This window comes from Neurospora hispaniola (genome assembly GCF_033458365.1).
Source record: "Neurospora hispaniola strain FGSC 10403 chromosome Unknown B0T23scaffold_1, whole genome shotgun sequence".
NCBI lineage: Eukaryota > Fungi > Ascomycota > Sordariomycetes > Sordariales > Sordariaceae > Neurospora > Neurospora hispaniola.
Window position 1 is genome coordinate 1,064,624 of NW_026944406.1, and position 68,663 is coordinate 1,133,286.

Below are 68,663 nucleotides of genomic sequence, written 5' to 3' on the forward strand. Positions count from 1 at the left end.
ACGTTCGCTAATTATAATTTTAATATAATAAAATAGCCGATATTGATATGGATTCCCCGCCGCTTATTAATAATATGATTGTAATTCTTAATACTTGGATTAATAATTCTAATTGCAATAGTAATTTACGTAGTCTCACTGCAAACTAGTAGTTCGCCCCGTAATTATTTAAGTACAACCCCTAGTTTAATATACTAACTAATACAGTAAAATACCTCAATTATTATACTATTAGTAGCTTTCCTAGCAAGATTGTCAATTTAGGAATAGATAGTATATATATTATACTATCCAATTTTGTAGCCGACCTTATTGAATAAATAGACTCTATCCCGTTCGGATAATTCTTTAACTATATTTACTATAAATATATTATTAATAAGAATGATAATTTTAATTAAAATCGTCGCCCCTACGATCTATTTAACTATTTTCCCGCTATGTCTTTCTATTTTATTTAAAGTATTCTTATTTATAACCCTAAAAGGGCGGAGAACGGTAAATGCCTAATACCGATTATAATTACTAACTATCTTTCTATACTATACAATAATAAATTACAGTCTATTCTTTATAGTACTATTAATTATATAAATAAATTAATTAATATAAATACAACTATTTTACACTCTATTACTAGTAATTTTACCTACCTTACGCCTGTTCTCTTATTGAATAGTCTCCCGAATAATCTACATCCGGGTAATTGTAATAAATCCTAGTAGGAATAGGACTTTAATATTCTTGTTAGGTTTAATAATATTAAAATCTAAGAATTGTACTCTAAAGGAAATTTTAATATAATTTATATTGAAGCGGCAAAGTCGGAGCTCATCCATTTCACACGGACACGCCAGCCAAGGCAGGAGACGGTGGACCTGGGAGGCCACCAGTTAGCACCCACGGAGTCGGCAAGGTTCCTAGGCGTATAGCTCGACCGCAAACTCACTTACAAACTACACCTCTAAGCGGTGAAGAAGAAAATATCGACGCAAATATTCGCCCTAATACGGATTGTAGCGAAGACGTGGGGATATAGCTTCGTACGTATACGAGAAGTTTATACTAAAGTAATCCGAGTAGCGGTGGCCTATAGTATATTAGTTTACTATACTCTAACGGAGCCGATAGGAGAACTATACGGACTAGTACGCAATTTAGCCGTAATTTAGAATAATTACCTACGGGTAGTATCCGGTACATATAAGGCGGTATTAACCTTTAACCTCGAAATAGAAACCTTCTACCCCCCCTTCGACCTTTATTTTAATAAGAGAGTCCGGGTATTCGAAGAATATTTAACGCACTCCCTAGTAACGGCCTTCGTACGGTGTATATTAATATAAGTAGCGGCTGAGATTTAGAGTTAAAGAGTATGATAATTATTATATTTAACGCCGATTAATAATAGAATAAAGGTTCAATAGGCTACGCGATAAACCCTAGTCGAAGATATACTAGTACTATAAGGGGAGGTAAGAGAATTTACGCCGGGGGAGAGGGAGAAGTAGTTAGAAGAAGCAATAAAAAGAGAATAGGTAGTAAAATAGTATATAAAGGTTATTAAAGCAATAAGGAAGAGGAAACACCTAAGCGCCGTAGAAGTACGCGTATAATTCGACGGAATTATATTACAATACTATATATAGCCCAATATAGACGAGAATCCTACGTTATATTATTTATCGAAAATTATAAATTCTTTACTAATATAGGTAAGAACTAAGAAGATAGGCCTATAGGTATTTCTTTTCGAGAGGAAAATTCTAGAAATAATAATACTATACTACCGGTATAGTATAGGGAAGGAAACGTTCGAACACTTTATATTAGAATGCTAGGAGACGGAGTAAATTTAATTATAGGGCGAAAACGCCTCTATATAACTAATTGATAAAGAAGAATTCTATAATAAATTTAAAATAAATATTAAACGGATTCTATAATGGGCCTTACGGTTAGGGAGGTTATAAAAATATAAATTAGTAATTAGAATGAAAAGAGTAAAGGAAATAGAAGAAGTACTAAGAAATATAAATTAGAATAGTTTAATTATATATATAAAAGATTTAACCGAAATTAGGAGCTACCTAACTAGAACGGGACCGTATTAAAACCGATAGGAAGCCGACTAGACGTATATTAGACGTATAAATAATAACCCCGGAAGAAAATTAAATTATACTTAGACCGGAAGGATAATGGGGTATTAGCTATTTTACATTACTAACAACTAATACTATATTAATATTATTACTAACTTTACCCTCCTTATTAAAAAACTTATTTTCTATATTAAAACTCTCCTTATCAACCTCGGGAGGAATACTATTAAGTACCGATTTTATATTATAATAAGGATGAATAGAAGTAATATTATTAATCGAACTTATATTTAAAATATAATTATAAATACTACAAACAGCTTATTTAATATTAAAAAACTTTATAAAGAGAATTAATAATAGGATTAATATAGTGATATTGTAGAGTATTTATAGTAGAAAGGTAATTATTAAAATTATTCTACCTAACGTAAATTGCTATTATACCTTTATTAATATGTTTAATATTAGCGGCAGTTAAATTAATTTTATTAAAAAGAATACGGATAGTCTCTTTAACCTTTACAATATAAAGACGAATTATAATAATATTATTATAGAATACAGTAAAATCTACGGAAATATTAATAAAAATATAAATAAATTTCCTTTTTTTTAATAGAAATTTAACTGCTATAATTAAATTTAAAGCTAGATAATCGCCGATAAACGAAGGATTAGCGCCAATACGGTCTACTATAACCTATACGGTAGCTATAATTTATACCCTTCTAATAAAAACCTTAAAATTATTCTAAGCTGCATTACAGCCGTATAGTACTATAACGGACCTAATAAAAATATATACTAAAGGAGTAAATTCGGCATTTAAATACTCCTTAATCTTTTTTTATAATCAATATTTATAATAAGGGGCGTTAGAGCGAACTGCCTTAAAAATTAGATATAAGGACGCTATAGAAACGAAATAGAAATTTATAAGGATTTTAAAAGTACCGGGCCTAATTAAAAGCGAGTTAGAAGCTAGCTAAGTTATTATGAATTATAAGAAGAATATACTATGGGCTATGGGTATAGGAATTATACTATTTATAAAATTCGGGAGGCTAGAAGTATCCTATAGCAGTACCCTTCTTCTTTTATATTTCCTTTAATAAATATTTTCTAACCTTCTTAAAAGTAACAGATTTAATTAGAATATTATTAGAAAGTAAATTAATAGGGCCGGTATTACTTATTATAGCCTCCGTTATAACCTTGCCCTCCAATTCGTCGGGGGGGCCGTAGCTTCCAATACCTTTAAAATAAGCATCTTCTTCGTAGCGCCGGGAGGTTTTTTATACGGTATAATATATATAATAATAATAATACCGGGTTAGATTAAATATAAATATAGGACGGCGGCGGATTTAGTTAAAATATAGATATAATATAGTAGAAGTAATAATATAGTATAAGGAAGGAAAGAGAGAAGGAAAAAGAGAGCCGGGTCGAAATTTCCTTTATAAATAAACTAAACGACCTAGAATAATATAATTAAAGAAAAATAAAATAAAAGGCCACCGACTATAAGGAAATAATAGTAGGAAAATAGAAGGAGGACGGCGATTAATCGGAGTAGGGTCGGCTACGTATATAATAAAAATTTATAACCTTAATTATAACGGTGAAGGTATACCGAGAGGAAGGAAAACGGGACGGTACGGAACCGACACGGCGCTGTAGCGATAGCGAAGCGGAGGGTTTTCATCCGGCTATTACAGTACGGTTTTTCCCACTGATTACGAGCGAAGCAGCACCGCATGCCCACAGGGCGAACTATGTAAATAGTTAGCGTGTATAAGACTAATAATAATAATAATATAATTTATATAATTACTATTAAATTTAGTAATACCACTTTTGGAAGAGAATATATAAAGGAGTCAATTATCGTTAGTAAGCGTTTTATAGAGCGTCTCCCGGCTACTCTCTATATTATATATCCTAATAATTGTATTATTAGAAGTATTAATATTAATTTTTCTAAAGTTTAAAAGTATTGGGAAGTTGTATAATTAATTAACAAAGTTTATAATGCCTTGCAACCGTCAATTAGACTGGTTCCTATTTTATTTCGTAATGAGATTCCGACCGCTAAAATAATTCCGAGAAAAATACGTAAAGTTCCAACTCGAATTATATAATCGTATTCGGCTATTACGAGCGAGAGTAGTAATAAAGGAAAAATATATCCGACCTTTACTAATACCCTCGCTGATTACAATTAAAATTATATTAACTTTAATATTGAAATTGATTAAGAATTACGTATAGAGATTAAAAAGGTCGTTAAAATATATATATATAGAAAATAAAGAGGAATATAAGAGGTAATTTATTAGTAACTACTTCTTCTTATAATATAAGCTTATTTATAATACTAAAGTAGCTTTTAAATTTACTTTTAATAAGAAACGTAAGGGAGACGCCAACTTTAGAGATCGCATCCCTTCGAAAGCGATTTTATTAGCTATTTGATATTCTAATTATAAAACCGGCCTTCCTAAGTAAATTAGTAATCTACTAAGCAAATTTAATTATTTCTACTGCGCTTAAATAATACTGGCTAAATTAATGTTAAATAAACTCCTTTTAATTAAAAAAATAATCAACTGTATTTTCGAAATTAATAAGGAACCTACTATATTTATTAATATGATTTCTTGTAAAAAAATTCAAGGTATATTAGTAAATACTTCTAAGAAATAGATTGTAATATTAGCGGCTTCAAATAAATATTAGGGTTAAATCGTAAAGAAATTATAGATTGAATTAATAATACTCCGTATAAATTTTAGAAAAGCGTAAAAGTTTTGTATTAAATGTTACTCCGCTACCTTGTTTACTAATGGAACCTGTATATTTAAATCTATCCTTAGTATTATTACTCCCTATAGTATTTATTCCGGTAACCTCTTATTTCCGTGTATATTAGGCTTAACCGGATTATCCAATAAATTCTATATAATATCGGCTCGTTCAAACTTTTATTTTAAGACCTTATCTATTATCCACTCTCTTTATTATAATTACTTTCCTACTAATTAAGAATAAAGAGACTCTCTACTAGGATGTAAATATTCCTATTAAAATATATATTGTATAAATAAAAATAAAAAAATAGAGGAGAATAATTTCAATAATCACTAACCTCGTTGCGAATATAATTATTAAAGGATTAGTATTAGGTTATTGAATTATATACTCTATTTAGGCAGTCGTATGTTTTTATATTCTAATAGTTAATTTAAGTATAGTAAAATAATAATGATAATCTTGTTCCCTATACTATATAACTATAGTGCCATCTTGGTATGGGGTCCTTCTCTAGTTCCCTGGAGGGGAAAATTGTACGGCGTTAAACGCCGCCGGATGAAAATCCTTAGTTATATTTCGGTTGTAGATTTTATACTACTCCTATTTTGCTTATAGTTATAACGGTTCTTATTTATTGTTATAGCGAATTGATTTCGTCTCTCCTACCGCTACGTTACCCTAATATTAGAATAATAAGAATGATAGGAATAGGATTTAAATTTAGAGTGCTACTTCCTTTTACCGTCCTTCCGTCTTAATATTTATTATCCTTTCCTCCGCCTTCTCCTTACTACCCTATCCTATTTTCCTATCTATTACTCTACTTCCTTACCTCCTTATCCTATTTATAATTACCTCCGCCCCGGCCCTTTACTTTTTACCCTACAATTTTACCTCTATTTATAATAATATAAAGGCCTTTTCCTTCTTTTATATAATTTTCTTTACAGCGTTCCTTCCTAATCTTTATTTTCCTTCTTTTCTATTGCAATTCTTATTTAAAATAATTTCCTCTAACTATTATCGCCCCAAGCTAATCGATTTAACTTTTAATATAAGGTTTCCTCCTTTAAACCGTCCTTTAATCCTACGTTCCTAGTATATTTAGAACCTATAGCTTTCGCCCGCTTCCTCTGTAGTCCTTTTGGTTTTATAATTCTTTAGAACTAGTATAATTTCCTCCCCGTCCTTCTAATTTATATATTAATCCAATTAATATTATTCGTAAAATTCCTTATTTATACTATACCTTAGATTTAACCTTTTACCCGAAGACTAGTAATAAACATACCTCCCCTAATGTTTTTATATAATTATTTTTAGTAAGGTTTGCTATATTTCGGCGTCCGGTAGGTTTTTTATTTTCCTATTCCTTTCTTTGTTATTATTTAATTTCTATATTATAATTACCGGTTCTTGAAACGCAATTTATATTTATACTACTAATAAATATATATTAAATATCCCTACTAGTTTTTATAACGCCCGTAATACTATTTAAATAATAATTATTATTGTATTATCGGGTAACTAGCTTAATTTCAATTAGAGATTCGAATCCTTCGTTTATACTACTAATAATTTTACTAATTATATATATATATGTTTAGAATATAACAACCTCCCTACTAATATTTATATTCTTCCCTACCCTTTATATTCTAATATTACCAATTTCCTACGGAAGGGCTATTATAAATTAATTATAAAGGATATCCGTTATAACCGTACCCCTTCCCTCCCCGGTAATAGCGTTATAAACCTAGTCCGGATTATTTCCAGCTTTAATAGCAGTACTATTATTCCTACGCGTATTGTATTTAGTAGTAGTGCTATTATTACTTTTATTTATATAATTTCTAGTATCAATAGTAATAGTTCTATTCCTAGTAGTCCAATAGCCGTCGATACCCCCGGCCGCCACGCCCTAAATAAAGACTAGGTTTAGTAGCGCTATAAGGTTACTACAAATTAAATCTATAGAATAATACTATTCGAATAGTTCCTTAAATATAATTAAATACTTCATTAGATAGTACTTCGGTTTTTATTATAATTATAATTTAAATGATACCTATAATTAACGTAATTATCCCCTCCTCATCCCTATATCTTATTATTCTAATATTGCTAATATTTTATTCTCTTTTTAAGAGTACTTTGTAAATTCCTTATACTACTCCTCTTTTAATTCAATTACTAAACAATATTCCTTTGACTTTCCTAGCTTTAATTCCATTATCTCAATACTCTTAGAATTCTTCCTTTATTCATAACTAATTTTCAGAACCTAATTGAAAGAGAATATCCGTATTAAGGCAATTCAAAACTATATAAGTAAAGGTCTCCTTCTTAAACCTATACGTATAGATAAATATTAAAATATTTAATACTTTCCTCCGGTAAAGGAAAGCCTAAAGGCTAATAACCTCTATCCTAACTTAAATTAGGAAGGAATTCTTCATTTTAGTTAATAGGTATAATTCATTATTTTTATCCTCCAACGTCCATTATTTCCCCTTCTTCTCCTTTATATTAATTATATATTATTAAATAGCCTATCTATTAAATTTAGGGGTAAGGTTAGTAATAGTAAATTTATACTACCGACTTAATTTAACTACCGCTATTATTAGGTAGTAATTATAGTACAATATCTATTTTCAATTCGTTATATCCTCTAATTATTCTTTTCAATCGGCGGTTATTAAGTCTAGGATTTACAATAGTAGCGGTTAGATTCCTAATTCCGAGGGGGGACCGGTTACTATTACTACTAATTTTTTTATTAGTACCTACACTTCGGCCTACCGAACTTTAACTATACTATTTTTTAATTTATTAGTAAGTAGCCGACCTCTAGCCTATTAGATTCAAATATAATTCATAACCTAAACTATAATCCCCTAAATGAACCTAATTTAATTTATTCTATCGAACCTCTCTTCGAAGGTTCGGACCCTTTTATTAAAATAGAAGTTAAATAGCGGATAAAAGGTTTCTATTTTAAAATTTTATACTAATATAATTTTATATACTCCGGCGATAATTTTTAAATATTTAATTTAATACTTTACTAACCTAATTACTATCCTTCGTAATTTCCTAAAAACTTCGGTCGGTTAATAAAATATTATAGTTTCGTACGTAATAGTATTATAAATATATTTAGTATATATTTCCCCTACCCGAATAAAGGAATAACCTTATATCTTTGCTATAAATTTTATAAATATATTCGTTTAGGTCTTTATTTTTTATTTTACTACTTTTATATAAATTCTATAATTAAATTTACGGTTTAACTAGACCCTTAGGAATTTCGTAAATTCTATTAATTAAAGTACTACATTTCTGAATTAGAAAATTTGCGTCCTTAATACCCTTATTCGTATAAAATATATTAATTCCGTTTTATTCGCTTTAAATTTTATACCTCTCGTTTTTACCTATTCCAAATATATTTCCTATACTATTTATAAAGTCCGGTAATTCTCTTTTATAGTACGTACTACTATAATAATATTAATATTATTTATAAAGCCGATTATAATTATATTCGGGATTATAATTAATTTTTAATATAATAGAATAATAAAGAGAATAAATAAAATAAGGGAGAGGGGAGAGCTTTAAGGTATACTTATATAATAGTGTAGGGATAGAATATTTTATTATTAAAAAAGAGGGAACCTCTTCTATTAATAATAAAATTAACTACCTATTTAATAATCTATATTAGGAACTATATTTCCTATAGGGTATATAGTAATTATTTATAATTAATTTTATTAAACGTTCCCTTTAAATCGAGGAGTATAAGGGATATTATAATCCCGAATTTCTAAACCGTATATACCGTTTTGGTAATTACCCGGATTATAAATTCTATTAAACAATTTGCCCAATTACCTATTTAACCCTCCGGTAGGAAATTGAACTCTTCGGCTACTTATATTAATCTCTTAACTATAAGTATTTTAAAGATTTTTCTAACGTTATTAAATAGTAATATAGGCTTCTATACGTCCGTTAGCCTTTATTAAGCAGCGTTTTTTCTAAATTTTTTAAGAATAACTACTTTCGCATTTTTGAACTGTTATAGGAAATATCCGAGTCGGAGGTTAGCGGATATAAAATATATTATAATTTACTAGAATAGTTACTTATATAATTTTAGAAACCTATTTAAATACTAATTAATTTCGGGGGCTTTATTAAGTACTATTTAGGAAAGTACGTTCTAAATATTTTTTTAGTAATTAATTTACTAATAATTATTAGGTTAGCGCCCTCTAATAATTTAATTTAATCTGGTAAATAGTCCGTAGGGACGTCCACCTTTAGGAAAAAACAGTCAATAAAAATTTCGGCCTTATTATTATAATCTCCAATTTCTATTACCCCTTTATAAATTTAAAGGGTTAATAGTTTAGGCGGATCTATTAATTAATAATTTTAAATCCAAGCCTACCTTTTTAATAGCTAAAATCAATTTAGGTTCTTTAAAGCCTCCGTAATACCTTTATACTATATAACCCACTATACTTTCATTATTATTTTCTTTTTCTTTATTATAGTTTTAATAAAATTCTTTTAATTTAATACTATTTAATATCCGAACTATATCTAATATATTCGCCGTACTTCCTTTATTACTATTTTATATTCTAATATTTATTAATTTACCTTTTTCCCTCGACCTTTCTTCCAATATAGGACGAATTCCTCTATAATACTTGTAAATTCCCTATCGAACCTATAAAAAGTAAATTCGAGATTTTCCAATATATTAATCCTTTCTAAGATTAAAATCCGTTTCTCTACTACCTCCTTTATTTTTACTATATTTATAAAATTCTAATTATATTCTTCTTCTTTTTTTTACTTTTCTATTCTTTAAATCCTAATTAGGATAATAGAGGTTGAAATCTCCAATTATAATTTAATTTCTTATTAGGGGGCTAAATTCAAAGAATTCGAAAAGCGGCAACCCCTATTAATATTTTAGCGTTCTTTACGTTAAGATAGGGGAGTAGATGGAATAGATAATTGTTAGGTCCCTCTAGTTTTTAAATATTACTACGGTCCAGTCTTTCCCGGATTGGAAGTTTAGGTTTTTTAAATCCTACTTTTTATTTACATATATTACCGTCCTTCCTCCTTCTAAATAATCAACCCCAAAATACCTTCCGCCTCTCGGACGGTAGATATTCCTATATAAGTTCCTACCCGGTGTAACGGGTCTGTTAGAGTATTGTATAGCGAGTAGTCGTGTAATGGTTGAAATGCTATATTTAATAAAGAGAGCAAGGGAAGATTGTACTAGAAGGGTATAGTTGAAAGAAGGTTTTTAGCCGGGCGTACGGGCTAGGTAAATATGTGGATCCGACTAATTAGGAGGCTCGCATCCTTATTGATACGTCCGACCTGCTTTGGTAGATTTGGTAAAGCCGAGTTTTTAATTTTAGGCGCTAGCCCTATAATATTACCCCCTTGCTCCCCTTTGGGGAGCGCGCTCTTCTGTACTAAAAAGTACTCTGCTAAATATACGAAGAAATGATTAAAATCCCCTACAACCGCTCTTAACCTAATTGCTTAGTTAAATAGGTACGAATAATAATACTAAAAAAAAGATCTCTTTATTTAAATTCCTAAATATATATTATACGATTCCCTATTCCTTACCCGAATTGGCGATTAATATACCCGCTATTACCTTTATAGAATTGCGCCCTTGTGGCTGTGGGTATTAAGATTTAATTAGGGGATATTTCTAGATTTTACTTATTCGGGGACTTTTCCTACCGTGTTGTAAATCTATGCCCGGTTGATAGTTAGAATTAAGGCTATTACTTAGTGTTTTGTATTATTCTACTTCTTCTATTAGTAGTAATTGCTATTCTATTACGGCGCTCGTAATGCCTTTGTTAGGGGGTAATTTTAATAAATCCTTATACTTACGAAATATTATATTTATTATCCTTTAACGGTTGTGTATTGTAGTAGATATTAGTATTAAATTGGTTATATATAAAGGGGTAGGATTAAAATTAATTGTATATTTGATTAGTAGGCTATATATTTGAAATAATTATTAGTAGTCCTTCTTTTGCGGATTTAATAGACCTCCCTCTATTATAATTTTATTAGGGTTTTATTTAGTCCGAATTTTCTTCTCCTCTAGTATTACTATTATGGCCGTTTGAACCCCTATTAGGTTGTAGCTAGATTATATTTATTTTTGAAATTCGAGGGTATTTTTTAAATTAGTACGATTTATTACTATAATTAGTATACTTATTTTCCTTCTTCTATTTATTCTTTTACTTTTAGGAAATGTCGTTATTCCCCTTTATTTTTATTGGTGTAGTAAAATTGATAGAGGTATTTATAGGATTATTAGTATTATTGTTCTTAACCGATTATTGCGAGTTTGATATTGAGGCGAAAAGAAAAGAGTTGCTATTAAGACGGCGAAGGTAGTTTAATAGTAGGGAATATTATTTAGGTATATTGGTTCGGTTAGTAAATTATTATTTCTAATTTTCATTTAAAGTAGTAGTGACTCAGTTAATTTTAGCGGCGTTAGATTAGGAATTTATACGGGCATAGTATAATATTTCTTTGAAATAGGTAATAAAGGCCGCTATAGATTCTTTAGAGCCGGGTTTTTAATATAGCTAGTATAACTCTTGATTAGCCCTCTTTACTATATTCGGGTCCTTATAAGTAAATTTAAACTTTTTAAAGAGTTTTTGGGGGGATTGTAATGTAATAGCGAAGGCGATAAGCGGCTTTTTAATAGCGGGCGATAGGTAAGCGAATAGATAATAAAATTGTATTTTTGTATTGTTAATAGCGGATCTATTGAAATAGAATTTAATTTGTACGTTTAAAATCTAGGTTTCGAACTCTTCCTTACTCTTTAAAAACTTTTCGAATTAAGGAAGTATTTACTTTAGTACGGCGGTAAGCCTTAAAATAACTTCGGTTAGTAATGTTTAGAAGGCGGTTATAAATTATTGTAGACGTTTTTGGGGATTTTGAGATTAAGGGATTGTAGGGAAAGCGGTTGGCGTTATTATTGTAGATAGGAAAGTTATAGAGGAATGGGAGTGATAGAGAGAGATTCTTCGGGCGTATAGGTGAGGTATAGAATATTTAAAAAGAGGGTTAAATATAATGTAACGGGTTTGTTAGAGTATTGTATAGCGAGTAGTCGTCTAATAGTTGAAATGCTATATTTAATAAAGAGAGTAAGGGAAGATTGTACTAGAAGGGTGTAGTCGAAAGAAGGTTTTATAGCCGGGCGTACGGGCTAGGTAAATATGTGGATCCGACCAATTAGGAGGCTCGTATCCTTATCGATACGTCCGACCCGCCTTGGTAGACTTGGTAAAGCCGAGTCTTTGATCCTGGGCGCTAGCCTTATAATACCCGGCTCCTAGATTGTTACAACGTCGTAGGTCTCCTCTGGTATAGTATAATAAATGGAGGTTCTGATAAATAACTAGATCTTCTATATATATAGTTAAGTTTGATAATATTATATAAATAGCGAGCACTCTTCTCTTCTCCTTAAAGGGGAAATATTATAGGGTATTCTAAGTAAATACTTAAATACTCTATGTTATTCCAGTAACTATTTACTAAAGCGTATAATTTATTATATAAAATTACTTCTCCTATTAACTTCTATTGAGGTTAACGGATTATTAATTTGATACTAACCTTACATCTATCTTACTTACACTAAATAAAATTGTGTGCGAAGTCCTAAATTGAGGCTTGCAATAATTCTTATTTTTAATTTCCTTTAATAAGACTATCGTTAATTTTATAGCGCTATTAAGCCTAATTTTTATGTAGAGTGTAGTAGCCGGGGGTATTAATAGTTATTGGATTACTAGGAGTAAAATTACTATTACTAATACTAAAAACTATACGAATAGGAATAATAATAATATTACTATTAGATATAATACGTATAAGAGTAATAATACTATTATTAAAGTTAGAAACGATCCGGACCGGGTTTATAGTATTACCGTTAGGGAGGGAAGGGGTACGGCTATAATAAATATCCCTTACAATTAATTTATAGTAATCCTTTTATAAAAAGTCGGCAATATTAAAATATAAAAGGCGGAAAGGAGTATAAATATTAGTAGAAAGGTTATTATATTCTAAGCGTATATATATACGATTGGTAAAATCATTAATAATACAAACGAAGAATTTAAATTTCTAATTAAAACTAGGCTAGCTACCTAATAGTATAATAATAATTACCGCCTAAATAATATTATAAATATCGTAAAGATTAGTAGGGACGTTTAATATATATTTATTAGCAATATAGATATAGGTCGTATTCAAAGAGCCGATAATCATAATATAGGAGTTAGATAATAATAAGGAAAGAAATAGGAGGATAAAGAACCTACTAAACGCCAAAATATAATAAACTTTATTAATAATAATTGTACGGAAGGCGTCGGAGGAGGTAGGCTTATTACTAATCTTTAGGTAAATAATTAAATTAAAATATAATATGAATAAAGAATTTTATAAATAATATTAATTGGATTAATATATAGATTAGAAAAATAGGGAGGAGATTATACTAATTTTAAGGAATTACAAAGTTAGGAAAACTATAGAAGAAGCGGACGAAGGCCGCGGGCTCTGAAAATATTAGGGATATAGGGCTAGGGGACGGTTTAAAGGAGGAAATTTTTATATCGGAAGTTAAATTAATTAAATTAGGGTAATAACGGTTAAAGGAAATTATTTTAAATAAGAATTATGATAGGGAAGAAGGAGGATAAGAATTAGAAAGGGGTATTGTAGGGAGGATTATATAGAAGAAAGAAAAGGTCCTTATACTATTATAAATAGAGGTAAAATTATAGAGTAGGAAGTAAAGGGCTGGGGTAGAAGTAATTATAAATAGGATAAGGAGGTGGGGAAGTAAAGTAATAGATAGGAAAATAGGATAGGGTAACGGGGAGAAAGCGAAGGAAGGGGCGGTAAATATTAGAATAGAGGAATGGTAAAAGGAAGCGGGACTTTAAATTTGGATCCTATTCCTATTCTTCTTATTATTTTAATATTAGAATAATATAGCGGTGGAAGAGACAAAATCAGTTCGCTGTGGCGGTAGGTGAGAACCGTTCTAACTATAAATAAAGTAGGAGCGGCGTGAAATCTACGACCGAGATGTAGTTGGGGGTTTTCATCCGGCGGCGCTTAATACTGTACAGTTTTCCCCTCTAGGGAACTGGAGAAGGACCCTATGCTAAGATGGTACTATAGTTATATAGTATAGGGAACAAGATTATTATTATTATCGGAAAGAATAGGATAGAAAATTAATAATAAATGCCCTATTTATTAACCGACGAATAAGGACTTTACTAATTAAAGAAAATGTTTGGTTGGGTAAAAGAGAGACCTAAGGATATGATAATAGTTAATTCAATTATATTCGAATATTATTTATACCAAGGTGCGAAAATAGAATTTACTAGTCTATACGAGATTAACGGCTTAATTGACAATTTGTAGAACCGAATTTTACTTTCAAATAACAATGAATATTACGTTCTAATATTAGAAAAGCTCCTATTATAGTACTATAATTATATTGACGTCTTTAGTAAATACGATTCGGATACCCTCCTAAATTACTACAAAAAGGTAAATTACTAGATTATTATTGAGGAAGGTAAGTCTCTAAGCGATTTAGAATATAATTTATTATATAAAATAACTTTGGAGGAGTTAGAAGAATATTGAAAATATATTACGGCAAACCTTTAGAAAAGATTTATCGAAGTTAATTCAACCCCTTAGGCGGCGCTTATTCTAGTCGTCCCTAAAACGAATAGAAGATTAAGATTCTACGTCGATGATCGAAAATTGAATGCTTTGTTAAAAAAGGACAAATACCCGTCACTATTAATTAATAAAACTCTAACCCGAATTAAATAGGTTAAAATATTTTATAAAATCGCTATATAATAAATATTCTACCGGATGCGGATGTACCTAAATTATAAGGATTTAACTACTTTCCGGACTAGGTACGGGTCCTATAAATATAAAGTACTACCGTTCGGTTTAATTAGAAGACCCTCGTGTTTTTACCGCTTTATTAATAATATTTTAATTAATTACTTTAATTCATTCTATAGCGCCTATATTAATAATATATTAATTTACTTAAATAACTTTAAAGATTATAAGGACTATATTCGTAAGGTCTTAATTAGATTGTAAGAAACCGGACTCTAGGTTGATATTAAGTAGTACTAATTGAGTATAGTTTGAACTAAATTTTTAGGATTTATTATCGGTATCGACGGTATTATAGTAGCTTTAGAGGAGGTAGCGGTAATAGAGAATTGAAAATAATTAATCATTATCAAAGGAATATAGGTATTTCTAGGCTTTTATAACTTCTACTAGAAATTTATTAAGGACTTCAGTTATATAGTGCGACTATTATCCAATTTTACTAAGAAGGACCTTCCTTTTTAGTGGTTTGAGAGGTGTGTTAAAGTATTTAACGTATTGAAGTATTCTCTATTAAAGGTGTTAATACTAACTTACTTCGATTATAAATTAGAAACTAAATTAGAGATTAACGCCTCCAAGAGGGTATACGTAAGGGTTATAAGCTAGAAGTAGTCCGATAGGGAGTAGTACTCTATAGCCTTCTACTACAAAACTATAAGTCCAACTGAATTTAATTACCCAATATATAATAAAGAACTATTAGTAATCGTTAAAGTAATAGAATAATAGAGACTAGAATTAAAGGGTATTAAACTATTTATAATTATTATTAATTATTAGGCACTAAAATTCTTTAATATTAAATGAGTGTTTAATAATTAATAAATTCGCTAGTTAAAGTTATTATTAAAAAACTAATTCCAGATAAGGTACCGATTAGAGAAGGAGAATATTATAGTTAATGCACTATCCTCAAAATTAGAAAATTTAAAAATAATTAAAGTTAAGAAAGAGGACTAATATATTCTACGGCTTTTAAAGCCGGATAATAAGGGATACCTGGTATTTACTAGCGATAAAGAGGATACTGGGACTGCAGAATTATATACTATTTTGTTTATTAGTACGGCGATTGTAAATTAACCTAATATAACGGCAGCTCCAGTTACGGCCTTAGAAATACTATCCGGGATAACTCTCATCATTAAGATACTATACCTGAATTATAAAACTACCTCACTATCGGTATATAGGGCAAAAACAGCGTAGTAGGATACCTCTTTTACTTTAAACAATGGATTATTTTATCATAAGAGTAAGTTAGTAGTGCCTAAAGAAGAGGATTGCCGTACCTATTTACTACGGGATAACTATAATTAATTGTCTATTATTTATTCGAGTAAGGTAAAAACTTGTAAATTAATATAGAAATAATACTAATAGCTGGTTATGATTTCTGACGCCGACCGGTATATAGCCAACTATTAGGATTATAAAGCTTTTAAATATCTAAGGGATAAAACGCCGGGAAAGCTCCACTCTATTCTAATTTGTAATAGCCGATTATAGAGGAGCGTAGTAGTAGATTTTAAACTTATATTTATTAATGAGAAGGATTATAATAATATATTTATAATAGTAGACCGTTTTTGGAAGATATTATAGTATATTCCTTATAAGGATATCGTTATAGTTAGGTAAGCGGCCGAAATATACTACTATAGTCCGTATTGAGTCTTTGGGTGTCCGGACGAGGTTATTAGCGATAGGGGCCCTTAATTTATCTCCGATTTTATATAGGAGTTGGCTAAAATATTAGGAATTACCTAGAAATTTAATAGTCCGGGCTATTCCTAAACGGTAGGCTAAGCGGAAGTAATGAATTAGTATTTGAACTAGAGACTTCGTCCCTTCGTTAATTATAATTAAAATAATTAATTTGTAGTACTATCAATACTAAATTCGGTATAAACAACGCTTCTATATAAGAATTTAGACGGTTTATTTCCTTATAAGGTAATTATAGGGTATCTAATACTAATGTCTTTTAATTAGTAAAATTAAACTAGATTTGCCAGTTTACCTACGAAGGAGCGTATAAATTGGGTAAAAGTCTAAAGGGCAGTAGAAACTCTTTAAGCTTATAGAGAAATAGCATTAAAAGCGATTAATAAAGTGTAGGAGAGATAGATAGTATAGGCGAATTACTATTGTTAAGATCCCGATTTTACGGTCGGAGGTAAGGTCTTTATTATCAAAAAGAATTAATCGACGGATCGATTTAACGATAAATTCGATTTCCTATTAATATATATCCTATATAAAATTAAGGTAGTAAGGGGATATTCCTATAAGTTACAATTACCGGTATTATAGCGTAGCTATAAAGTATTTCATGTTAAAAGATTGAGGAAGGATGTTACTAATTTACTACTGGAATACATTAAGGTAAATTTAGAGGGGGAGGTTATTAATAGTAATCAAGAAGAATAGGAAGTATACTAGGTTTTATTATCGAAGATAGTAGATAGTAAGTTATAGTATTAAGTAGAATAGCGAAGTTAGGATCCGGACTTCGAATAGTATTTGGTAGAAGGTTTTAAAAATACAATAGAGGAATTAAAGCAATTTTATAAAAAAGGGGGGATAGCTCAGTTGGGAAGATCTGAGCTTGGCCCCCTTTCGGTTTCATCCGAAAGGTCGTGGGTTCGAATCCCTCCCCCCCCCTCTTTCATCCGGTTTTTCGGCCGGATCGGATGAAAGATCTTCCCCAATATCGTTCCGCTGAACGCTCTTAAAAGAAGAAGAGCATTTACAGCGAAATTAAATGTAGGGGCCCACCCTAGTCCAAAACCCTAGGTATATGTAATTAGGTACGTATTAAAAATTTTATTCCAATCGAAGATGCGCCGGCCTCCCCCGCTCCGCTAATAGGGTTTTAGGAATTAGAACCCTACCTCCGAAATCTATTCCAAAACTACGGTTCTATTCGGATAGAACCCGTCCGGTAATATAATAATTAACCAATTATATTATCTTACTAATCCCAATAAAAATCAAAGACTCCGATTAAAAAAGTAAGGCCCTACTTTTTTACCCCTACCCTAAAGATAGGATGAAAGAAGAATACCCGCTTCCGGAACGAAGAATACTACCGAAGCGTTAGGTAGGGAAGTAGGGTTTAAAAGGACCAATTAAAAATAACGAAAATCCCTAGGACTAAAAGAGATATACCGAAAGAAGATAAAACTAAAGTAGCCAAGGCTCCCTGGGCCCCCTACGGTAAGGTGGGACGAAGGGTTCGGGTTAGGGTTAGGGTTGGATATAGAGAAGCTAAGGGTTTTTATCCGGATTTCAACAATACGGTTTTTCCCTTAGACTACGAACGATGTAGTACTATATACCCCTTGGGTAGACTAGTATAACTAGTTAGCGTGATAAGACAATATATATAATTTTATAAAAAGTATTTAGAAAAGCCTAAACTACCGAAATATTTATAGTAATAGTTATAAGGCGCCTACGATAATTACTAGGACGATAATGTACTAATTTAAATAAGAAGAATAATAAGGAGGAGATAAATTTGACGGGCGTAATAAGATTTTACTTAAGGAAAGGGAGAAGATAGGAAAGGACGTTTATAAGTAGAAGGATAGGCTGTACTATTAATAAATTAATAGCGATCGTAGGATTAGTTGGATAATGTAATTGGAATTGCTATCCCTACCCTAAGGATTGACGTATTTAGAAAACGAAGTATCGTAGGTTCAAAATAGGTTTGCGTTAAAAGTTTTTTTGCGTTTTTATGTATTTTTAATTACCTTCGGCTCTGGGGCTGAGCTTTAATTGGAGGGGGGGGGGGGGGGGGGGGTGATGTTATAGCCTAGAGCTATAACCGCCCAGGAGGTGCCAAGAGTTACGTAATCGCGCGCCTTCCCGGCACGCTCTATTGCAACCTGACGGAGTTTGGCGCGTATACTATAAAACCTTGTGCAGCCAGTCCACTTTTATACTTCTTCCCTTTTTACTCTTTAGCTTTAATATTGTATTGAATTATACTATAACCTCCTTGAGCTAGCTTACTCTCGTGATTGTGTGCGCTCTCACACTAAGGACCCAACTAGTACTATTGTAAATCCTAGAACTAATAGCCGCCAACTGAAAAGAATAATTAAAGGACGTAATAAATCGAGAATAAATATTGTACTATAACTACTATCAACAACAACGGTAGCCAAATCAAATTAATAGTATAAATTCACTATTACTAACCTTACCCCTAAATTTAATAAAAAAAACTTTTCAATAATATATAATTAATACAAAAAAAAAGAAGGGGAAATAACGGATACCGAAGAATGAAAATAACGAACTATACCTACTAACTAAAACGAAAAAGTCCCTCCTAATCTAAACTAGGATAAAGGTTATAGACCTTCGGGCTTTCCTCTACCGGAAGAAAGTACTAAACATTCTAATACCTATCTATATATATAAATTCGAAAAAAAAACCTTTACCTATATAATTCTAAATTACCTTAATATAAATACGCTCTTTTAGTCGGATTCCGAAAATTAGCTACTAATAAAGGAAGAACTCTAAAATATTTAAATGACAGAATCAAAACTAAAAAGATTCTTCCTTAAGTATTAAAATTAGAGAAATTAAAAGAATACTATTTAATAATCAAATTAGAAAAAGAGCAATACAAAGAATTCGTAAAACACTCCTAAAACGAGAATAAAACATTAGCAATACTAAAATAATAAAATATAAGAATAAAGAAGGGATAATTACACTAACTACAGGTACTACCTAAACTATAATTATAGTAAAAACCGAAGCACTACCTAACGAAACGCCTAATGACACCTAAAAAACTACTCGAACAACGCTATTATATAGGTTTAATTTACAATAACCTTATAATACTACTAAACCTAATCCTCGTTTAATACGGAATAGCCGGGGGTATTAACGGCCATCAAACTACCAAGAATAAAACCACCACCACTAATACCAAAGACTATACGAGTAAAAATAGTAATAATATTACTACCGGATATAATATATTTATAAATAACAATACTACCGCTAAAATTAAAAATAATCCGGACTGGATTTATAGCGCTACCGCTAAGGAGGAAGGGGGTACAATTATAATAAGCATCCCTCACAATTAACTTACAATAACCCTTCTACTAAAAATTAATAATACTAAAATATAAAGGGCGGAGAAAAGTACGAATAATAATAGGCAAATCGTTATACTCCAAGCATATATATATATATATAATCGGCGAAATTATTAATAACGCGAATAAAGGATTCCAATCTCTAATTAAAACCAAACTAACCACCCGATAGTACAATAACTACTACCGTCTAAATAATTTTATAAATATTGTAAAAACCAATAGGAATATCCAATATATATTTATTAATAGTATAAATATAAATCGTATTCTAGAAACCGGTAATTAAAATATAGGAATTAAATAATAATAATAGCTGCGGAACCCCTATCTAAAGGAACGGTCGTCCAATAGTCGCTTAACGGTCCATTGCTTCTTCTAGTATATTAGTGAAATTCCGTCTGTAGACGGTTATATAGATACTATGGTCCGCGGACTGTAGTGTTAATTTATATTTAGTAAGAGTAATTGAACTTTTATACTATAACCGATTCAAGAGTAGGAAGGAGTTTACGCAAGCGACCGTTGTATTATATATTAAGGAAGTTACAATAAATCGTATAGTAATAGTAACCTAAATTGTGCGAATTATATTTGTATTTTCTATAGACCCGCTGGTTACCTACCCCTACTCCTGCCTCTGCTCCTGCCCCTGCCCCTGCCCTTGCCCTTACCCCTGCCTAGTACCTAGCACCCAATACCTAATACCCAGTACCCAGCGTACGACCTACGCCGAATCCCGAATCCCGATCCTGTATACGCCCCCTATATTGTCTAGTATTATATATTACCCGCCTGGCGGTAATTGAATTTAGTGTGTATATTTGAGAGCTAGGTGTGGTTAATGAATAAATAAATAAATAAATATATATATAAGTATTTATACGGCGGGCTATTAGACTTCTAATAACCGACCGGAGGAAGATTCGATATTTCTCGTATACGCCCCCCTACTACCCGGCGGCCGGCGTTATACAATGCGATATAGACATTATAGGTAATTACAATAGTAATTAAATTTAATATAATATACGATTAAATTATATATATAATTAGGAGGTATCACGCTTATAGTGATAAAGCTACTATAGTAGGCTATTAGATTTCTAATTGCCGAATTCTACGGAGGAAAATCCGATAGATATTTTAGGATTATAGTAATATGGCGGTTCAATATAGTAATAATATGAGTTGGGATAATATAATTCCGGAGGCGCGGACTATATACAATATTTGTAATAGTAATGTAGACGAATTATTAATTATTAAATTGTTAAAGCGCTTATATATTGCGTACTTTTTAGAAGTTATATAAATCCCTATATATAGGTCATATATAGTCAAATAGTATTCGATATTAATTAATTATTATTTCGAAGTCTATATTGAAATAATATTCCAAATTACTCAGGCCTAAATTGGTTGGTAGCCCCGTTTCTGGCGATCTATTAGTTTCGAGATATTAATGATATAGATACGGTGTGCTTGAATAGTTGGCAGTCCGATAATTATGTATTTGTTAGTGTTTTTGATTATTAGTAAATTTAACTATAGTACTATCTGTTACGGGGCAAGGCGATACTAAACGTATAGGGTAGAATATAACTTGTATAATTATACAAAGAAGAAGGGAGACTATGGAATCTATGCGTAGCGGCTCATCCTATATAGGCGAGGATAAGCCGCATCCTTAGTATACGTGACCGGAGCCTCCGGGAGCGTATAGCCAATTAGGGGGGCCTGCGTAGGCCTAGTAGCCGCTGTAGCGGTAGTAAGGTTAAATGGGTTAGCCAATTAAAGAATGTATATTATTTAGCAGTTATAACTATAGTAATACCGCAGTTAAATAATAGTTATAGGCTAGCCCTATAATATTACCCCGGGCTCAAAATACCCTCGGGCGCTAAAATATATAAAAGAAAAATCATTAATCCTCCTCCTCTAAGGATTCGAAACTTTCTATTATTAAATTTATAACCTTTTCGAGGGTATCCGCGGCCGGTATTACGTATCGGGGCGACCGTTTTACAATTAGTATTATTATTAATAATCCTAATCCCGCGTTATTATAGGCTTTATTTAGGTTACGGGCGGCGTACTTATACCTCTTCTCTATAGCGGACTATTATAGGAGGATTAGAGATTCTGGATTATTAATATAAAATTCGCAAAAAACATTAATACAATACTCTACATTACTGACCGATTCCTAAATCAGTATATAAAATTTACCTTAAATAATATAATACTGCCATCTACTATTTTCGAAATAAACTGGTAGCCTACTATATAGTCTTACTATTATTATTATTATTACTATTATTATTATTATTATTATTATTATTATTATTACTACTATTATTATTATTATTATCATTATTCATTATTATTCTTATTATTATTACTATTATAATTAGAATAGGTTTTTTTTTAAGAATTTTACTTACTATTTTTTTTTATTTTTATTTTTTTTTCTATTTATTCTATTTATTCCAACCAGGGGGCTCCGCCCCCCAGGACCCCCCGTTGAAAGAGTTAGAATTAAAAGAAAGAAACCCAGGGGACACCCCCGGGGACCCCCATTGGAAGGGTTAGGGTTGAAGAAGGAAACCCGGGGGATACCCCCGGGGACCCCCGTCGGATGCACGGACCAAAGTAATTCTAACCAATCATAGAAACGGATTACGACGGGAAGGATTCTAACCAATCCAAGGAACGGATTACCCGACGACCAGGCTACTCATAGGACAGAGAACTTATAGGGATTAATGATAGGGGTGTCGCTCCATTAGAAAGAAGCTCCGCTATGCTCGCTTACTTCGTGTAAACACTTCATTCTCTGACCATATCAGCTGCGCTTCAATAATAGGTATTAATCCCCTCAAAGGACTATCCAATAACATCTTTAGCATTATTTATATACTTTATTACCCTCCCTTAATTAACCTAGATATCCTATATACTATCCTATCCTAATATACTTACCTCTATCTATAACTTTACTATACTAATATAGAAAGTACGTCCGTACTTTCTATTTAACAATAGGTTAAATATAATTTACGAATAATAATAATAATCTTATTCCCTATACTATATAACTATAGTGCCTTTTTGGCATGGGGTCCTTCTCCAGTTCCTTAGAGGGGAAAACCGTACGGCGTTAAGCGCCGCCGGATAAAAACCCCTAACTATATTTTGGTTGTGGATTTCACGCCGCTCCTACTTTACTTATAGCTATGACGGTTTTTACTTACTGTTATAGCGAATTAATTTTATTTTTCCTACTATTACATTATCCTAATATTAGAATAATAAGAATAATAGGAATAAAATTTAAATTTAGAGTACTACTTCCCTTTACCGTCCCTCTATCCTAATATTTACTACCCCTTCTTCCGCCTTCTTCCTACTACCCTATCCTATCTTCTTATTATTCTACTTTCCTACCTCCTTATTCCATTTATAATTATTTCCGCCCCGGCCCTTTACTTCCTACTTTACGGTTCTACTTTTATTTGTAATAGTATAAGGGCTTTCTCCTTCTTCTATATAATTCTCTCTACGGTACCCTTTCCTAATTCCTATCCTCCTTCTTCTCTATTGTAATTTTTATTTAAAATAGTTTCCTCTAATTATTATTACCCTAACCCAATCGATTTAACTTCTAATATAGAAGTTTCCTCCTTTAAACTATTCCCTAACCCTACGTTCCCAGTATATTTAGAATTTATAGCCTTCGCTTATTTCCTTCGTAATTTTTTTAACTTTATAATTCTTCAGAACCGGTATAATTTCTTCCCTATCTTTCTAATTTATATATTAACCCAATTAATACTATTTATAAAATTCCTTACTTATACTATATTTTAAATTTAGTTACTTACCTAAAGACTAGCAATAAACTTGCTTCTATTAATACTTTCTGTACGGTTATTATTAGTAAAGTTTATTATATTTCAGTATCCGGTAGGTTCTTTATCCTCCTATTCCTTTCTTATTATTATTTAACTCCTATATTATAATTGTTAGTATTTAGAATACGATTTATGTATATACTATTAATAAATATATATTGGATATCCCTACTAGTTTTTACAATATTTATAATACTATTTAAATAGTAGTTATTACTATATTATTAGATAATTAATTTAGCTTTAATTAGAGATTCGAATCCTTCGTTTATATTATGAATAATTTTACCGATTATATACATACGCGCCTAGAATATAATAATTTCCTTATTAATATTTATACTCTTTTCCGTCCTCTATATTTTAGTATCATTAACGTTTTATTAAAGGGTTATTGTAAATTAATTATAAGGGATATTTATTATAATCGCACCCCCTCCCTTTCCGGCAGCGGCACTATAAACCCAATCCGGATTATCTTTAGCTCTAGTAGTAATATTATTACTCTTACGTATATTATATCTAGTAGTAATATTATTACTATTCCTATTCGTATAGTTTTTAGTATTAATAATAATAATTCTATTCTTAATAGTCCAATAGCTATTAATACCCCCGGTTACTATACTTTAAACGAGGATTGGGCTTAGTAGTATTATAAGGTTATTACGAATTAAACTTATATAATAGTATTATTCGAATAGCTCTTTAAGTATAATTAAACGTTTTATTAGGTAATATTTCAATTTTTACTATAATTATAATTTAGGTAGTACTTATAATTAATATAATTATTCCCTCTTCGTTCCTATATTTTATTATTCTAATATTACTAATATTTTATTCCCTTTTTAAAAATATTTTACGAATTTCTTACGTTATTCCTCCTTTAATTCGATTATTAAATAGTATTCTTTTAATTTTCCTAATTTTAATACTTAAAAAAGAATCCTCTCGGTTTCAATTCCGTTATTTAAATATTTTTAGAATTCCTCCTTTATTAGTATCACGGGCAAAGGGTAGGTGGTAGATGTGATTATACGTAATTGCACGAAGGAGAAGGAAGAGAAGTACAGCCGAGTGCCCGGAAGGCTGGCCTTATGAGGATGGCCGCCGGCGGGTCTACAAATCCGTAGCAGGTAGTACTCTAACTAGTCAGCTGCCGGCAATAGCCGGCAGCGATAACAGTAATAATAATTTTAGAAGCTACTATACGCTAGCACCAAGCATAAGGTATACAAACTAGCCCTGTGATACTTCCCTAGACTAAAAGAAACTATATAGCTAACTAATATTATATAGAATAATAGAAATTCCTATTAAATAAGTAATTTTAATTCGAAAAACTTCTATAACCGTTTCCGCCTCTAATAATCGTTTCCTCTTCCTCTCCGCCGCTACCTAGTCCGGGGGATACAGCGCTTCCGGGTAGCTATTATAGAAGGCCTATACTATATTAAGGACTATAGATATATCAGCGTACAGTTATTATAATAGTATATACGGGGGTATTTAGACTACAAAGTATTCTTAACAATCCTTATTATTCTTTCAGTATTTATTTATCCTTTTAAATTCGTATTCGATAGAATCCTCCCTATTATCGGTCTTCCTTATAATTCGGCTATAGTTGGCGCGAATATTCTATTCCTCCGAATTTATTTATCCTAGAAAACCCTCTTTATTTTATAGTTTAATTTTATTAATATAGAATGTCGGGCTATACTTTATATCAATTAGAAATTTAAATACTACCCGATAATTATTTATTTTAAGAATTTCGAAAGGGCCTTCGAAGAGAAGTGTAAATTTAGTATACGGGCGGCTAATATTGAAGTTCTTAATATTAAAAAGGACTTTATTTCCTACCTTATATCTTAGGGCGTCCGACCATTGAACATTCGTATTACTTTTATAATATTATTATATATATTGGTTTTATACACGCTAACTAGCTATACTAGTCTACTTAGGGGGGTATACGGTGCTGCTTCGTTCGTAGTTTAAGGGAAAAACCGTGTTGTTGAAATCCGGATGAAAACCCTCAGCTTCTCTATATTCAACCCTAACCCTAACCCGAACCCTTCGTCCCACCTTACCGTAGGGGGCCCGGGGAGCCTTAATTGCTTCTTTCGTCTCTTCTTTTAGTATATTATCTCTTTTTTTAGTCCTAGTAGACTTTGTAGCTTCTAATTAGTCGGTTCTTTAAAGCCCTACTTCCCTACCTAACGCTTTAGTAATGTTTTTTCTTCGTTCTAAAAACGGGTATTCTTCTTTCATCCTATCTTTAAAGTAGGGGTAGGGAAGTAGAGTCTTACTTTCTTTTAATTAGAATCTTCATTTTATTTTTAATTAGCCGGGATTTTTTTAGTAAGATAACGTTAATTGGTCCAATATCGTAGGACTAAACGGGTTCTATCCGAGCAGAACCGTAGTTCTAAAATAGATTTCGAAGGTAGGATTCCAATTCTTAAACCCTATTAGCGGAACAGGGAGGCCGGCGCGTCTTCAATTGGGATAAGATTTTTAACACGTACCCAGTCACGTGTACCCAGGGTTTTGGACTAGAGTAGGCCCCCACATTTGATTTTACTATAAATATTCTTCTTCTTCTAAGAGCGCTTAGTAGAGTAACAGCGGGGAAGATCTTTCATCCGATCCGGTAGCGAAAAACCGGATAAAAGGGGGGGGGGAGCGGGATTCGAACCTACGACCTTTCGGATGAAACCGAAAGGGGGCCAAGCTCAAATCTTCCCAACTAAGTTATCCCCCCTAATATTATTATATCTAACGGGCTTAATTAGTAATAAAATTTAAAATTTTCTTAAAACGGTTAATTAATTCATTAATTTCAAAATACTTTACTTATTATATTATTAATATTTCCGGCGGGTATAATTCTACCGGTTTGATACTTATATGAGAGTAAAATTTATAATTAGCGAAGAAGGGGAAGATATTAGTAATTTTAAATACTAGATTATTATTAACGAACTCTATAATTAATAATTAATTTACTTAATTATTCTAAACCCAATTAATATAAAAACATAAATATTTCTTTATCTCTACATTAATATATTTAATCTAAATATTAATAGTAGGGTAGAAAATAGAGGAGGGTTTGAAAGTAACTTCTAATTATGATAATAAAATTCTTTGGAATTACGAAATAAATTAGGTATTGCAGTTAGAAATAATAGAATCCGGTAGATTATAAATACTATAAACTTTCTTAATAAAATATTCTATTAATTCTTCTACTATTAAACTAATAGTAGGGATATAATACTTTATTTTAATTAGGCGGTTAATAATAATTATAATATATTTGAATTTTTATCCGCGGTGTAAGTACGGAATTAGCGGAGTAATATAATTAATAGAAATATCCTTCTATAGTACGAACGGTACTATTAATAATTTTAAAAAATTGTAGGAAGGGTATTATAATAGTTTAGACTTAGCGTATATTCAATACGCCTTATAGTACTATTTGATAGTAACGTATATTTTTGATTAAAAGAAGGATTACGATAGTAATAAATAAGTCTTTTTTCGGCCCGGGTATCCGGCCAATAGCGAATTATAAACGCAATAGAGGAGTAAAAAGTGAAGCTCTATATTAGTAGGATCGACGAGGATAGTACTATAAAAGTACGCTCGTCCTTAAATTATTTGGCATTCGGCGAATAGGACCCTCTTTATATAATTTGTAATTTCTTTAAACTATATTCGGCGGTTGGGGTTAGATAAATAGGCGATAATATTTTATAGAATAATCAATTTTTCGTAGCCTTCTATTATTAAATTATTTATTAATTTTTTATTTAGAGTTTCTAATTTATAAATATATTTAGTACTAACAGGGACTTCTTCGCTTCTATCTTTTAAAATAAAAATTCCATTAACGAAAATATTCTAATCGAATAAAACTTTATTCTTAATTAATAATTATTTATTAGCTTTATTTTTAAGTAAATCTTCCGGCTTCCTATTTAGTACGTTAGGACATATTTATAATAACCCGGGGCGATACTTAATAATAAAATTAAAACGAAAAAGAAAATAGAATTAATATATATAACGGGGAATAAATTGTTTATTAATTATAAAGGTTTTTAAATTTTTATAGTCGGTTAGAATTTTAAAAGGCTTTTAGGCTCCTTCCAATTCGGGGCGCTACTCTTCAAGGGCTTTAACGATAGTTAGTAATTCCTTATTATAAATATTATAATTATATTTAACCAAGGAGTGCTGCTAATTAAAATAAGCGACCGGGTATAAAATACCCTCCTTATTATATTAGGATAGAGTACTATTATAAGCCTAATTTGAAATATCCGTCTTAATAACGGTCTACTTCGACTAGTTATAAATCCGGAGTACTAAGCTACTATTAAAAGCCTTCTTAAGAGCCTTAAAAGACTTTTAATAGCGGTTAATCTACTACTATTCCGCCGACTTCTTTATTAATTTGTATAATAGATTAACGATGATCGAGAAATATTTAATAAATTATTAGTAGAAATTAGCGAAACCTAAAAAATATTATAGTACCCTCTTAATTTCTAGAGCTTCCTAAATTATAATAGTAGATACTTTATTAAGATTTATCTCGAATCTTTTTAAGGTAATAATTGGATTAAAATATTTTATTTTTATAATATAGAATTTATATTTATTAATATCGATTTATAATCTAATTCGAATTATCCATTGTAGGACTTTCCTAATATAATTTTCGTAATTTTCTTTATTATTTAAATAAATTAGGACGTTATTGAGATACGCTATTGTATATACGTCGAGGATATCGTATAGGACGTTATTAATATAGTTTTAGAAGGTTCTTAGGGCCCCTTAGAAGCCGAACGGGTAAATAATAGATTTATAGAGACTAAAATAAGTAATAAAAGTAGTAAGCTATTTATATCCTTTCTTTACGCGGATCCTATTAAATATAGCGATTATATTAAATTAAATAAAAATCTTTATATAGTAAATAGTATTAAGGGTCTCCTTAATTAGTAGGAGCGGGTAATACGTTTTTAATATTATATTATTAATATTACGGTAGTTAATATAAATATAAACGCTACTACTAAATTTTTTTACTAAAAGAATAAGAAATACAGCTATAGATTATAATAGGCAAATAAAATTCTTTTTTAAATTCTTATTAATTTACTTCTTAACAACAACGGTTTCAATTAGGGATATATAGCGCAGGCGCACATTAGGGGAGGTTACTCCCAACTAGAATTTAATTTTATAATTATACGAATAATTAGGTAGGACCTCTTTGATTAATAACGGAAAGAAGGCTACTACTTCGTTAATATATTATTATCCCTCCGATTCCTTTAAAATAGTAAGAATTTCGTCCTTTATTTTAATTAGATAATCGGCTTTATTAAAAAATTTTTCGTATTTTTATTAGAAATCTTAGTTAAGTATATATAATAGATTATTTCTTTGTAGAGCGGGGCGTCTTTATTGAAGTTTCTAGTAAGGTGAATTACTTTAGCGAGGATTATAGCCTCCTTAAATTCCTTAAAGGAATAAGTACTAATTAGGTCGTTAATAAAATTATAAAAAAATAGGGGGAGACTTTCTTTAAATTACTATCCGTTACCCTCTATTATACTAGCGATTATCTCCTTAGTTAAATTTATATTCCGGACTTCTACTATAGTAACTAGCCTTTTAATTTTAATATAATTCGTAATATACGATTATAATTATTAAAATTTATAAATAAAATTAAAAGTAATTACATTGAATTTTCTAATATTATTAAATTTAATAGGAGAAGCGTTATTAGGATTATAATAATAGTAGGCTCGGGGGTACTTTATACTTATAGAAATACGTTAATTATTAAAGCGGATATAGGGATCGTAGGGTACTAAATTTTTAGTCTTAATAAGAAGTACGGCTATACCCGTAATACCGATCTTACACCCGGCCCTACTAATTATTAATACTTTAATAAGGGTAGAAATAGGTCGATAACCGGCTTCGAAAGTTCCCCGCGCAAGGTTTGGCAATATTAGTACTATTTAATTAGAATTAGTAATTTTATTAATTAACATTAATTTTAATAGTATTAGGGCTATTTTAATAGGGGTAATAATTTTATTTTTCGGAGTTGGTTGAAGAATTAGAATTAATAGGGGAGTTGGAGCAGTTTTATTACGGATAATTACAACTAAAACTCGGTTAGTAAAAGTTTTTAGGGCTATTAATTAGTTTTTAGTAAAGTCGGTAGGTAGGTAGCGGCCCTTATAAACACAATTAGTAAAATATATTCTATATTAATCGTAATCGATTTTAGGCTTATAGTATTATATTTATAGGAAATTTAGAATAATTAAGTATTTCTTCGAAATATTATAAATTAGGAAGGTAATTATTTCATTATAATATCCAATATAGAGTTTAATTATTACTCCCTTAGAAATAATATTTTTAACAATTTTATCGGCGAAGATAAACTTTTTTGCGTAGCGGAGGTAGAAATAGGGAAGGTTATATTTAACGATAAAAGAACGATCGATAAAAGTAAATATAGAATAGTCGGTATTAATAAGGGAAATATAATAATTTTTATACAATTTAATTATAATATAAAATAATAAGAATATTAAATTTAGCGAAGTAAAATTATTTGATAATTATATTTTAACTTCCTCTAAACCCTTTAATTCCGGAGAGCTTAAAATTTATTTTTATAATAATAATTAGAAAGGTTTTTGTATGCGATTAAATATAGAGGTTAAATATTTTCCGGTTTATTATAGTATTCGCTACTAGCGGCGATAGCAGTAGGAGCTACGGTAGGAATAGCGGGGGTAATAGTAAGTACAACCTCAGTACTACGGACCTCCTCTCTATTACGGCGGCCTTTACTACGGCCTTTACCCTTATTCTTCTTACTTTTATTATATTAAGGACTTTAGGTACTATAATTAATAAAAGTAAAGTAATTATTAGTAATATGATTATTGTTATTATAATAGCGGTATTTACTATTATAGGTACGCTAATTAAAAATATCTTTATAAATAAAGATAATAAAGTTAATAGTATCAAAATTTATTTTATTATTACCCTAACTAACTAAAATATTATTAGCGTTACGGGAATTAAAGGCGCCGCCCATATTAATATTATTATTAAAACTTCTACTAGCGGCGGGGGCATTATTACCGAAAAGACGAACATTTATTTTATAGCGGTAGTTGGCGTCCTCCAAATTATTTACAATAGTATAATAAATTATAAACAACTTTTTAAAATCGTTAGCCTCGGGAAGGTCGCAATATACAAAGGTATTATAGAGGCGCTTATTAATTTTATTATATAAGTAGTAAACCTTTATAGAATTATCGAGGCGATAAAGGTTTATTAAATTAATAAACTCCAATTCGAACTCTACAAAAAATATATTCTTTACAAAGAATTCTTTAAAACGACGGCTAACGTCCATCTTTAAATTAATATTCTAGAAACGGGTAACTAAATATTCTATAAATTTAGTACCGGTTTTTTAATATTAAGAATTTATATCTCCTTCATTCTAAATAATATCTAAATTATTTTAAATACCGAATAAAATTTCGGAACTTAGTAGTATAATAGTACGAATAATCTTAATATCCTTATTAATATAGAGGAGGGGGTCGTACTTCTACTAAAATAAAATATAAAAATACTATACCTTAAAAATCTCGTATTTACAGGCCGTATTAATATTCTCCTTACTAGTAAAGATTAGCGGGTTTTCTACAATTTGCCTTAAAAACGATATCTTATTAGTACTAATACCAATTATTTTATTAAAGTTATTAAGTAGGGACTAAATATTAGTATTATAAGATTTAAGGGCGGTGTAGTTTATATTAAAATTATTATATTTCTTTTAAAAATTATTAAATTTAATTATTAAATTAAAATAATCGAAGTTCTTTTAATTAAAGTTATTTTGGGCTTTAATAGCTACTTTACGTATAATTTTTAATTCATCCTCGTTATATTCAAGGTCGATAGCAACATTTTTATATTAAGTAAGGTTATTATAATAAAGGCGACCGAATAGGGCGATAATTAATCGGAAAATAGGGTTTTAAATAATAATATTAATTATATTAAAGTAAGTGCGAAGGATAGTTTTCTTCTCCTTATTATTATTAATACTAATAAGAAGGTCGTTAATTATTATTGAAGGAAGGAATTTAATAAGCGCGGTTTAATAAATAATAACGTCGGTAGTATTAATAATTTTATTAAATACTTTGTAAATATTATTTAAATTAAATAGTATACTCCTAGGAAGGGTATTAAAATTAATAAAATTATCGATACTATTAATAGGAGAGAAGGACGTATAGTCGTTGCTTTCGTTATAAAATATAAAAAAGGTAATTATACGAAATAGTTTCTTATTCTTTAGATAAAGAGTATTTACCCTTATTCATTAAATAAAAGGAGTAAGACTATAATTGCGACTATCGTAACTTACGATTATCGGTATTTAGGGTATTGGACTCGGCGATTCGACGAGCGAGGCAATTTTTGTACGCGCGCTAATTGAGAATCAATAGCGCGATAAAAGAAAATAGGTTTGCACTATAAACGCAATAGTTAAAAAGTATAATTAATTATTATAAGCAAAGGGTAGGTGGTAGATGTGATTATACGTAATTGTACGAAGGAGAAGGAAAAGAAGTATAGCCGAGTGCCTAGAAGGCTAGCCTTATAAGGACGGCCGCCGGCGGGTCTGCAGACCGGTAGCAGGCAGTGCTCTGACCAGTCAGCTGCCGGCAATAGCCGGCAGCGATAATAGCGATAGTAGTCTTAGAAGCTACTATACGCTGGCACCAGGCACAAGGCACACAGGCTAGCCCTGTGACAATTAGTAGCCAATTTTCGGGGTCCGATTAAAAGGGAATATCCGTATTAAAGTAATTTAGAATTATATAGGTAAAGGTCTCCTTTTTAAGCCCGTATACATAGATAAGTATTAGGATATCTAATATTTTTTTTTAGTAGAGGAAAACCCGAAGGCCGATTATTTTTGTTTTAGCTTAGATTAGGTGGGAGTTTTTCGTTTTGCTGAGTAGGTACGGCTCATTATTTTTATTTTCCGGCATCCGTTGCCTCCCCTTTTTTTTCTTTATATTAATTATATATTATTAAATAGCCTTTCCGCTAAATTTAGAAGTAAAGTTAATAATAGTGAATTTATACCGCCGATTTAATTTAGTTATTATTGTTGTTAAGTAGTAGTTGTAGTATAATATTTATTTTTAATTCGTTGTATCCTTTAATTATTCTTTTCGGTCGGTAATTATCGGTTTTAGGATTTATAATAGTAACGGTTAGGTTTTTAATTCCGAAGAGGGATTGGTTATTATTATTAATAATTCTTCTATCGGTACTTACGCTTTGATTTACCGAGCTTTAATTGTACCGCTTTCTAGTTTATTAGCGGGTAATTAACCTTTAGTTTATTAGGTTTCAATATAGCTAATAATTTAAATTGCGGTCCCCCGGACGAATCTAGTTTAATTTATCCTAGCGAACCTTTCTTTAAGGGTTTGGACCCTTTTATTAAAATAGAGGTTGAATAGCGGATAAAAGGTTTCTATTTTTAAATTCTATATTAGTATAGCTTTATATACTCTGGTAATAATTTTTAAATTTTTAATTTAGTATTTCACTAATCTAATTACTATCCCTCGCGGTTTTCTATAGATTTTAGTCGGTTAGTGGGATATTGAGGCTTTATACGTAATAGTATTGTAAATATATTTTAGTATATATTTCCCTTGTTTGAGTAAAGGAGTAATTCTATATCTTTACCGTTAATTTTATAAGTAAATTCGTTTAGGTTTTTATTTTTTATTTTATTACTTTTATATAAATTCTATAATTGAGTTTACAATTTAGTTAGACCTTTAGGAATTTTATAAATCTTATTAATTAAAGTACTATATTTTTAAATTAGAGAGTTTCCGTCCTTAGTGCCTTCGTCCTTATTAAATACATTAGTTCTATTTTATTCGTTCAAATTCTATACCTCTTATTTTTATTTATTTTGAATATATTTCCTCTATTATTTATAAGGTCCGGCAGTTCTCTTCCGTAGTATATACTATTATAATAATATTAATATTATTTACGAAACCGACTATAATTATATTCGGGATTTTAATTAACTTTCGGTATAATAGGGTAATAAAGAGAATAAATAGGATAGGGGAGAGGGAGGAGCTTTGGAATATATCTATATTAATAATATAGGGGTAGGATATTTCGTTATTAAAGAAAAAGGAACCTCTTCTATTAATAATAAAACTAACTACTTATTTAATGATTTATATTAGAAATTATATTTCCTATAAGGTATATAGTAGCTACTTATAATTAATTCTATTAAACGCTCCTTTTAAATCGAAGAATATAAAGGATATTATAGCCCCGAGCTTCTAAACCGTATATACCGTATTAGTAATTACCCGGATTATAAACTCTATTAAACAATTTACCCAATTACTTATTTAACCCTCCGGCAGGAAATTGAACTCTTCGGCTACTTGCATTAATCTTTTAGCTATAAGTACTTCGAGGATCTTTCCAATATTATTAAATAGCGATATAGGCCTCCATACGCCCGCCAGCCTTTACTAGGCAACGCTTTTTCCAGGTTTTTTAAGGACAACCACTTTCGCGTCCTTAAACCGCTATAGGAAATACCCGAGTCGGAGGCTGGCGGATGCGAGACACGCCATGGCCTGCCGGAACGGCTGCCCGTACAATTTTAGAAACCTATTTGAGTACTAGTCAACCCCGGGGACCTTATTAGGCGCCATCCGGGAGGGTACGTCCTAAACGAATATAATTTAATAGCTATTAGCTATAACTACTTTAAAAAACCCTTCCTATAAGGGCGACAACTTTATTTAGAGGCAGCCGGTAGCGAGGTTCGTAGTATTAAGAAACACCTTATTTCCGGAGCAGTACTACAGTACATTGGAATGATAATTATTAGCGCTTTCCTCGTAGTATACTTATATATATTTCGCTATTATTATAATTTTATCGAGAACTTTCCTAAATTATTTAACAATTTCGCTAACTTTAAAATATTCTATACATTATAAATCCGAAAAGTTAAGAGGGTAAAATTTTACTAATTTAACGTTTATCCGTAAATGAAAACCATAATTAATCAAAAAAGGAAATACACCTATTAAATCCAATTTCGTATTATTACCTACGAATTTAATAAAAGGCAACTAATTAACATAATCGTCCTAGGCCTAATTTACGTAAGTACGAAAATAACGCTCCATTTCTATATTAGTATATTCTATTTACTTATTAATTTACTAGTAGAAAATTAAAGAGGGTTACAATATAATACCTAACCTTATAAGTAATACTCTCTAGAATTATAATACGAATTAAGAACTTTTATCTAATACAATAATATTAAACAAACCATAGAGAGTAAAGACCTTATTCATAAAGCGCTCAATAAGTTCGTTAATTATTAGCGTTTCTACCGGAATATAGTACCGCATTTTAATTAATTTATTAATAACAATGGCCATATACTTAAATTCCCGGCCCCCTCTCTTATACAAAGTTATAAGCGTACTATAATCTATAACAATATCCTTCTATAGTATGAATAATACTAATAATAGCTTTAAAAGGCCTACTAGGGAAAAATAAGAATACTTCGTCTTCGTACATTATAAATATACTTTATAATATAATTATACTGCCTTATCTATACCTAACTAATAAAAGGACCTACTCAACATTGTATATATTTTATCTTATTTTTAATAACCTACTAATATAAATTCGTAATAATATTAAATTAATTATAATTAAAGGGTAGTATCGGAGGGGTCTAGGATAACTGTTAAACATTTATATACCCGCCTATTAACAACGTAATACTTAACGAACGCTACTTTTCTCATTTTATACTAAATAGTCTTAAATTATTTATAATAGCTTAAATTATTAATAGTAGTAATAATATCCTAATAGAATATAAAACCGTAATAACTAACTTCAATTAATTCGTTGGAGGATATTTCTTCGGTATTAAATTTATTAGAGGCAATATAATTTACAACTATGGACAGATCGAGGAGGGTTTTATTCTTAATTAATAGTCGGTTATTATTTATATTACTAGGCATATCTTCCGGCTTACAATTAAATATATTAGGCTATCCCTAAAGGGTACCTAGCTAATATTTAATAGTAAAATTAAATGAGGAGAGGAAGTATAATTAATATATATACCGGGGCGTAGATTTCTTATTCATTATAAAAATCTATAAACCCTAATAATTTATTAGAATTTTAAAACCGTTTTAAGCGCTTTAAAACTCCGGGGATTATTCTTCGAATACTTTAATAATAACTAGCAGTTCCTTATTATAAATATTATAATCATATTCGGCTACGGAATACTTCTAGGAAAAATAAGCTATTAGGTAAAGAACCCCCTTATTATTGTACTATAATAATATACCGCCTAATACCCAATTCGAAGTGTCCGTTTCTACGACCATTAGCCTTAACTAATTGAAAATTTTGAGAACCGGCCCTATAATAAACGCCTTCTTTATTTCCTCGAAAACCGTCTACTAAATATCGCTTTAAAATTAGGTAACTAATCTCTTAATTAAATTGTATAAAGGGACTATAATAATAGAGAAACAGTCGATGAAATACTTATAGAAATTTATAAAGCTTAAGAAACGCTAGAACTACCGCTTCGACTATAATACTTCCTACTTAGTAATAACCTTTACCTTCTCCGGGTCTATTTCAATACTATTTAGCGTAATATTTAATTTAAGATATTTAATACGTTTTATATTAAATTCGTACTTATTAATATTTAATTAGAGGCCTACGTTAATTATATATTTAAATACCTCGTTTACATATACTATATATTCAACTTCGTCCTCGGAGTATACCAAAATATTATCGAAATAAATAGTAGTATAAATATTTAAGATATTGTACAATATATTATTAATATAATTCTAAAAAGTACTCGGGGCGCCCTAGAAGTCGAAAGGCAAAACGAGGGATTTATAAAGGCCGAACTTTATAATAAAAGCGGTAAGCTATTCGTAGCCCTTTTAAATACGGATATAGTTAAATACCGTAATAATATCGAATTTTATAAAAGTTTTAGTATAGTAAATTGCATTTAGTATCTCTTTAATAAACGGGAGGGGGTAACGAATTTTCAAAATTATATTATTAATACTACGGTAATTAATATAAATACAGATTCCGCCTCCTAACTTCTTAATTAATAATAATAATAAAACTACTACTAACTAGGAGGGCCGGATAAACCCCTTCTAGAACTAGTTATTAACCTATTTTTTAATAATAGAAATTTCTATTAAGGATTTTATTCGATATTAGGCATTAGGGGGCCGTTCTCTTAAAGTAAATCTAATTTTATAATTGTAAATATATGAAGGGGGAAGTTCTTTAACGTCCTAATTATAGAAAGCCTTAATTCTATTCCAATATTTTTATAGGAGTTTAGTTTTTATTTCCTCCTCGGTCTTAGCCGGACGGTCCGCTTTTTCGTAAAATTTCTATATATCCTCCTTGATAATTTTAGCTAGGATAGCTTCGTAGACTATTGTATCCTTATTTAAGCGTCCTAAAAGAATTATAATAGTAATTATAATTATAATTTATAGTTCGTCGGGCTCTATATTTCCCGTATAAATATCGATAAACCTATAGAAGCGTTCGGAAAGTTCAGTTTTATATTATTATCTTTACCCGGCGTAAATATTCTCTACTATACGTTCCATAAAGTTATTAGCCGGCCCGCCTTTATAGAGGGTTACGAACTTCTCGAATTCTATATAGTTCTTAAAGTATAATTATAAATTCTTTTACTTATATAACTAATTAAATATTATAGTATTAATATTCGCAATACCTATAGGGTCTATTTACTTTAGATTTACTAACGGACGGACCTTAGTAACCGTTCTTATAAATAGAGAGCCGCCTTCGTACTATAATTTTAATTTAGGTAGTAAGAGGTTAATAGGGTCGTTATTTTCGGATAGTAAAGCGGCTATCCTTAAGAAACTAATTACTAATTATTGTACTCTATAAGAGAATAGTGCTTAAAGGGCCGGTAAGGGGTTTTTCGTCCCTCCCGGGCGGCCGGAAAATACTATTGTTACTTTCTTAATATTAGTAGTTAATTGGATTATATAATTCCTAATTCCAATTAAGGGCGAAAGGTTTATCATATTCTCTTAGTTAGGCTTCCCGGGCTCGGCGGCCTTATTAAGCTTATAATAGAGTATAGTAGTAATAATTATATATTTCCTATCCGGCTTTACTAGTCTAATAGTTTTACTAGGTTTATAATAAAGTATTCTATCCGGCTTCTCCGGCTCGTTAACTTTGCTAGGCTTATAATAGAGTATCCTATATATTGCGGCTTCGGCCTTATTATTTTATATTCCTCCTAATTAGCCTTCTATACCTTTCGTAGCCCTATCAGATTTATAATTAAATTCCTAATATTGTCCGAGCTTCTTAATTCTAATAGCGAAATTAATAGGAATTTTATATATTTTCTTAATATAATCTACTATTTCCGTTTAAAATTCTAGGGAATTTACGGGGGGAATAATTTATTAGAATTAAATCTACATAGTAAATTATAATAGGTTGTCTAGGGGCTTCGAGATTGGACTAAATAATAAGGCGTTTAGAATACCCTTAAATAATAATTATTTGTAGAAATTGAAAGTTAAGGGAAAGGTCTTTATCCTTATAATATAATTATTTATCTTCATTTAAGGTCTTAGGGAAGTAAAGCTATTATTATTTACTATATTATTTTGCGGATTATTAGTACGGTAATATTAGGGAAGGAAGGAATAATAATTAATATTTAATATAATTTTTAAAACGGTTAGTAAAAGTACGATTTAAAAAAGTAAGGGCTGAATAGCTACTATCTATAAATATAATATATGATATTTTATACAATCTAAATAGGAAATAAAAAGAGAGGAGTATTAAATTCTAGGTAAAACTATCTAATAAATTAATAATTACTATTTTTAATATTTTAATATTACTCCGGGGTTTCTCCTATATAGGACTTTATTACCTCTATAAGCAATTATTTATAGAGTTTAACTATTTCCCTAACTATTAATATATAATATACTATATTCGTCCTTATTACTTTTACCTCCTTTAGTACTTATAACACAGAAATTATTATTACTATAACCTTACTAGCCGGAGGAGGGTCGGCTAACCTTAAAGTAGGAATTATACCCTCCGCGGCCGCCGCAACCTTTATAGTTTTAATAATTATAATTACTATAAAAATTAGTAAATTACAGAGGTTTACTACCGTAATCGATATTATTCTTATAATTATATATAATATAACTATTCTAATTGTACTTTCTATAGAGGCCTTCCTTCATTCGTTAATTAATAATATGGAAATAAATAGCCCGGAATATATAAATCATATTAAAGTCTATAATATCGCCACTTTAATTAATAATATAATCCTTGGAACCGTTTCTTCCTCCGGTAGACTTATTATTATTACTATTCCTACTAAATCTACTAATCTATAATTAATTAACCTTAGTATAATATTCATTGTCTTCCAAATGATATACTAAATCCTTATAGAAGGATAGCTATCCTTCGAAATCGTCGTCTCCCGGGTACTAACGCTAGTTAGAAACTAACGCATAGAATTTAATAGAAATCTTATTCTAAAGGTAATAAATATTTATAATTTTATTAAATTAATAGTAGTCGGCCGTTTTAATAAATTCCGTTTTGAAATTAACGAAATATCTATCACCTTACTTAAATTTATTAAAACACTATATAATATTAAATCTTAGGTCGATATTATTATAATAGGAATCTAAGATTCTAATAAACTCCCTACCAATCTACTATTTCTATTTACTAAGTACATTAAATTCAAGTAAAATAATTATTAAATTCTTTTTAAGAATAATAATTACCTCGGAACCTGATAGATAATTAATATAAAAGATTTTAATATACTCGTTAGGGAAGCGGAAATAATCCAATTCCTATACTATAAAAATCCTACTTTTTTAAATAATATATACTTCGTTGTATAGAATGGGGTTCTTCTAATTAATTATAAATAAAAATAGGTCGGAAAATAGTATTTTCCTAAAAATAAATACAATTTCGAAAAAAATTCCGGTAGTACTAACCGTATAGGTAATCCCCGGGTTATTTCCTAATAAACTTTTACTTCCTATATTCAATCCTTTACTAACGTAATTATTCTTATTTCTACTTATACCCTAATTAATTATAATAACGCTTAATTTCGTTAAAGCGTTATCGAGGTTTATTTTGAACTCTTTACTCTTAGTTCTTTCTATATAAAGTAGGCTTTCGAATTCTATAAATTAATCCGCAAAACTATTATTAAAGAAATTAAATATTTAAACCGCTTAAATAATCGGGGAGATAATAGAATAGAAGGTACTATTATTTATTAGAATAGTAATATTAATAAAGGATCCTCTAAGGGTTTAGAAAAATCTAGATTTATCTTATATAATAGTATCGATAAAGTATTCAATAATACAATTATATAATACGCTTTCTGATATAATTATATAAACGTCTTTATCTATCGGCGGGTCGGAATTCTCGGGTTCGCTATCCTAAAGAGCGTTTAGGACGCTAATATCCTTGTTTAGCACTTTTAGGAAGGTACCTTCGTCGGTAATAATAATATTACTATTAAGAACTATAGGCTCTATTAAATTTAGTAAATTATAAGATTTTTAATAATTAATAGCGTTATAGAATAGTACTAAAATATATACTTCCTCCTTATAGTAAAGTATATTCGTAGTATAATAGTAAAGTATAATTAACTATTACAGGGTAAGGCGATATTAAATATTAGGGTAGAATATAATTTGTATAATTGCACAAGGAAGAAGGGAAATTATAGAATCTGTATGTGGCGGTTTATTCTATATAGGCGAGGATGAGCCGTATCCTTAGTATATATAACCGGAGCCTCCGAGAGCGTGTAGCCAATTAGGGGGGCCTGCGTAGGCCTAATAGCCGCTATAGCGGTAGTGAGGCTGAACGGGTCAGCTAATTAGAGAGCGTGTATTAACCGGCAATTATAGCCGTAGTAATGCCGCGACCAGATAATAGTTATAGGCTAGCCCTGTGACATATTGTTAGGAGGCTAAGAGCTCGTATATAGAGGCACCTCAGCGGCTGCTACTCCCCTTCGTTAATTGAAGCGTAGGATTATTTATAATAACGCCTATATCGGGTCGGGCTCGCGGGAAGGATAATCCGGCACCGCGCCAAAGCGCCAAACTAGTATAAGGCTCTATAATATTCGTTAGCGGATAAATAGAGTTTATATAGGTATAAAAGAGGTTTAACGGAGCGTATCTTATTATAGTTGGTAATTATTAATATATTTTTAAATTGACCCCTAATTTACTACCCCTTACGTATAGCTACGACTATAGTTACCTTAACCTACCTTTCGCCTACGTTCTTAATAAATTAAGAGCTTTTCTTCCGGGAGTTGAATTAATATTATTAAATTGTATATACGTAGCGGCTAATCTATTTCTTATACTACTAAGGCTATTCCTTATTCCTTTCGTATTACTACCCTTATAGTTACTACTTATAATTAAAACAACCCAATTTCCTCTACCTTTATTATAATAACGCTAATTTACCATAGAATTCGTTAAAGAAAATAGTAATAAAGATTATTCCCCTACACTATTTTAAACTTTTTATTCGTACCTTTAAACTTCGGAAGCTAATAAGTTTGTATATAAATAATAATTATTCGAATTTCGGTTTATTGTAATTAGATTCCCCCTTAATTATTTTCCTTTATATATATTTTAGTAAGAGTAGTTCGCGTTCGTAGGCTTCGTTAAATAAGATTTAATAGGAAATTACCCTCCTATCCTTATTAGGTTTTATTACTAGGATTACCTCTTTTATAATTAAATTCGTATTTTTATTATATTTCCCTTTATTACTTCTTTATTGGTGGCTATTATTATAATTACCCTTTTATTAGCCGCGGTTATGCCGGCCTATATTAAGTACCGTTTTAAATATAATATTACTAAATTTACTAGCGAAAGTTTCTTATAATTGCGGAATTACTTCTATAATATTGTCAGGAACGTAGGCGAAAGGTAGGTTGAGGTGACTACGGTCGTAGCCGCACGTAAGGGACAGCAAGTTAGGAGTCAATCCAAAAATATATTAATAGCTACCGACTACAATAAGATACGCTCCGTTGAACCTCTTTTATACCTATGCAAACTCTATTCCTCCGCTAACGAGCATTATAGAGCCTCATACTAATCTAGCGCCTTAGCGCAGTGCCGGATTATCCTTCCCGCGGGTCCGACCCGATATAAACGTTATCGTAAATAATCCTACGCTTCCGTTAATAAAGGGGAATAGTAGCCGTTGAGGTGCCTTTGTATACGAGCTCTTAGCCTCCTAATATAACCCCCCCCTTAGAGGTTCCGTCTTCGGAACCTCTATAATAAATACCGGGTACTATAGCGTTGTTAGGCGTTGTTTACTATAGCCGCCGACGCTATATTTTAGATTGTAGCCGCTCCGCTCCCGGCGAACCGCCTACTAGAATATCGGCATTGTAATATCCATTCTCGTAAACTCCAACGCGGATACGAAACCGGCATCAGATTTAAAGCGCTAGCGTGCCGCCCGCCAGAACATTAGTATTGTAATGTCCATTCTCATAAACTCCAATGCGGATACGAAACCGGCATTAGATTTAAAGTGCTAGCGTGCTGCCCGTTAGAATATCGGTATTGTAATGTCCATTCTTATAAACTCCAACGCGGATACGAAACCGGCATTAAATTTAAAGCGCTGGCGGAGTTCCCAACCATTACTAAGACTGTCATCCCGCAGGCGTACAAGGTAATAAGCCTCGTTTTACCCAACGAGGAGTACTATTCCGAATTTAAACGTATTAATAAATACTTTAGGATGTTAATATAATTATATTCTGTAATTCCTCCCCTCGGACATTCTCTATTATCCGTACTTGTAACGTAGTTTAATATTCTCGTAGGGCACCCTCTATTATCTATACCTACTTTGGAATACCTACGTAATTAAAACCTAAAGTTCCTTTCGTAAGTTATTCTCTATTATTTATATTTATTACAACCTACTATAATACTTAAATATAATCCCCCTCCCTATAGGTTCTATCCTTAGGATTTTTATTTCTATCCTCCGCCTTTTATAATTTTATATATTATTTCCTCCATAAACCTCCCTTATTTATATTATTCCTTTTTAATTACTTTCCCGTTACCTTCGCTTTATTCTTTATATTACTCCCTCCTTTCTAATAGTATAATTCTTAACTATTTTTTCTATTCTCCCTACTATAATCCGAAGTACGTACTTTCCTATTTTCCGCCTTTCTCTCCTACTTTCTTATAGCCGCCGCTATTATATATTCGTTTTATCCTTCCCCTTTTAATTATCGCCCTTATCTTATCCTTCTATTTACCCCCTCCTACTGTCTATATAATTACTTAATATTCTATTTACCCTATATTATTTTATATTCGCCTGCTTTAAATTATATTTACCTACTTTAATTTATATTCGTATAAGGACTTCCTCCCTTATTTATATAACGTCCCTTCCGTTTACCCTCTTCGCTTCTCCTCTTTTCTTCTTTCTATCTTTATTTTTATAATTATATTTATTACCCCCTCCCCTAATTCTACGACCGCCTCGCCTACCCCCTTATTTAAACCGCCCTCTACTATAGATATATGTATTTCTATTATATACCTATATACTAATCCCTATCTCCCTTATAAACCCGATTAGTATATTCGCTTTTCCTCTCTATTTTCTTCCTTTTTACTCTATCCTCTCCTTCCTCTTATTTTACATCCGTAATTAACCTTTAATTAATTATTCCTTTCCTATCTTCTAATAATATTCGCCCTCTTACCTACTTAGAATATAACGTCGTTTTAGCCTAGGCGTTCGCTAGCGCCCTAACCCTAAATTTATATAAAATATTCCGTTTAATTAATACGCACACTTGCCAGACCAAAGGTACGCTATCTTCCCCTTATTATCTCCCCTATTTTTTATTTTTTTTTTTTTTTTTTTTTTTTTTTTTTTTTTTTTTTTTTTTTCTGACGTCTTCTCCTTCCAGAGTTCAACGAAAAATCGCAGTATTCGCTATCACTACGCCGCTACATACTCGAAGTCCCCCGTAGTATTTATAACCTCCGGAATAATATATAGGATATAGCGGCCGAAATTATACGCCTTACTAATACCGGTAGCCCCCTACCTACCCCCCTCCTATAGTAATTACACCGGTCCGCAGCGGCATTTTAAATTACAATATAAGCGCGCTTTATTAATAACAATCTCCCTACAATATTACCTAGCATACTCCGAACTAGGAACTTCGATTGTAAGGGTTATTCGAAATTTAATTACTATAATATCGGTAATACTAATATTAATATTAATCCGGTAGTCCCTATTAGTAGTCCTATTACCGGTAATAGCGGCTTTCCTATAAATATCTCTATACTAAATTCTCCTATTTGCATTACCCCCTCCCCTAATTGCGGTTAGGGTCCTTAGTGTTAAACGGTTAATAAGAGGCTAGCGTTTATAAATAGGAAATTAGACAAATTATTAGAATTCGCAAGGGAAAACTATAAATAAATAATATAAGGTAGTATCTACGAATATTATTAATAAGCGTAGTAGTATGCGGGAATATTCCTCTTAAGGTCGTAGGTTCTAATTCTATATCGACAATAGCGGACGTTGTTAAAGATTTTTTTATTTAGGGCAATAATAGAAAATATAGGCTATATTCTATTTAGCGCCTTATTAGTATCCTATATTAAATTAAATTACCTTCCCTTCCTATTTTTCGTCCCCTTTAGTATTTCTACTTTATATTTCCGCCCTACGCTTCTATTTTTGTATTCCTACTTTATACCTCACGCCCGCATTTCACGTCTACGTCTTATATCTACGTCTTATATTTTACGTCTATATCTTACGTTTACGTCTTATATTTTATATTTATATTTTACATTTACGTCTTACATCTTACACTTATATTTCACGTTTACGTCTTATATTTACGTTTTACGTCTTATATTTACGTTTTATATTTATATTTTATATTTTATATTTATATTTTACATTTATATTTTACATCTCATATCTATATTTTATATTTATATTTTACATTTTATATTTATATTTTACATCTCTATTTTACAATTTACATTTATATTTTATATCTCTATTCTAGATTTCTAAATAATTACTATTCTCCTTCCACTACCTAACTAACCTTTATTGATTTAGTAGTCGGCCTGCTATTAATATACTACTGTTACGTCTCCCTAATTTCGTATTCTTTAAAAAGGTCCGGGCAATTTATATCTTCTTATAAAACCTACGAATTCTTATCGTCCGAATACCCCTTCTATTTAATCTAAAATTAATATTAGCAACTAAATTTATAATACTTTATAATTGCCTCAACTTCGTACTAAATATTATCTTCTTTAATATCTACAACTTTCCCTCGCAGCGCCGCTACAGCGGGATCCCTATAGTACAATTCTAACAAAATAATAGGGAATACTAAGTAAATTCGGTAATATACGGGGAGTACAAGTCGGTATACTATCTTCTTCTCCCCAATAACCTCAATAATTTAAAAAGGTCCTAAAAATTTATCTACTAACTTAATACTTAAATAATATTATTTAATATACTTCGTATTAAATAAAACCCAACTTCTAATATTAAATTCCTTTAGTTTCCGAACTTTATTATACTATTTCGTATACCCCTAATTAATAACTTCCAAAGCCGCTACGACTTCTAACTATTTATAAAGTAATTTATTAATCTAATCGGTAGCTATTATCGGAAGGACCGTCCTCTGCCCTCATTCTGGGTCCGCTAATCCCTAAGGATAATATTTAAAGAGTAGTTCCAAGGGGGATTTTCTAATAATAGTATAGAAATAATTATTATATATTTATTATACTAATATAATTTTTTCGGCCTAATCGATCTGCTCTATATCGTAGAAAATTCGGAGGTATAATTCTAAGTTCTAGTTTTGCCTCTCCGTTTATTCGTCCGTTTAGGGGTGCTAAATTATATTGAAGCGTTTGCAAATATTTAGGAGTTCGCAATAAATCTTCTAAAATTAACTTATAAAAAGGCTACCTCTATCCAATACAATCGAATCCGGAAGGCTAAATTACTAGAAAATATTTTGCTAAAAAAGGAATATAAATTACCGAATATTAATCGTCTTCTATATAGGAATATATAAAACGTACTTAGTAAAACGGTTAATAATAATAAGAATTGTATTGTAGGTCCAATTAAATATAGGGTCGAATAATTTTAATATTCTAGTAATAAAATCGTACGAAATATTTTACTAAAGGATAATAAGGATAGGTAACGACCTTAATAACCTATATAGTCGGTAATTATAAAACTTAACCTTTTAATATACTAGATATTTACGGACGTATAATTTAACGTCGGTCGTAATAGTAAACTAATAATAGAATTAACTAATATACTTTAACATCTTCCTCTAACCCAGGTATCCTACTATTACTATATTATAGTAGGCGTAGAATAATTCGGCCCACATCCGTTCTAAAATGTAAACCTAGTATTAATACTATAAAATTCCATCTTCCCCTATTTTCTAATTCTTCGCCTATCTCCTCCCTTTACTATTCTTCTATACTTCTTTAATAATAAATAAATCCTCCTTCTATACTTCTAATAATTATTATTCTAATAGTAATAACTATTTTTTATCCTTCTATACTTTTATTATTACTATATACCCGCTTATATTTCCTATAATAATATTTTCGTCTTCCTTCCCTAATTTAATAACGGCCTTACTTACGAACTTTACCCTCTTCTTTACTATTCTATCCTCTCCGCTATCGCTTTCAACTCTCTTTTACTTCCTCTCCTCCCTACTTAATTCGCCCTCCCCCTACAAATTCTACTTTTCTTCCCGCAATTCAACCCTTTTATCCTCTAATACTTAACCTTTTTCTATTTTACTTATATCCTATTACTATTCCCTCTCTTCCACTACCGTCCTTTAAATCTCCTTTCTAATTAAAATTACCTATTTTACTAATACCCTTACTACTTAACTTTCTTTTATTACCTAACCTTTCTCTTCGCCCCCTTTAATAACTTTTACTAATAAATAATCGCCCCCTACCTCCTATTCTTCTCTTTACAATTATAATTTCCTTAATAACCTATCTACTAAATTTAATTTTCCCGGATAATATTTAATTTTAAAGTTATACGCTACTAATTCTAATACCTACTGATTCTACTTCGCGTTAGCCCGCTCCTTTTCTTAAAAATACTATAAATTTAAATAATTTATAATTATTAGGAATAGTTTATTTATATATAATAAATATTACTTCTATACCTTTAATACTCCTACGATTACTAGTAATTCTCTATCCCTAACCCTATACTTAGTTTCCTCCAGCGATTTTTTCTTCGAAAAAAAAATTATTAGGTACTATTTATTACTATATAACTATATAAGAACCGTCCTAATTGTAAAGTCTAATGCGTCCGTCTCTATTCGGATTTATAATACTGGGTTGAAGTAATATAATATAAAAGTTTCCTAGAATTATTTTTTAAATTCCGCGAATATTTCTTCTACTTTCTTTATAAATTTAAATAGCCTTTATTTATTCCCCTTTAATAATTTTATTAAGGGTATAATTATTTTAGAATATAACGTTATAAAATATTAATAAAATCCTATAAATTTTAGGAAAACCTAAATATTATAAATGTTCGTTGGAGCCTCCTATTCCACTATTATTACTACCCTCTCTAAATCTATCGCTACGCCTTCTAAGGAAATAATATATTCTAAGAATAATATTCGCTTTATATAAAATTTGTATTTACCTAGGTTCATATAGAGGTTATAATTTTATAGCTGTTAAAGGACTTTCTTAATGTAGTTAATATAATCTTTTTCATTTTTATTATAAATTAAAATATTATTAAAGTAAATAATGTATATAATATTTATTAGCCCTACTAACGTATTATTAATATACGTTTAAAATATTGCTAGCGCGTTCGCTAATCCTATTAATATAATTAAAAATTTATAATACCTATACTTTGTACGAAATATTATCTTTTCTTCGTTTTCCTCTCGAATCCGAATCCTATAGTATGTATCCTTTAAATTTAATTTTATAAAGATTTTAATTAACGATAACCGATTTAAAATCTTTTAAATAAAGGGTAATACCGTCCGATTCTTCTTCGTAATTTTATTTAATGCTCTAAAATTAATATAGAACTTTAATTTTCTACCTTTCTTTAAAATAAAAATAATAGGAGCGCCCGCTAGGTTAATAGAAGAACGAATTTACCCCTTTTAGAGTATTTCCGCTAATTATTCGCGTAATACTTTTAATTCCTTAATATTCAACGTATAAATTAATCCTTAAAGCGCCGATTCCCCTTCGATAAAATTAATATAATATTCTAACCGATTATATTAGAGTAGGAATATAATAGAAGCTTCGAATACTAATTAGAATTCTTTATATTCTAGTAGAATAATTAGTTTAGGGATAGCGGGCTCGCCTTCTATTTCTTCTAATAACTCTAGGGGTTATAATAGTACTAGCTCCGTAAGGGGTACTAGAATAGAGTAAACGCTATTAAATACTACTTAAAAAACTTTTACTGGAGGGGTAGGGATTAAAGGCGATTCGGCTAATTCTATTATAATAAGTAGGGTTACAAATTCTAACGCTAAGGAAAAGGGGATTTCGAATAGGATATTCGTATATACGGGAGGGCAGAAACCCTCCTCTACCTTTATTATTTCCTAAAAATTTAGTAATAGAATTAAATCTTACCGTAGCCCTACTAAGACGGCTACGGCGTTGTATACTTCCTTCGCTAGTACTATACTCAATACGAAATTATTAATTTTAATATAAAACCGAAATAATTATTACTACTAATCGATATCGGGGTTCTACTTATAAAGTTAAAGGTAACCGAAGATAATTTCTATAGCCGGGGATTTAACTATAATAAATATAATTCGCTTCGTTTACTTAGTACTATAAGAATTATATATTCTAATAAAATAAGTAATTATACTATATATAAAAATAGGCCGGAGGGAGAAATTAATAAAACGATAGGGTATTAAATTAATTTTTATATTCGATGGGAATAAATACTTATTAATTAAATTTAATTCTACGCCCGAATTTATTAATCTTTATATATTCCGCTAATTTCTATAAATCTTTATTAATAACTTCGTCTCTAGGTATATTTATAATCTACCCGTATTATTCTAAGCGGTTACAATTACCGTTCTAACTGTAATCAGTTCAACGTTCGCTTTATATAAGGGGGTACTTATAAGAATAGGGCAATTCTATATTAAATAACCGATTTAATCGTAATTATAATAAATTTAATTCGGGTACGTTACTATAAAATAGCCTATTATATTATATTTATAATAAGTATTTAATAATTTTAATTAGGTATACCGGCTATATGTATAACTTTTCTAATAATAAAGGGAGTAAATAAAATTAGAATTTATTTAAAAAATAGTAGGGGGGCAATAGGGAAAATCGGAGGGGTTATTACTACGGAACGACTACGAAGGGATATTCGAAGAGGAAGTAGGAAAATATAAAAATAAAGAAAATAATAGATTATACTTTAAAAATACTTAATATTAGTAATATAATATAAATAGTTCAATACTCTCCAAACCTTCTAACTGTTCTATATATACTACTATTTTATTTATTATATTAATACCGGCTATTAAAAAAACGCTTTATTTAAAGAGGGGGTACAATTAGTTAGCCTAAATAATAACCCGAATATATTCTAGTTAATCGTATAATAAATTAAATTCTTTAGTATAATAGCGGTTATAAAAAGTACAAATAATTTCCGAGGCGCCTTATTATATATATTTGAATTTATCGAGAGCGGATCGTTTAATAGCCTAAGTATTACTATTATATTTAATTTTTAAGAAAGTACGGAGGTCGCTCTACGTAGGCGTATTATAAATAGTATTATACCCGGGCTTACTATAGAGGGCTAATATATATTTAATTTATATATTTTTAGAATTACTTTTAATATAATTAATAGTAAATGAGAAGGAAGTACGGGGGTATTCTTAAAAATATATATCAATATTATAAAAGTAATTCCGCAATTATAAGAAACTTTCGCTAGTAAATTTAGTAATATTATATTTAGGATAGTACTTAATACGGGCCAATGTAGCTGTAGTTAGTAAAGGGGTAGTTATAATAATGGCTACCGACGAAGGGGTAGTAAAGGGAAATATAGTAGAAATATAAATTTAATTATAAAAGAGGTAATTCTAATAGTAGAACCCGGTAGGGATAGGGGGGTAGTTTCCTACTAAATTTTATTTAACGAGGCTTACGAATATGAATTATTCTTACTAGGATATATATAAGGGGAAGTGATTAAGGAGGAATTTAATTATAGTGAATTGAAATTCGAATAGTTACTATTTGTACGCAAATTTATTAATTTCTAAAGTTTAAGGGTACGAATGGGGAACCCGGGGCAATATAGGGGGGTAATTTTCGTTACTATCTTCTTTGATAGACTTTATAGTAGATTAGCGTTATTATAATAAGGGCGGAGGGGGTTGGATCGTTTTAATTATAGTAACTACGGGGATAGTAGTACGAAAGGGACGAGGAGTAGCTTCGGCGATGCGAGAGATAGACTGGCCGCTATGTATGTGTATCTTAATAGTATCGGTTCAATTCCCGGCGGAAGAACTATTAATTTATTAGGAACGTAGGCGAAAGGTAGGTTGAGGTGACTACGGTTGTAGCTGTACGTAGGGGACGGCAAGTTAGGGGTTAATTTAAAGATATATTGATAGCTACTGACTATAATAAGATACGCTCCGTTAAACCTCTTTTATACCTATACAAACTCTATTCCTCCGCTAACGAGCATTATGGAGCCTTATACTAGTCTAACGCCTCAGTGCGGTGCCGGATTATCCTTCCCGCGGGTCCGACCCGATATAGGCGTTATTATAAATAATCCTACGCTTCCGTTGACGAAGGGGAGTAGCAGCCGCTGAGGTGCCTCTATGCACGAGCTCTTAGCCTCCTGACAAATATTAATATATATTTTTAAGAATACTCCTATATTTCCCTCTTATTTATTATTAATTATATTAAAGGTAATTTTAAGAATATATAGATTAAATATATATTAATTCTTTATAGTAAGTTCGGGTATAATATTATTTGTAATGTGTTTATGTAGAGCGATTTCTATACTTTTTTAGAGACCGAATATAATAATAATATTTAGGCTATTGAATAATCCGCTTTCGATAAGTTTAAACGTATATAGTAAGGCGTTTTAGAAACCGTTTGTACCTTTTATAATTACTATTATATTAAAGAATTTAATTTATTATATAATTAATTGGAATATATTTGGGTTATTACTTAGGCTAACCGGTTACGCCCCTTCTTTAAATAAGGCGTCCTTTCAATAGCCAGTATTAATATAATAAATAAAGTAGTAGCGTACGTAGAATAGTTGGAAGGCCTAGAGAGTATTAAACTATTTGTATTGCATTATTAATACTAGGTATCTTTAGGGTATAATCCGTTATTTTCTTCATTTTTGTACCCTTCTACCTCCTTTTTAAATATCCCTTCTTAATTATCCTATAGTAATAACCCTTCTAATTTTCCTTATTACCCCCCTATTATTTTTTAAATAAATTCTAATTTTATTTATTCCCTTCATCGTTAAAAAGGCTATATATATAGCTAATATACTTAATTAAAATTATTAAATACCTATTATAAATATAATATAACGGGCTATTTTATAGTAGTATACCCGAACCGAGCTTATTATAATTATAATTAAGTCGGCTATTTAGTATAGAATTACCCTATGCCTATAAATACCCCCTTGTACGGAGCGAATATTAAACTAATTATAGTTAGAGCGGTAATTGTAATTGTTTAGGATAATGTAGGTGGATTGTAGATATATTTAAAAATGAGGTTGTTAGTAAGGATTTATAGAAATTGGTAGAGTACGCGAGGGTTAATAAATTTGGGTGCGGAATTAAATTTAATTAGTAGGTATTTATTTTTATTGAATATAAAAATTAATCTGGTACCCTATTGTTTTATTAATTTCTCCCTCTAATTTATTCCTATATATAGTACGATTACCTATTTTATTAGAATATATAATTCCTATAGTATTAAATAGATGAAGTGAATTATTTTTATTATAATTAAATCCTTAATTATAGAAATTATCCTTGGTTACCCTTAGTTTTATAAATAAAATTCCGATATTAATTAATAATAATGGTCGTTTCAGTTTCGTATTAAAGTTAATAATTTTGTATTAAATATAATATTAGTGAAGGAAATATATAACGCTATAATTATCTTAGCGGGGCTATAATAGGACTTAATTCTGTTATTAGATTTTTAGGAAATAATAAGGGTAAAGGAGGGTTTCCGCCTTCCTGTATATATAAATATTCTATTTAAAATCCCTACTTCCTTAGCGCTAAAATTTATAATCCTATTTGTTGTAGTAAAGTCGGCCGAATCGCCTCCGGTCCCTACCCCCCTAGTAAAGGTTTTTCGAATAGTATTTAATAGTATCTATTCTACCCTAGTACCCCCTACGGAATTAACGCTACTATAACCTTTAAAATTATTAAAGGAAATAGAAGGCAAGCCCGCTATCCCCGAATTAATTATTCTATTAGAATATAAAGAATTCTAATTAATATTTGAAATTTCAGCTATACCTCTACCCTAATACGACCGGCTAAAGTATTATATATATTTAATTAAAGGAGAGTCGGTACTTTAGGGATTAATTTATATATTAAATATTAAAGAATTAGAAGTATTATATAAATAGTTAATAGAAGTACTTTAGAAGGGATAGATTTGTCCTTTTATTAATTTAATAAACGTTTCTATTATTTTTGTTTTAAAGAAGGGTGAAAAATTAAAGTTCTATATCGATTTTAGGGCGTTAAATAAGGTTACGAAGAAGAATCGGACGGTATTACCCTTTATTTAAAAGATTCTAAATTGGTTATTATTAGTTAAAATCTTTATAAAATTAAATTTAAAGGATATATATTATAAAATTCGGATTCGAGAGGGAGATAAAGAGAAGACGGCGTTTTATATAAAGTATAAGTACTATAAATTTTTAATTATATTAATAGAATTAATAAACGTACTAACGATATTTTAAATATATATTAACGATATATTAGTAGGGTTAATAAATATAATATATATTATTTACTTTAATAATATTCTAATTTATAATAAAAATAAAGAAAATTATATTAATTATATTAAGGAAGTCTTTCAACGGCTGTAAGATCGTAACCTCTATATGAACCTAGGCAAATACGAATTTTATATAAAACGGGTATCGTTCTTAAAATATATTATTTCCCCGGAAGGTATAGCGATAGATTTAAAGAGGATTATAGTAATCGTAGAATAGGAGGCTCCGGCGAATATTTATAATATCCAACTCTTTTTAAAGTTTATAGGATTCTATTAACGCTTTGTAATATTATATTCTAAAGTAACTATACCCCTAATAGAATTATTAAAAGGGGATAAATGGAGGCCGTTCGAATTTATAAAGGAAATAGAAAAAGTATTTACAGAATTTAAAAAATTATTCTAAAAAACTCCTATATTATATTACTTTAACCTAATATTATAAATTTAAATAGAGACGGACGTATTAAACTTTATAATTAGGATAATTTTTATATAGTTATATAGTGATAGGTAGTACCCGGTAGTTTTCTTTTCGAAAAAGAAAATACCGGAGGAAATTAAGTATAAAATTAGAAATAGAGAGTTATTAATAATTATAAGAGTATTAAAAGTATAGAAGTAATATTTATTATATATAGATGAACTATTTTTGATAATTATAAATTATTTAAATTTATAGTATTTTCGAAAGAAAGAGCGGGTTAGTATAAAATAAAATTGGTAAATATTAGAATTAGTAATATATAATTTTAAGATTAAATATTATCCGGGAAAATTAAATTTAGTAAATAAATTATTAAAGAAATTAAAATTGTAAAAAGAAGAATGTAAGGTAAGGAGTAATTACTTATTAATAAAAATTATTAAAGGGAGTAAAAAAAAGGGTTAGGTAATAAAGGAAAGTTGAATAGCGAGGGCGCTAATAAAATAGGTAATTTTAATTAAAAAGGAGATTTAAAAGACAGTAGTAAAGGACAGGGAATAATAATAGGATATAGGTGAAATAAAAGAGGGTTAGGTATTAGAGGATAAAAGGGTTAAATTATAGGAAAAAAGGTAGAATTTATAGGGGGAAGGCGAATTAAATAGGGAGGAAAAAAAGTAAAAGGAAGTTGAGAGCGATAGTAGAGAATATAGAATAGTAAAGAAGAGGGTAGGGTTTATGGGCGAGGCTGTTATTAAATTAGGGAGGGAAAATAAAAGTATTATTATAAGAAATATAAGCGGGTATATAGTAATAGCGAGGGTATAGAAGGATAAAGAGTAATTACTATTATTAGGATAATAATTATTAGAAGTGTAAAAGGAGGATTTATTTATTATTAAAGAAATATAGAAGAATAGCGAAGGGAGGAGATGGGTAAAGAATTAGAAGATAGGGGAAAATGGAATTCTATAGTATTAATACTAAATCTACGTCCTAAAATAGATGTAGGCCGAATTATTCTATACTTATTATAATATAGTAATAACCGGATATTTAGATTAGAGAAAGATGTTAAAGCGTATTAATTAATTCTATTACTAACTTATTATTATAACCGACGTTGAATTATACGTTTATAAATATCCAATATATTAGAAAGTTAAACCTTACAATTATCGATTATATAAACTATTAAAATTATTACTTATCCCTATTATCCCTTAATAAAATATTTCGTATAATTTTATTATTAAAATACTAAAATTATTCAACCCCGTATTTAATTAAATTTATAATACAATCCTTATTATTATTAATTACTTTACTAAATATATTTTATATATCCCTATATAAAAGATAATTAATGTTTAATTATTTATATTCCTTTTCTAATAAAATGTTTTTGAATAATTTAACCTCCCGGATTCTATTATATTAGATAGAAGCAGCCTTTTTATAAATTAATTTTAAAAGATTTACTATAAATTTTTAAATATTTACAAATGCCTTAATATAGCCTTGTACCCCTAAATAAACGGATAAATAAAAAGATAAAATTAGAATTTAGAATTATACTTTCGAATTTTTTATTATATAAAGTAAATTAATTAGGCCGAAAAAATCATATTAGTATAATAAACGTATAATAATTATTTTTATATTGTTATTAGAAAATCCCCTTTAGAATTACTCTTTAAGTATTATCTTCGGGGATTAACGGACCTAGAGCGAAGGTAAAGGATAGTCCTTCTAATAGTAATTACTAATTAAATCGATAAATTACTTTGTGGATAGTTGGAAATTGTAACGGCCTTAGAGGTTATTAATTAGGGGTATATAAAATAGTATAATAAAGTTTGGAAGTTAAAGGAGTTTAATATTGGAAATTAGGTTTTATTTAATACGAAGTATATTAAATAATGCTGTTTAAGTACTAAATTAGTAAATAAATTTTTAAGACCCTTTTAAATTACTAAAGTTGTCGGAGAAAAGAAGATAGTATATTAATTTATATTCCCTGTATATTACCGAATCTACTCAATATTCCCTATTACTTTATTAGAACCGTACTATAGGGATCCTATTATAATAATATTATAAAGAGAAATTATAAATATTAAGGAGGATAATATTTAATACGAAATTAAAGCGATTATAAAGTATTAAGGATCCGACTACTAATATTAATTCTAAATTAAATAGAAAGGGTATTTAGATAATAAGAATTTATAGGTTTTATAAGAGGATATAAATTGCCCGGACTTTTTTAAGGAATATAAGGCTAGGGAAATATAGTAGCAGTATATTAGCGGCAGGCCGACTACTAGGTTAATAAGGGTTAATTAAATAATAGAAGGGGAATAGTAATTATTTAGAGATATAGAATAGAAATATAAAACGCAAACGTAAAACGCAAAATATAAATGTAAAATGCAAATATAAAACGTAAATGTAAGACGTAAATGTAAAACCTAAAACACAGACGCAAAACGCAGATGTAAAATATAGAGTAGAGATGCAAAATATAGATATAAATTATAAAGGAAAAATATAAGTACAGACGCTAAATGTAGATGTAAAATGTAAAATGTAAACGCAAAACGCAGACGTGAAATACAAATATAAAACGTAGATGTAAAACGTAGAGTAGAGATATAAAATATAAATATAAGCCGCAAAGTAAAAATAAGTATAAATAAAAACGCTAGATATAAACGTAAAACGTAAACGTAAAGTATAAAGTAGAAATATAAAGTAGAAATATAAGACCGGAGATATAGAGTAAAAATATAAAGTAGTAATATAAAAGTAGAAATGTAAGGCGGAAATATAAAATAGAAATACTAAATAGGACGAAAGATAAAAGGGGAAGGTAATTTAATTTAATATAGGATATTAATAAAGCGTTAAGTAGAATATAGCCTATATTTTCTATTATTGCCCCAAACGAAAAAATCCTTAGCAGCGTCCGTTATTATTAATATAAGATTAGAACCTACAACCTTAGGAGGAATACTCCTACGTACTACCGCGCCTATCGATAATATTCGTAAATACTACCTTATACTATTTACTTATAGTCCTCCCTTGCAAATTCTAATAATTTATCTAATTTCCTATTTATAAACGCTAATTTCCTATTAACTATTTAACGTTAAGGACCCTAATTACAATTAGGGGAGGGGGTAATACGAATAGGAGAATTTAGCGTAGAAATATTTATAGGAGAGCCGCTATTACTAGTAATAGGATTACTAATAGGGGCTACCGGATCGATATTAATATAATATTACTAATATTATAATAATTAAATTTCGAATAACCTTTATAATTGAAGTTCCTAATTTAGAATATACTAGGTAATATTGTAGGGAGACCGTTATTAATAAGGCGCGCTTGTATTGTAGCTTAAAATACTATTGTAGATTAATGTAACCGCTATAAGAGGGGGGTAGGCAGGGGGCTATTAATATTAATAAAGCGTATAATCTCAGCCGCTATATTTTATATATTATTCTAAAAATTATAAATACTGCGGGGGACCTCGAGTATATAGTGGCGTAGCGATAGTGAATACTGCGATCTTTCGTTAAATTCTAGAAGGCGAAGACGTTAATAAAAAAAAAAAATAAAAAAAAATAGGAGAGATAATAAAGGGAAGATAATATACTTTTAATTTAGTAAATATATATATTAATTAAATAAAATATTTTGTATAGGTTTAGGGTTAGAGTATTAGCGAACGTTTAAATTAAAGTAATATTATATCCTAAATAAATAAGGGGGTGGATATTATTAAAGGATAGGAAAGGAGTAGTTGATTAAAGGTTAATTATAAGTATAAAGTAAGAGGAAGGAGAGGATAGAGCGAAAAGGAAAAAAATAGGGAGGAAAAGCGAATATATTAGTTGGATTTATAAGGGAGATAGGGATTAGTATGTAAGTATATAGTAGAGATACGTACGTCCGTAACGGGGGCCGGCTTAAGTAAGGGGGTAGGCGAGGCGGTTGTAGAATTAGGGGAGGGGGTAGTAAATATAATTATAAAAGTAAGGATAGAAGGAAAAAGAGAGGAGAGGTGAAGAAGGTAGACGGAAGGGACGTTATATAGATGAAGGAGGAGGTCTTTATATAAATATAAATTAAAGTAGGCGAGTATAATTTAAGGTAGGCGAATATAAAATAATATAGGGTAAATAGAATATTAAATAATTATATAAATAATAAGAAAGGGTAAATAGAAGGATAAAATAAAAGTAATAATTAAAAGGGGAAGAACAAAATAAATAAGTAGTAGTAATAGTTATAAAAAAGTAGGAAGGAAAGGTAGAAAATAGGAAGGTATATAATTCGGATTATAATAGGAAGAATAGGGGAAGTAGTTAAGAATTATATTATTAGAATAGAAAGAATAATATAAAAAATAAAGCGAGGGTAATAGGAAAGTGATTAAGAAGGAATAATATAAATAAGGGAAGTTTATAAAGGAAATAATATATAAAATTATAGGAGATGGAGAAAGGAAATAAAAGTCCCGAAAATAGAATTTATAGGGAGGGGGATTATATTTAAATATCGTAGTAAATTGTAGTAAATGTGAATAATAAAGAATAGCTATAAGAGGAATCTCGGGTTTTAATTATATAAGTATTATATAATAAGCGTAGATAATAGAGAGTACCCTACGAGAATATTAAACCGCATTGCGAATATGGACAATAGAGAGTGTCCGGTAAGAGGAACTACGGGGTGTAATTATATTAGTATTCCAAAGTTTTTATTAATACTCTTAAATCAGTATAACACTCCTCGTTAGGCAAAACGAAGCTTACTACTTTATATACCTATAGGACAACAATTGTAGTAATAATCGGGAATCCGGCTAATTTTTTAAATCTAATAACGGTTTTATATCTATATTTAGAATTTATAAGAATAGACATTATAATATTAATATTCTAGCGGGTAGAATACTAGTATTTTATATTTAATATTAATTTTATATCCGCGTTTAGAATTTACGAGAATAGATATCATAATGCCGATATTCTAGTAGGCGGAACGCTAAACGTTTGAACCTGATGTTTGTTCCGTATCCGTATTTGGAATTTATAAGAATAGATATTATAATATTAATATTCTAGCGGGCGGTATATTAGTACTTTAAATTTAATATTAAGTTCGTACCTACATTTAGAGTTTATAAAAATAAATATTATAATATTAATACACTAGTAGGCGGAACGCTAACTCTTTAAATCTAATACTAGCTTTGTAATTATATTTAGAATTTATAAGAATAAATAATATAATACCGATACTCTAATCGGCGGTTCGCCGGTGGCAGAGCGGCTATAATTTAGAATATAGCGTTAGCGGCTATAATGAGTAACGCTTAATAATGCTACGGTACCTAGCGTTTATTATAGAGGTTCCGAAGTTAGAACCTATAAGGGGGGGGGTTGTATTAGGAGGTTAAGAGCTCGTATATAGAGGTACTTTAGCGGCTACTACTCCCCTTCGTTAATTAAAGCGTAAGATTATTTATAATAACGCCTATATTAGATCGGACTCGTAGGAAGGATAATCCGGTACTGCGCCGAAGCGTTAAATTAGTATAAAGCTCTATAATGCTCGTTAGCGGATGAATAGAATTTGCATAAGTATAAAAGAAGTTCAATAGAGCATATCTTATTATAGTCGGTAGCTATTAATATATCTTTGGATTGACCCCTAATTTGCCGCCCCCTACGTGTGGCTACGACCGTAGTCACCTCAGCCTACCTTTCGCCTACGTTCCTAACACATATCCGTTTAAGTATAGTAGGTACTATTTTAGTTAATATAAGGAAAATCCAACGTTCTTGAATATAGGATTGTTCGTGGGTGAAGATGTAATTCATGCGGCCGAATTCGCCGTTATTTACATCCCTATATTGGATATAGTCGCTAATATTGAAGGTGTATCGCTTGTAGGTTCTATTGACCGATTAACTTAGGTTCCTTTATATATTTACTAACAAATTACAACAGAGGCACTAATACTGTGCCTATAATATTGATATTATAGGATATAGTATTAATATTGTAGGATATAGTATAATAATATATATATTAATACTACAATATAATAGCCGGCGTTATATCTATCGCTATGACCGTTTATATAGTGTTCGTCCGGGAATTTAGTGTTTCCTAATTGATTGGAAATGATTACTAATAATAGGCTAGGATAACGGTAGGGATAGGGATAGGGCAAAAATAGGAATAGGGAACTTATTTATCTGAAAAGGAGATCCGGGCGCTATACTATATATTACTAGGCCTAAAGACTATATGTGGTATATTATGATTGAGTTCGTAAGCCTATTTTAAAGCCCAATGAAATATATTTGCTATTTATTTAGAAGTTAGCGGTAGGTAATATGGTTAATTAGTGTTACGGTTAATTCTAGTAGTAATAGGGTAGCATATCCTCTTCATTGAAGCGCAGCTGTTATAGTCAGAGAATGAAGTGTTTATACGAAGTGAGCGAGTATAGTGGAGCTTCTTTCTAATGGTATGAGACCCCTGTAAGTTCTTCGTCCTGTAAGTGGTCCGTTAATCCTATAATCCTTTCCTTAGATTAGTCAATTATTTGAACTATCCGGTCCTTAAATTAGTTAGAATTTTTGCAGCCCGTACACTCGACGGGGGTCCCCGGGGGTGTCCCCCGGGTCTTATTTAACCCTAACCCTTCCAATAAGGGTCCCCGGGGGTATCCCCCGGGTTTCTTTCTCTTAACTCTAACTCTTTCAATGAGGGGTCCCGGGGGGCGAAGCCCCCTGGTTAGAATAAATAGAATAAATGAAAAAAAAGAAAAAAAAAAGAATTAAAAAAACATGGAGAGTAAAATCGTTAAAAAAAACCTATTCTAATAATAATAATAATAATAATAATAATAATAATAATAATAATAATAATAATAATAATAATAATAATAATAATAATAATAATAATAAAGCTCAATAAACAAATAGTTAATATTATACTCAAATAAGTAGTTAAAATATAGAGTTTTTACTTAGAGGTATCCAGCTTTACATCAATAATATAGAATAGTCTAGCTTTACATTTATAGTAAGCAGCTAAATTATTAAGTTTTTACTTAGAGTAATCCAGCCTTGGATTTATAGTAGGCTGCTAAATTATTAAGCTTTTACTTAGAGTAATCCAGCCTTGCATTTATAGTAGGCTGCCAAATTGTTGAGCTTTTACTTAGAGTAATTTAGCTATACATTTATAATATAGAATAATCCAGCCTTGTATTTATAGTAGGAAGCTAAATTATTAAGTGTCTTCTTGAAATAATTTAGCTTTGTATTTATTGTAGGCTGCCAAATTATTAAACTTTTACTTAGAGTAATCCAACGATACATTTATAGTATAGAATAATCCAACCTTACATTTATAGTAGGCTACCAAATTATTAAGTTTTTGCTTGGAATAATCCAGCTTTGTATTTGTTGTAGGCTGCCAAATTGTTGAAATTTACTTAGAATAATCCAGCTCTAGACCTCTAACAGCTGCGCTTCAGTAAATTCTGCCGGGCTACCCGGAAGACGATGTTTAAACCGTCTTAGAATCTTCCGGATATTACTAAGCGTAAATAGGTATTATTTGCTGAGTAATTAATATTGAATTTATTATTATTATCCATTAGTCCTATTCGAATTTGATCTTTGCGTTATAATATTTTGTCGAAGATATTGGGGGTGTATTGGGCGAGTTCGTTGATTTAGTGTATTAATATAGGGTCGGATAGGGCGAAGGTATTAAATATAACGAATCGAATGGTGTGGATAACGCCCGTATATTGGAGAATGAACCTTTTGATATCTTGGCTATTGGTAGTTTCTATTGTCTTTTTTCGTCGCTTGGATTATTATTAATTTAAATTTAATTGAAAACTATTATTAAAATTAATCGCCTTTTTATATTCCTATTACAAGGCGGTAGTTTATAATAAAGTAGGCCCAGCACGGTATAGAAACTTCCTAGTACTAAGACCTTTAGAGTGATTTATATATATTTTTAGGGGTGATTATTTTAGGTATGTAGCGGGCGGCGGGAATTTACTTATAATATTTCTCTTCTACTAGTATATTTAGTAAGTTTGGCGGGCTATATTTATTATATATATCCCCGTAGTGTATACTAACGTAAATATTGGGACGTAGTGCCTTTTTGATGTATATTCTTATACGTTGCGGTAAGCCGGCACTATTAGCTTGGGCTATCATATTAGCTATTATATTGGCGATAGAGGCAATCTTATCCCTATCGTCGTCGTTGTCGTTGATTGCTATATTTGTATGATCATTACCGATAAGGATAATAGATAGAATTAATAATAGCCTTCCCGATATCGAAGGTATAGATAATTGTTAAGATCGTTAGGATATAGCTATAAATAACCATTTAAATAAAACTTATAATAGTAGTTCGGTTGTACGCGCCTTCGTTTTAAATACTTTAATTACTTTAGGATTTTTAGCGGTACCTTCTACCGCTATTTAATATATTAATATATATTATTATCTTCCGGTATAAATAAGATCCTCTAACTACTCGTATTCAGCTTGGGAATTCTTAATATTTATTAACACTAAATTACTACGAATTATTATAGTTAGAGCCTTAATTATAGCGCTAATCTAACTATTATTAATTAGGTTAGGTCGCTACTTATTATATAGTTTGTCTTTCCAAACATCCTAAATATATAGATTAAAATAATCTTTGTTTAACTATGCTTCGAATTGAAGGGGGGTAATAATAAATTATTTGCCGTGTGTAAATAATTTGTAACTCTTAATATAGTACTCTAGTAAACGTATAGAATTCTAACCGGGCGGGAATAGCTACTTTTGTAATATACGGTAATATTCAAGCCTGGACGTAGGTGTAAAAAATACGTCTATTAACATTTCGTATATATATATTATAATACTTTTAAATTCGAAATACGCTAGGTCGGGTGGGCGAATTATTATTATATTTAAACCTAGTATTAAATTGAATAATATTGGCTATATCTTATTAATGAGAATGTCTTTTCGGACCGTCGAGAATGTCTTCAGACACCGTCGACCCACCCTCCCCGGGCTTCCAGCCAATCAGAAGCGCTGCATCCAACATGCGGCCCACCCTCCACTTCGCAATTGTATTCTTTCATAAATTTCGCCTAGTAAATATGGGCATTATATTCTCTTATGCTATGCTAAGCCTAGACTCTAGACTGTAGCTAGTACACGCACCAAACCAGTTTTATAGGGCACTTTATAGGGTACTTTACAGGGTATTTAGCGGTACGGTCGCACATCGTACTTAATTGAGTCGTTTAATTGAGCGATCAATTAATTGTATTTAATTTGTATTAATCTATATATCTATAATCTATCTAATTCTACTGTATAATTAAGTACCCTAACTACCAGTGAATCTCCCTTACTAAGCTTGAGTACTAGTACTAGTTTAAGTGCTAGTACTAATTTGAGTGCTAGTAGTGTAGCCTCCTTTACCTTGTATAGAGCTGCCTCCTCTCCCTCCTCTACCCTTTCCCTGTATAATTTATATAGAGCCTCGCGGGCGGCCTCGTCCCCTCTATAACGGAGCAGGCGGTTGGGCGTCTACTATATCTTCTACCTCTAAATTTATGCCCTCCTAGCTAGATATGATTTACTAGATTAATAGCGCTATTTATATTGATGCTGTAGGGTTACGGCCTGCTCTAGGCTATTGGCCGCGGTTGGACTAGAGGTGAGACCGTCCCTGAAATTGTAATATTCCCGTTTGGAGTTAAATTAGCGCTATTGATAGAGGGGGAGCTTAAATATTAATTAGTATAATTAATCGGGGGGCGTAAGGATTAGGAATAAAAGGTATATTATAGTGGGGTCGACCCTTAAATTCTATAATCTTATTAAAATTCTAATATTTTAAGTATTTATCCTTGTTATTAAATAATTTATAAAATTATTAATAGGGGTGGTAATTGTATTTATTGAATATAAATAATTAAGATTGGTTAAGAAGGTATTCTAGTATTATATACAAATAGGGTAAACCGAATTATATAGTGAATTTGCCCGTATACGGTTCTAGTTTATTAGAGTCTAGTTTGGCTTTTATTAGGATAGTACTGAATATAATACAACGTTGACGTGCTATTTTATCGAAAACTCTCTAATAGATTATTCTATAAGTATCTTTTATCTATAATTAGTTAAAATATTCGTATTTAGCGTAAGTAATTTATTTCTTAGTTTCGTATTCGATATTTCATTTTATACTGTCGATTAGTTTAAAGCTCTATGTAACGGCGGCGACGATAGTACTACTACCTATATTAAGACGATAATTAATATACTATAAATTATATAGGTAGTAATATAGTTAATTATAGGACTTACCGCTAATAATATGACTTTTTAGGGTACGGTTCGCTAACTCGACTAGCGATATAATATAATAGCCAAAATTGAGCCTCTTATTAACGTAGCAGGTAGCCTACTCCTCTTTAACCGCCAAATACGTCTCCTTTAAATATATAATAATTATGGTCTATGACGAGAAGTAGCTATAGAATTTCTTAAATGTAGTATTGAAATTTTTAATAATATACGTATAATAAATATACTTCTAGAGGGTGTAAAGTCCAGACTATAAATACTCTACGGTATTAGGCATTGGTTCCAATTAATCCGTACTATTTATTAGACGGTTAAGGCTATTAATTACCTCCTAGTCCTTATTGTTAAATTCTTTAAAATTCGTAGTATTACTAAGATACGTTAGCGTAAGCTGGGCTAATATTAGTGCCGATATTTCTTGCCATATTTGTACTTGTATAGTAGCGGTATAAATATTAATAACCTGGGCGGCGACCTTCTTATCCTACTTATACTTAATATTTAATACTATATTTTTATCAACGTAAAAAATACAGAATTAGAACTACGCTTAGGAATACACTCGCTTGATAATTAACTTTATTACTATATTATAATCTATAATAGTAATTTATAGTCTATTAACAGCAATAGCTTTATAACGAGTATTAATTTAATTTATAAGCTAGTTAAATCCCTCCTACCGTTCGTTATTAACCAGCCCAAAACCGTAACTAAAAGTATGGCCGACCCCTACTATACTAATAACTGAAAAAAAAAGTTAGGCCTTTATTATTGGTTTTGTACGTATTATTGTACATTTAGACCTAGGGATTTTCCTTCTATATTTATTCTCCCTATAGGTTACTCTAAAAAAGGGTAGTTAATTTAGTTTTAATAGTATTTTACTAATTAATTTTAAAATAGACCTCCTTCTTTATAAGAAGCTTTATAATAAACTAGAATAGGTTATACCTAATTTATACCTCCTTCTTAAACTTATAATAAAGGTTAATAAATTACCGTTAATTAAATTGCCTGTAAATCTCTAGAAATTTCTTCTCCAACTCGCTAGTAATCTTGCAATTAAATATACTTAGTCGGTCGATATGAATAGCGATAAATACTTTATACTCAGCTTTAAATACCGAATAAATTAATGGTTTTTTATTAGGCGGATAGCTATAAGATTTATTACTATATCGAAGTTCGAAAATCTACCGTCGGTTATTATACTTCAATACCTTAATATACCTCCGCTAAGAACATTCCCATTTAGTAATTAAAGTTAACCGAGAGTAATTCTTAAATTTGTAGCGAGAGGGACGGGTAATATAAATAAATTTAAATTTTGTATAATTGCTATATTCCTTTTAGAGGTTATTAGAACGACCTTTTATAATATTATAACCGAGCTCTCTTTACTATTTTTGTACAACGCTTATCAATTTATTAAAGGTATCGTACTAGGTATTAAAGATAGGGTGGTCGTTATATTCGTAAGGGAGGGAGACGGGGTTATTATTGTTATTGTTATTGTTATTATTATCGATATCGATAGGCTCTAGCTAGATAAAGGTGGGCTCGGTTAGGGTAGTACTTATTAGGGGTCTCAAATTAGGGTCGATAAGAATAAAGTCGATTATTTAATTGGGGTAGTCACCCGCGCTACGGTCGCATACGGGCTAGGTCGCTGCATCAGCTATCTATATTATAGTTAGTTAAGGAAATATATTAAAAAGTACTAGATCAATCTATACCGTCGATTAAATAATAGCGCTTTATTAACTTAGTAATAACTAATAATATAAGATATAATAAATTAACGAAGGTAACGAGGGTGATAATAGGTAATTTAGTAGAGGAAGTAATACAACGAAGTATATACTAGAATAATCGTTAAGTTAGATTGGTTAGGTGGCCAGTGTAGTACGAGGGTAGCCAGTGCAACCCCTAGATGGGTGTAATGGCTTGAAATCTGGGAGCTTGGCGGGCGCGGTACGAGAAGGATTAGGTAGAGTGGAGTCAAAAGCGGGAACTAGTAGAAGCGAGAGGGTACAGCGCTTTTGATTGATTGAAAGCCTAGGGAGGGTGGGTCGATAGTATCTAAAGACATTCTCGACGGTCCGAAAAGACATTCTCTTATTAATACCCTATTAAATTTAGTTTATTTTCTTATCCCCCTTTTTCTATAAATTATAGTTAACTTCGTACCTTATTTATGAATAATAATTATAAAATCGGTTAATACTAAAAGTATTGTTGATAATATTCTATTTATTAATTATATAGTCTAGGCTAATAAAGTAAAATCGATAGAACTTTAAGCCCGTAGACCTAGTAACGCCACAATTCTTATCTTATTAGGGTATATATATTACTAGTATAATAAATAGTAAATATTAAAATTACCGTCGGTTTCCCCTTAATTTCTATTAGAACCCCTTCGTTAAACGGTATTAAATAGCCTATTATACTAATAACGGTTTTGAAATTGGATACATACGGGCCGAGTACGATTGGGGAGATATTAGCGTTTCTAGTCCGACCTTTGCTATATAGTAGACCCGCTAGCGACTAGTATATCCCTATGACCGATCGGCGTGTATTATAATATATATTAAAACTATTAATTAAAGCTAATATAGGATAGCTTAAAACCTCTAAAGCCGGGTTTTTAACCTTATTCTAATATTCCTTAAAGATTTGCCGGCTATAGGTCTTGAGTTCGATTTATATACGAAGCAGTTGGGTTAAGGTAAGTGGAATAACCCTTCTACCGTTGATAATCTCTTCCTACAATATACGTTTAACTAAATAATAACCCCTTCTTTCATTATTTTCGGGTATGGTCGTATATTTCCGAAATAGCTTCCTGGGCTTTTTCTTTTGCTTCAAGATGTCCATAGGTGGATTAGGGTTATTTAATAGATCACTATCGAAAAAAATCGACTTGTATAGGTATAAAACTATCGGCTAGGTATTCCGGGATCTAATATTCTTACTCTATACGCAGTACCAATTCGTAGTTTTTGAAGTCCTCGTTAACCTACTTAGCTAGGCGTATATAGGAGCCGCTCAACCGATTTACCACTGTTAAGTAACGACATTATATATACTACAATCTCTCGACAATTAATATATAACTACTATCTCCGAACCACAAGTACGGTTTACGTCTTAGTTACAATTACCATTCTTCGACGGTTTATTGTATAATTATAGTCTACAAACCGTTAGCTCATTTTAATAGTTCCTAAACGGAAGGTCCAATGTATATTTAGGGAAGTCGCGAAGGAATACAGTATTTACCAGTCATGACCCCACAGCTAGCCACCCCCTTCAACTGGCTACATCCACACCGCCGTTTCCCCTATGTAATATCACCACCCTGTTTCTCCCAATAATAATAATCGTATTAAATTAAGCCCGATCGTATTCGTTTTTATTGTAATAAGTTCGTTTTTGATTGAGTAAGCATTTAAGGATATTCGTAATAGATTTTCCTAGCGTATAGTAGCGAAGAAGTATGGGATTCTACGGTTTACTTTCGGTAATTATATTAAAGATATTTTAATTAAGTGCGATATTAAGATCTTTGTCTAAAGGCTATTACTAGCCTAAAAAAGTTTTATTTGTAAGTGGATATTAAATGAGGAGAAGGTTAGTTGTATTCCCAATCGTTGTTAAATTGTTAGTCTTACTATATCTATCCTTAAATGTAGTTATAATTATAATAAGTTAGGCGCCCGTTAGATTAATCGATTCTTAAAGCGCAACCCTAATATTAGAATTAAATTTTCTAAGCTATTTAAGTTAGTAAGAATTAGAGGGTTTACTTAAGAAGCCTTTACGAAATTCTTTGACCTTTTAGAAGCCTAGCTTCATGATAAGGGTATTGTTCCTACTAATATTTTGAATATAGATGAGTATAGTCTTTAAGAATTAGAATTAAAGGATAGTAAAGTATTTGGGACTACCCTAATAAAGAAGGTATATTTAATAACGACCGATATAATAGCCTAGGTATTTAATATTGAGTGTAGGATTGCTATTGGTAAGTAGTTAATTTTTATTATTATTTT

The 68,663-nt window shown here is 30.2% G+C and overlaps 1 protein-coding gene and 2 pseudogenes across 3 annotated transcripts; 1 reads left to right on the forward strand and 2 right to left on the reverse strand.

Moving 5' to 3' along the window:
* Positions 1–11,608: 11,608 nt before the first annotated feature.
* B0T23DRAFT_307478 (uncharacterized protein) lies at positions 11,609–11,827 on the reverse strand (the record flags this gene model as incomplete). Its single annotated transcript, XM_062834424.1, has 1 exon — positions 11,609–11,827. A coding segment is annotated over one exon (219 nt), but the record flags the coding sequence as incomplete, so codon positions are not given.
* A 5,764-nt stretch (positions 11,828–17,591) lies between these two features.
* On the forward strand, positions 17,592–17,678 carry B0T23DRAFT_t12 (annotated as a pseudogene). The gene has a single exon. The product of its transcript is annotated as a tRNA-OTHER (tRNA).
* A 9,075-nt stretch (positions 17,679–26,753) lies between these two features.
* B0T23DRAFT_t68 lies at positions 26,754–26,840 on the reverse strand (annotated as a pseudogene). The gene has a single exon. The product of its transcript is annotated as a tRNA-OTHER (tRNA).
* Positions 26,841–68,663: the final 41,823 nt, after the last annotated feature.